Source organism: Leguminivora glycinivorella, chromosome 17 (genome assembly GCF_023078275.1).
Source record: "Leguminivora glycinivorella isolate SPB_JAAS2020 chromosome 17, LegGlyc_1.1, whole genome shotgun sequence".
Taxonomy (NCBI): domain Eukaryota; kingdom Metazoa; phylum Arthropoda; class Insecta; order Lepidoptera; family Tortricidae; genus Leguminivora; species Leguminivora glycinivorella.
The window spans coordinates 2,053,317-2,125,405 of NC_062987.1; the positions used below are offsets into that span (position 1 = coordinate 2,053,317).

A 72,089-nucleotide genomic window follows, 5' to 3' on the forward strand; every position below is an offset into this window, starting at 1 on the left:
CGTATAATGAATAAATAATAGTATAGTAATTTAGTAGTATAGTAATAGTAGTATAGTAATTTTTTGAATATTGTATAACTAGCTTTATTAATAGTGTGTGAACCTGCCTTAGAAATCTATATTATTTGTGGTCATGGTTCGTTAATATTTCTTGTAAGTGGGTAGCTTTTGCACATTTCAATTTTTCCTCAGTCACCCGTTGACCACGAACGCTGTAAAGAGTTCGAAACGTCGGGATGTATTTTAAATTCATTATACGCGATTTAATCCGTTTCCATAGTTTTATTTCAAAATATAACTAAATAAATGTCACTGTTCTGAACTTAAATGCATGCTTTTCTTACAAAAATACCAAAGTCACTATGAGTGTGCCGTTCAGATTTGAGGAGTTCGGTTCTGACCATCATCAGCAGTTCCACTGCACCAAATATCACTGTTCTGGACGTAAGTGCATGCTGTTCTTATAAAAATACCAAAGTCACTATAAGCGTGCCGTTCAGATTTGAGGAGTTCGGTTCTGACCATCATCAGCAGTTCCACTGTACCAAATGTCACTGTTCTAGACGTAAGTGCATGCTGTTCTTATAAAAATACCAAAGTCACTATAAGCGTGCCGTTCAGATTTGAGGAGTTTGGTTCTGGCCATCATCAGCAGTTCCACTGCACCAAATGTCACTGTTCTGGACGAAAGTGCATGCTGTTCTTATAAAAATACCAAAGTCACTATAAGCGTGCCGTTGAGATTTGAGGAGTTCGGTTCTGACCATCATCAGCAGTTCCACTGCACCAAATGTCACTGTTCTGAACGAAAGTGCATGCTGTTCTTATAAAAATACCAAAGTCACTATAAGCGTGCCGTTCAGATTTGAAGATTTCCGTTCTGGCCATCATCAGCAGTTCCACTGCACCAAATGTCACTGTACCGTACCTAAATGCATGCTGTTCCTTTAAAATCACAAAAACCACCATATGTATGCCTTTCAGATTCGAGGAGTTCCCTCGATTTCTCCAGGATCCCATCATCAGAACTGGGTTCTGAGAAAAATGGGACCAATCTGTATGCATATACATTCAATCAAAAAAAAATTCAAAATCGGTCCCGTAACGACGGAGATATCGAGGAACAAACATAAAAAAATAAATTAAAAAAAAACATACAGACGACTTGAGAAACGTACTTCTTGAGAGATTTGAGGCGACGGTTAAAAAATACAGACGAATAGAGAACCACCTTCTTTTGAGAGATTTGAGGCGGCGGTTAAAAAAGCCGCAGTTAGTGCTTTTTCACATTATCCGATCCGATATCGGATGTCGGAAGGATTTCAATGGAAAAAATCTAAGATGGCGCCTGTAATGTATGGGATATCGGTCCGACATCCGATATCGGATCGGATAATATGAAAACGCACTAACGCTCAACTACTTTTACATGCTTCGTTACGTTTGCCAAAAGTGAGCACCGAAGTTGATAAAGACTGAAATAAATAATGGAGACAATAGACATCTGAAAATAACGTTTTTGTTGGAAACCCCTAAACGAAACTAAACAATACACAGACATCGCGAATAAAAGCGAGGCATTCACTGAATCTCGGGGTATCTTATCGAGGTCGACCAATTATTCATTTGAAATAAGTATCTACCTTTGAAATTCCTTTTATCTCGATGAAATGAAAGGTCAGGAGAACTTGTACCATTAGCAAAATCTTTGACAAGACCTTTAACAAGACGCTCGAAAGGATCTTTCGAGGATTTTTGTACTATCGATATCGGCAGGATATTGAGTACCTAGATAGTGCGGTGTTGTATTAATGAATGGCGATGCTCTGGCAACATTCGGTAGATGTCATGGTGCCTAGCGGAGTGCTTGTACAAATACCGTCAGTCCTATAATATAGTACTTTATCCATCTGCACGGGTAGCATAGTCGCGCGATAGACGATAAAATATCAGGCCGTCCCTATCGCCTGCCGGTGCGTAGCCGAATGGCACAAACGCTCACGAAACGCTCACGAAACGAAACGCTAGTAGATATCTATCCCTATCGCTCTTGCGTATTGGCGCGACAGAGCCGGATTACGTTTCGTTTTCGTTTGGCGTCGGAGAAATGCCATTCGGCTACGGGGCCGGGTGTCTAACAGAGGTGACAAACGAAAATTGTAATAAACTTGCCGCGAGTATTTTTGATTCAGTTAAATAACGTTGCATTTTCTACGACCTTGCACTTCTTTTTTTTTTTTTTAGAATAACTCGAACAACTTTCATGGAATACACACTGCTTACTGGATTTCGACTCAAAGTTTAACAATTTGAAAAAAAAAATTAACATGTCTGTTCATACTATGTTTTTTTATAGGGTGATTTTCGCGAATTAAAATTTATTAAGTGGAAAGCAATGCAAAAGTAGTCTATACACGATTTATTTTTAGGTGCCAAAAACACACTGCATGTAGGTAGTGCATGTCCATAAATGCGTCTTTGGCGAATAAACTATACACCGTGTTTTTTTTGTTTTCCGTTAAATTCGACACGTCGTTAGGTTCATTATCATAAGCCATTCTGTATAATAATATCACTTTTAGTTAAATTCGCAAAAAAAAAATTATCGTTTTCATACATAATAAATGAATTTATTAGTGTGAGAGACCCTTAAGAATTACATTCAAGTTAGTGTCAAGTGATTGACGGCACATGTCAAAACAAATAACATTAGGAATTGGTAAAGGCTGTCACACACGTGTTCAGTAATTATCTTAATTTTTTTAATAACTCGATAACCGTAAAAGTTAAGACACTTGTTTCTTAGAGAAACTAATAGTATTTGATCTAAAGAACCTTCCCTTAAAGTTAACGGAATTCAATAAAAACAGGGTGTATAGACGTGTCTGGCCATCTATAAAGTGGGCTTATGAATATATGTGCACGACACTGTAAATGATAAATACAGATGTAGTGCGGAAAGGGTTTCCTTCGGAAACGTTCGTATTTGTCATGCTAGTTCAGTCAATGTCAGTACATCTTGTACTGAGACTGACTGAAATAGCATGACACGTTCGTACGTTTCCGTAACAATACGAAGGCAACTCTTTTCGCACAACATCTGTAAAAGCATGCGAGTAGGAAATGTAATATAATTTGGTATATGTTCACAGATTGATATTTATGTTATTTTCGGAATATTTCTTCGTACGTACCTACCTAATCGAAAATTTCCATCCACAATTTGTTAAATTGGTTAGGCTTCTTGGCCCATTTTAAAATTAAACAAATAAAGACGCAGCTCTTTTTGTACAAAATATTGGAAATGAACAACTCAGTGATTTCTAACCGCCAATTTTAGTGTATATTCCCGGTTGATCGATTTCTTCAATATTTAATAACGCTATTTGAATTCAACACATGCTTTTCGGTTCGCTTCATTGTCTATATTTTTCCGACCAAATGGGCTTACGTTTGAACCGTTATTGATAGTGGAGGGTCTATGTAATAATGAAAATAAGTTTTTCGAAGACAATGTCGACTAGTAATAAAAATACAATTTTTACTGCCGAAACGGTAATTTATAATTGATCTTAATACTGATAATTTATTGCGCCATACCGTAGAATAGATGTTAATCTGTTAGGAGATTTTATTGTGCTAATTCTTCTCCAAAACTGATTCTGTGGACACGTAAGAAATACACGTACCTACAGAAAGAACTCTTCCTATAAATTCAAATGCACATCACTATTCTTTTAGGCTTTTTAGGGATGTCAAACATCAAGGAATTTTCTGTGGTTGCACACGCAAAGGTATTTAATGCGAAAAATAATGCTATGCAAGTCAAACGGAGCCAATTTTTTTAGCCCAAGCTGAAACAGAGACCTTTGCTAACGCTTCGTCATTAAATTCAGCCATCTTTTTTCAACACTGCAGCACTGATATCCAGCAGTTATCGCGTAATCAGCATATAATTTGGGCTCTTTCCAGACGAGCACTTCGGAAAGCGTCCAACTCGGTTCAGCGGTGTTCTATATAGTAAATAAAGAAAAGTGTGATGACTGTCTTCTGATTCCGATTTTTCAATAACCGGCGAAATGAACTAGGGTTGTAAATAGGTACTACTTATACCTTTAGGTGTCTAGATGAACGTAAATACTCTTTTTTTTAATGGGTTTACTCTTGGCTACAGAGTAGCCAAAGGCAAAGACGTGGCCTACAATGGCTACAGCACATTATATTTCTTAAAGACTTGTAGTATTTTACATATATGTAAATAAGTATCTATTTATACAGTGTGTCACCATCTTGCGGGCATTTATTAAAACCGAATTGCATATCAGTAAATCATAGCTATATAAAATACTTACCCATTTTTTAAACCCAAGCCCCGTAGCCGAATGGCATTTCTCCGACGCGAAACGAAAACGAAACGCCGCGAAAGGTAGTCTGGCTCTGTCGCGCCAATACGCAAGAGCGATAGAGATAGATATCTACTAGCGTTTCCTTTCGTGAGCGTTTGTGCCATTCGGCTACGCACCCAGGTTTTACCGATGCTGACGCTGTTTCGGTAAATCCGATCTTACCGCTCTCTTTGGCTCAGCTCGCGGCAGCAGCGTAGGCGGTCCCGGCCAGTCGCCTTGCACACGCACACTAACCCCGTTATTCATAAACGTACTCTAAAGTTATCAAGCCGATAAAGTTCGTTTGTCCTTTTCTATCATACAAAAACGTCGGAAAGGGACAAACGAACTTTATCGGCTTGATAACTTTAGAGTGCGTTTATGAATAAGGGGGTAATTCAATAAGCTGATTGACTCCTCAAGCATGTTCCTGACCCAATGTTTATTTATTTCTATTTAACACAAGTCAAATTATATTCTCTCGAAAATATTTTAACTTGTGCTATCTCAAAATAGTCACACTACTATAATATATATATATATATATATATATATATATATATATATATAAATTAAAACCGAAATAAATTACACATATGAAAGAAAAAGCGACCAAGGTCTCCAGTGCCTGAGGCTGGAATCGAACCAGCGTACTCTGCAATCGCGGCATATGCCTGTTTCCGGCCACCTAGGTCACGGCTACTGAGGCTCTCATATTATCAGTAATCTATACAAGGACTCGTAGCGCCCTCTGACACTGACAGCCTCAGGCACTGGAGGCCTTGGTCACTTTTTCTTTCATAATGTGTAATTTATTTCGGTTTTAGTTTATTTATCTATTTAAAATTGTATGCGCAAGAGACGGAAACATACAGTACAAAAAAGCGGCGAAGGCACAAAATAAGCGAGTGACAATATCACATCGGGATCCCTTTCTTTCCCATAAACTTATTGTTCATAATTTCGTTAGTCAGAAGTTGTTATTCACATATTTTGTGGTCATAAACATCACTAGTCATAATTTTTGTTACGAATAACGTTTCATGGTTCTAACAATAACAAACCATAATATTGGATATCATAATCTCAAAAGTCATAAAGTTGATGAGTATAAAATTGAAAAGTATAACAATAATTATTCAGAAATATTATTAGGCATATATTTTGAAGCCCTACTGATTTTTCTGCATATAGATTTAATGTCTAAAATTCCTAAAGTATATTATATTTCAGACATACATATAATTACACAGAAAAAAATATAGTAACCCTATTCCTCGGGTAGGTTGTTAGTTTCCTTTGATTCCTTAGAGCGGAAATAGGAGCCCCGAGTAGCGGGGCTCCGTCTACTCATTGGTGGAACTAAATTGTTTTAAAAATAACCCTTTTCCTCGTGTAGGTTCGTTAGTTACCTTAGAGCGGAAATAGGAGGCCTTTGATTCCTTAGAGCGGAAATAGGAGCCCCGAGTAGCGGGGCTCCGTCTACTCATTGGTGGAACTAAATTGTTTTAAAAATAACCCTTTTCCTCGTGTAGGTTCGTTAGTTACCTTAGAGCGGAAATAGGAGGCCCGCGTAGCGGGCTCCGTTGGTTTATTGGCGGAACAAAATTGTTTCAAAAAGTAACCCTTTACCTCGTGTAGTTAGTTTCCTTTTGCTAGTTATCTTTTGTCCTTAAAAGCGGATATAGAAATTGTCAACGTCGGCTCCTTGGCGAGACCAAATGGTTTAATAAGTGCCATGAAAATTTAATAAACACTGAGGAAGTTAGTAAGCCAAATTACAAGTTTCGAAAATGCAGACGAAAAAAACATTGCAACATTTTTTATGGGAAACAATAGATAACCATTTAATGCTATTAGTGAAGAAACACATGGTTATTAAGGTTCACTATTATCTGGCAGAAACTTTTTACGCATATATTTGATTCGTATAATAGTTCCTGGCAGAAGTCATGTTTGGCAGAAACACCTTACGCAGAATATGCTTTGGCGTAAATCATTTCGCAGATTTTTGTAATACCGAATCATCTGTTGTCATAATGTTGATGACCATAATAGTCTTCTAGTCGAACATTTGCTTTTGCAGATAATATTTGTGCATAATATTTAGGTGGCACAAAGTTGCAATTTGCTATTTGATAGCGAGTTGGATGTGTTGGGGATGCAAGATACCTAACACTCCTCCTCGCTTCGCTCGTCGTCGTACCTAACGGTGACTCTGGGGCAGTTTTTCTCTTATGATAGCGTGTAATAATTCTGCTAATGTAATATTATGCTATAAGATTATTATGGTACATACAATTATGCTAAATCAAAGTCGACCAAAGTAATGTTCTGTAAAACAATATTCTGCCAAATGTGTCTTATGCATGGTAGTAATAATGCCAACTAAATTTTCTGCAAAATTACCATTCGACTGAAAGTGTTTCTGCGAAACATGTTATGCGAAGTGTGTTTCGGACTAAAATTATTCTACCAGATGAGGGTAACCCGGTTATTAATCGTTATGACTTGTGATAAATCCTTAGATCAATTATTCCGAATAAGTTTATTTCCTTCAACATTATGGATTTGTACATCTATGGACTTTTGATTATTATGCTAATAAATTTTATGACTAACAATACTTATGACTTTCAAAAATCAGAACTACAATTTCTGACGTTTAATTTTATGACTAGTGATAATATGACTAAGAAAAATTATGACGGAAAACGTTATGGATAGTAAAAATCGGACTTAAAAAATTATGGGAACCAATAGAGACCCTATCACATCTCATTATTATTTTTTAACCTGCGTGACTGTCCTGATAATAGGGCAAGGTCGCTATCATTGGACCACTTAACTTCGCTGCTCTATAATTCATATAAGTAGATTTTAAATCAAAAAATAAAACTAGTTTGAGAAGTTTTAATTATTGACATCTAATCATGAATTACGTTATTCACAATAAAAAAAAGTATAAATTTAGTGAAAAATCGTGAAAAAGTTTTCATAAGCTGTTGCCTTCTTTGGACCAGAGTCGCCTTCATTAGACCACAAAGTTGTCATCAATGGACTTAGGAAATTTAGACCAATGGTCCAATCAAGGAAACTTATGGAAAACGACAAAAAATATTTTTGTATTGAAATATTTTTTATACAAATTTTATAATTAAAATATATATAATATTTTCATATGTACTAGTTTTTTCTTACATATTGTCTATTTGCGCACGCGCGAATAATTCTAAAAAAAGTTGCCATCATTGGACCGGTCCGATGATAGAACCCACAGGACCTGTGGGAACCCACCACCTGGTGGTCCATTGATAGCAACTAGGTATCACATCACAAATAAAAATATTTAAAAATTGAGAAAACAATTGCCTGGAAATTGTTTTAACTTTGATCATTAATAAATGTTTAAGCATTATACGTCAACACACAATTTATACTTTCGTGATTTTATTCCTTCGTGTAACAACGCTCGAAAATCACTTGGACGCGTAAATCTTTTCGGGGAAGCGAGGCGCGACTGAGGTTACGGGGTAGCCCAAGGTGAGGCATAAGGTCACCTTGTACCCATAGATTTAGAATTATTAAACTAGATTGCATGTGGAATCACATTTTTTGCCATTCTAAATTGAACCTTATCACTGATACAGAAAGGTGATCGTATCAGACTAGCGAAAACGGTCCACATGAGAGGGCATTGTTTGGGCTGGTGTCCCTCTCGCACGTGTGGCCAGTGTTAATGAGGTTACTATAGTAGTAGTATTTTTATCTGTATATTACCTGACTTTATAACTTCTTATATTATTTTAGTGTTATATTCAAACTAGGATTTCGATATATTTCAAAGAATTGGAAAATAGTTATAATGTAACTATTTTGATGCCAATAAATCAAAGATTTGTATAATTAAAAAATATGTTCAAATGGGTATTAGTAGATTTTGGTAGTAACTTTGAAAATTGACTGGTATCCCCAATGTATGACAATGATGATGTCACTGAATAATTTTGACATTGTCAGTAAGTGCGAAAGGGACACCAGCCCAAACAATTACCTCTCATGTGGACACACTTTTTGACCTAAATACTCATTCTGGTTTAACTGTAATTCTGTGCTTTTACCTTACTGGATTCCATCTAGCACGATTAGATTTTGTAATATTTAAGTGGCCCAATCAAAGCGCTTGTCCAATGATCGCAACCTTCCCCTAAACGAATTTGATACTCCTGACTTTTTTATTTTATTTTACTTTTATTTTTTTAACGTCCTTGATCCCGTTTGCAGTTGCGTACTCTTAGAAAGCTTCTGTGAGAGTAAGTAGCGCTACAATATACTCAACTTATTTTTAGTACGTAAATGCAGGGAAAACTACTTTATTCAGTACAGCTGGTGCTTTTTTTACGCTCTAGTGCGAGAAGTGGTTCGTGTCTTGTCAGGTCGAACTACCTACTGAAAAATGTCGTACAGTCACCGGCATAAATAAGTGATGATTTCTGTACCTTGTCACGTTAACATTTTGTTTGAAATGTCATACGAAGTTGTCAAATGATTAAAAGCGACAAGGTACATAAATCATCACTTATTTATGCCGGTGACTGTTCAATACACGTGCGAAAAGAAAAACTTCCTCTTTTCCGCACTTGTATCGTAATATACTATAAACACACTAAATAAATCATTGGTTAAATTAAAACACAAGTATACATAAATGTAATGAGAAATAAACAAGACTTCAGTAACTGGTAGAAATCTTTATTACAACAGCATCACAGTACATTCATAATATTAGGTACCTCCTTAATGAAGAAGTTAATTAATGGAAGATTTTTTGTAAATTGAGATATGTCATGACATTATAGGCCGAAGTTATTTTTCAGCAACCTAACACGCTCCTCCTCGCTACGCTGGTCGTCGCACCTAACTGGACTGTCACATGTGATGTCTGTTCTGTTAACAATAACTGCCGTCCGATCACTAAAACCCCTCTAAGCTGCATATTACCAGTTTTCATTTGGATAAATATTCTTAAATAGGAAAGAATTCCCCATCGACTGGTCTTGGAATCATATTTTTATCATTTTTAGTTACCGAGATACAGAGTCGACATACCTCGCTAAGTGCACTATTTTATAACCCTTTTCAATAGTATAAAACCGCAAACCCACATTTGTCTTCTATAACTTATATTAAAGCGCTTAGCAGTTGTTTATCTTCATAGTTTTATCACACGATACATAACTATAACAACGTTACTTGACATAAGCTTCATAAATTCCCATTAAAGCCGTTTAATTGCGTTATTACATTTTATAACATTCACTTTTTTAAATAAAATACTACGCTTAAACACGGCTAAAGTCCTTTAACCGTGTATTTAAAGACTTTCATTGTAATTTCGGTTACAAATACATCACTAAAACCTAGTTACTGCGCTTTACGGTGAATTTATTACTAAAAAATATTCATAATGCCACACTGAAACAGGACAAACCAGCAAAGCTACGCTAAAACCCCGCTAGTTGTAAAAGTATACCTTCCAAAGTTATTGCGCCAGTCCGACAGTCGGCCGAGCGGCTCGCGCGCAGAAGGTTGTGCGAAGGCTGTAGTGACCGGTGAATGAACATTTTCTCCTTAAAATGTTAAGAAACCGAAGACCAGGTAAGTGTTAAATATCTTTTTTTTAAGGTTTTTTTCAAGCACAACTTGCGTTTTGCTAACGTATTATCACACGTTTGCCGCGACAAGTAAATACCTAACTCATAAGTTATTCGATCACGAGCCCAGTTAAAACTATTGTGTACAAATAAAGCGTAAACAAAAAAGTCAAGAAATTACATTGTACCATCCTATTGCTATGTAGGCATTGCCATAGCCACATACATTTTGTAAGCATTTATTTACCTTACAATGTTTTACTACCTATGTAGGTATGGATTACTTGCGCAACATTATATTACCGTCAAGCTGATTTAATAATGCAGTCAAAAATCAAATTAATTAATGTTATTTCTTTTAGGCTTGTTACGAACTTCAGGATACAAATGATGACAGAGATCTGCGAATAAAATGAATACCGAAAAACCGACCACAAGTCATCACACCAGCAGTAAGTTTAGTAAATGTAGAACAGAAGGGGATTGCTCAACTCGATCTTTACCAAGGAACATTCTATCGTTGTGTATTGTTTCAAGAATTTTTGAGATTGATACCTCAGAATTCTTTGCCTAACTTAGCCATGTCGAACGTTTCTGCTTTAATTTTCAATGCTGACGAAAATACATCAATTTTAAAACTCCCTTTTACTGGTCCAAGCTAAAACCGTTGCTGACGATCATCGAATTTGGGTTTATCCTTCGTTGTAACAAAATCGAACAACGTTTACTTCTTTAATCATTCGTAAAATGCTTCTCATCTTGATATAAGGAAAGAAGGTTTTTGACTATTCCGTCGCAGACGCATTGAAACTACAAGTGATGACTCGAAAGAAGAAGAACTCTATACCTAGCATGTAAAAATTGTAAAATGACAACATATGTATCATCCAAAATGAAGCTTTATCTTGATTTATCCGCTCCAATTCATACAAACAACAGAGAAACAGACTTAAATTTAACCTAGTTAATACAATTTTAAGCAATGATGCACCTGATTTTACCAGAAATTGTTAACAAAGATCTCTATATTGATTCTAGTTTAAAGAAAAAAAAATGTATGATATATAAGTATTCTGCTGTACCAATTCATTCAGACCCTTCAAATCCAGAAGTTTTACATACAGAAAAGGAGGACTGACCTACACATAAGTACATATAACCATTTATCGATGTAGAACCACCGTCGATATAGAGCACTACACTCGTAATATTAATAATACAACTGTCGAAAACCAAACGCACAAAAAAAGAAAAATAAATTTTAAGAAGAACGGAATCAAGCGGAAAGAGAGAAAATTATTATGTCAAACAATCCTAAATGTATTTTGAATTTTTGAAGTATTAAATAAATAAAGATTGCTATTTTCACTTGCTTGGCGAATAATAAATGAAATCCGTGTTTCTTTTTGTAAGAACTGCCAATGTCAACCGTTTTTAACCTTATATAACTCGGTAATAAAAACATTATTTTAATAGTGTATTATAGTAATAATACGAATAACTTTGGATATCCAAGAGCGACACCTTTCGCCGTGTCGGTATAGCAAATTGATTTGTTGCAATGTAAAAAGCGAATTTTATTGTTTCATATTAATGTTATGTTAGTTTTCACTAATGTTAGAATATTATATTAAGTTTAAATATGTTAATTTGTAACATAACTTATAACGAGGTTTTTTATGCATGCAAATAAATGGTTACAATATCATACAGTTGTCTTTTATTCATTTAACAAATTGAATTGCTCTTGAAACTTAGTGCAGGTACTGCAGGTAAACGGGACATTGCTAAAATGATAAACTCCTTTTAAAAAGAATGACAATGCTAAAACCTAGTAATCGTCGCTGGTTTGTCATATAGCGGGCTTTTAGATTAGGAATGCATACAAATTATTTCGATGTTAGTAGTCATTGCATAGCTTAAAAACGGTTACAGCATTTTTTTAGAGCATATACGATAGTATAAAATTGTTTAGTGTCTTTGCGGTTATTAAGCTATGTTTTTAGATTATTATGCATTGCTCAGTTACGATTACTATAAACACGTAAATTTACTTTGCCGTTATTAAGCCATGTTTTATGTATTATTCAATCCTAAAAAACGGCTAAAGTATACTTAACCGTGTTTTAACAGTAAAATCATACATATTTTAGGAATTATTTGCATAACTTAAACACAAAATGGCGAATTTCTAATAAATTAAACAATATTTAATTAAATTGATTTTAAATAATGTTAGCGTGAATTTAGTTTTAATTTAAGAATAAAAGAAATCTGGACTAAATCGACACATTTCCTAGAGATTTGGGTTTTTATGTTTTTTGCCCATATCTCAAAACTATCATTTGTGGGTTAGATGGGTTTTAGTGATAGGACGGCAGATAATATAACGATAAATTATATTACTCGCAATCGTTATGATCAATAAGTATATAATTATATAAACATAAACATTAGTATAAAACGTATTTATGATGAATGACATTATGAACATAAGTCATTCGAAGCCACGATAGTTATTAACATAAAATTGTTATAAATAATGATCGTTATAATGTAAAATTGTATGAGAATCATTTTCGGACTACCAATAATCTATATAACAATTTTATATGAACTTTGGCGCACCCAGACGGGTCACTGTAATTTTACTACATGATAACGCTCGACCTCATGTCGCATCTACCGTTCGCCAACAGCTGCAGAACTTGGGCTGGGAGACGATACCCCACCCACCTTATTCTCCAGACCTCGCACCATCAGACTTTCATTTGTTTAGAGCCCTGAAACGACATTTGCGGGGTAAACAATTCAATGATTTCCATGATGTACAGGTGGAGTTGAACAACTTTTTCGAGGCACAGCCATCAGAGTTCTGGGCGAAAGGCATCCAAACTTTGCCGGATCGTTGGCAAGAAGTCATAGATGCTAATGGTGATTACATCATCGACTAAGCTTTTTGTATTGTAATAATAATAAAAAATATAAACTCCAAGATCGAGTAAGGAATGTCGAGATCCGACGCCGCACCAAGGTGCGGGACGTGGGTGACGTCATTTCCAAACTAAAATGGAATTGGGCGGGGCATGTTGCCAGGCAGAGTGATGGCAGGTGGACTAAAATGTTGACCGAATGGTGGCCGCTATCGGATGTAAGAAGCGCCTGGCATCCGTTGGCTCGTTGGGTGGACGACATCCGAAAAACTGCGGGGCACTTCTGGATGAGATTAGCCCAGGACCGGGATAAGTGGCGTACACGAAGGGAGGCCTATGCTCAGCAGTGGGCGATTAATGGCTGAAATGATGATGATGATGATGATGATGATGATAAAAAATATAAAACGTAAACCAAGTGTCTCATTACTTTTGTGCCAACCCAATATGGATATGAATATGAATAATTCTCCCAAAATGCTTACGAAATCGTCGAAAATTTGTTTGATATTACTGTAAACTCAGAATGAATTACAGGGGAAAAAATCACTATCATGGGTGACACTTGAACTCACAGCCTCTGGATTGATAGATATGATAGGTAGGTGACGCTAGCCATGGTACTCACCATTCATTGATCCATATAGTAGAAAGATTCGCTAACTAGGGACGAGCTTTTGATGGCAGTTGGTAGAGCCCCGGAGCCCCGGATGCTTCAATCCAGAAGCCGTGAGTTCAAGTTCCACCCATGGTAGTGATTTTCCCCCTTAATTTTATTTTAGTCATGAGTTTACAATATTTTAGTCATATCAAACAAATTTAGACGATTTCGTAAGCATTTTGGGAGAAAACTGACGGATCACGCGATAATTACAAGTGCTAGCACTAAAATGTTAATAAGAGATTTGTACAATAGTAAATTTATTAAGGATTACTTCATTCCTAAACGCCTTTTCTGTATCTTCAACGATTTTGTCAGAAATTGAGAAAAACCGCATTTTCGGCTCTTTAAGGGAGGGTAAAGGGGTGACGCAGAGGGGGGAGGGGCAAGGAGGGTTGATGTAAAATATCCCAATTTAAAAAAATCTTCCATCAATTATGCCGTAATTTTAGCTAATTTCTCCGTATTAATCCGGAAACGATAAATTGATCCAGCATGAAAAAATATAAACGATCAAACCATTAATTAAATATAGATTCTATACAAAGACATTAATGGAATTAATTTTAAGAAATTATCAGTAAATTGAAATAGTTACAGTGACTTATAGATTCATTAGGCAATTTTTTCCATCAGGCTGTTGTCATGATAAAAAAAAGATTTATATTTCTTGGGCCTGATATTGATCATGATAGGAACACACAGAATCAAGGTTTGGAACAATATTTATGAATTAGTGACTTATAATGTTACCACTAGCCGAGGTGCAAGAGTATTGACACAATTTTGCAAGTTCAAATCAGAATCAGTGTTAAGTACTATGTTTATGATAAATGTAACATTTAGTAAATATTATTACACATGTATTACTTTTCACGGATAATGGACAATGACTTATTACAGTAACTATAATTATGACAATAATGGATATTTGAACGACTGACATACAACTGCTTAGATTATTAACATTTATTATAATAAAATGAAGCCGTTTCCAATAGCTTAACAGTGAAAACATTAACATCTCTAACATTAACCATTTTTAAGTACACATAATTTAACATGAATCAATATTTACAAAAGTTAACAAGAAATCTGTGATTTTCCTTCATAAAAGGGTCCTCATGATGGTGCTCGTATGTAGTGATATGTACAGTCAACAACACAGCTGTGAATACAGACAAAGTGTCAAAAATATGTATACAGAACTTTATTACCTGTAAATAAAGGTGTGTATACATATTTTTGGCACTTTGTCTGTATACACTGCTGTGTTGTTGACTGTACTACTTATAAGGAACATTTCATCCAAATCACGGAAGTTCGAGTTTATTGCACCATAAGGACCCATTAGACTGGATCGTCACATTCAGACCCATTTAACCCATGGTAAACTAACTCCATCGGTTTTTTGGCCTCTTTTGTCCATTGTTGAGCATACGAGCATACACTCAGATCGCGTCGTGACAGAAGTTCTGTCGGCTCAAGTCAAACAATGATTCAAGTACACAGTAGTCAACCAAGAACAACACTACTGACACTGGCAAATCCGATCTATATCGTATCCAAAATGAATTTTAGACGTTTTGTGCGTTGAAGCCTCAGAGTATAGAATACTATAGAGCTTACGCTTACGTATCGCAGATGTTAGCTCATTGAGCATATATTTGTCATTCCGTACTTTTGCATGTACAGTCAACCAATTTGATTCCTAGGCCACTATAGAACCTTTGTCGCAATAAGTACTAGATAGTTGATAGAATGAAAATAACGTGTCAAACGATTATCAGCTTTCCGATCGTAACATGAAATAAAAGAGAAGAGTTTGTAAATGTTTTTGCTCCATGACATGAACAGAAAAAGAAGTAATGACAGACAGTGACAATTGACCTTAATATTCTGTCATCAATTTTATTTATACATTATGATTTTATTTCACCAAATATTTTGCTGATCAATTTAATGTCTGTGTTGAAACCATTAGAAAACGTTTGCATTCTTTGGGGCTCCATCACAGGCACTATGCGAAGAATTGACCCAAAGACGTCAGATTAGCTTTCGCTCGGGAGTATCTGGACTTCGATTGGACGAATATTATATTTTCACATGAGAAAACCTTCCAATCTAGTGACACAGGTCGTTTGCACTTGTGGCGATACGACAACACTCGTTACACTGAAGATCACGTTGTTCCTAATCCTAACCACGGGTCAAGCTGTGTCAGTGTTAATCTATGGGGCTAGACGAGTCTGGCAGGTGAATTTGCTGATATGCCTCCTCGATCAAATGCAACAGATTATCTGGATATTTTGGAACAAATCATAATCCTGTCTGTTTTTGAGTAATTAAAGTATTTATTTCTCGAATATCTTTTTAAGCTTCTACAAAAACATCATAGATACTACAGAATACTGAAGTTAATTCACCCAGAAAATTATACTTGAATAAATATTTTTTTACCTACTTAAAATGGTCACCAGACCCCGTGGCCTGTTTCAGTGAAGCTTTTACATAAAAGTAAATTTCCATTTCGATATTTAATAAAATAATTTATTGATACACAAGCAAGCTTTGCTTTTTCTTTTCTTCTGCGCACTGCCAAGGAGTGGAATTCCTTGTCGGCGGCTATATTTCCGAGGTCATATAACCCGGCAACTGTCAAATATATAAATAGGGTGAACAGACATCTTCTGGGCGAGCTCACTCCATCGTAGGCCGTCTTTGCCTTTGGCTAGTCTGTGGCCAAGAGTAAGCTTATTTATAATTAAAAAAAAAAAGCAAACTCCTTTCCTTTACCTTTCCTATTCATTATCGTTGACACATGTTGACAAAAGATTTGTCATGTAAAATGTCACAAATTGATTCATTGCGACATGGTTCTAGAGTGGCCTAGGAATCAAATTGGTTGACTGTACACATGATGCATGAAAATGATTTGCGTGTATTGCGCAATAGGAGCGCCCATCGAGGTACAAATGCGTGAGTTCAAGATTTTTCGACAATACTCCTGTCGAATATAAATTGCCCGGCACAATTATCTGATTTCCTTTTTTCCTGTATCTGTGGTTGAAGCAGACAATCTAGAAAAAAAGAGTAGAACTTAAAAAGTGGCAACACAGCGTCGCGTCGTCGTCCCGTTTTCATGCATATTATGTCGCAGGGAAATGGCCAACACAGGGATTTGATCAAATCACTAATGGCCGATTTTGTAATTTCACTAAACAGAATCAGGGATTTAGTCAAATGACTGAAATTTTCTAAAGAAATAATAAAATGGATTCGCCATTTTGACATCCTGGGTGATTTGATCATATCCCTTAGAGATTTGATCACATCTCTGTTTTGGCCATTTCCCTGCGACATATACATTAATTTGAAAGGGTCGACACTGCGATGTGGCTACTTTTTTAATTTTTACTCTTTTTGCCAGAAAGTTTGTCTAGAAGGGTGGCTGGGCAGTAACAGATAACCATCATTCAAAATACATTAATAACTAATATTGTATGAGGACAAGGTCCTAGTCGGGTCCCGTTGTGTAATAAACTAGGTAATTAAGCTTTGTTATAATCTGTTAACAGAATGGTGGCCGCTCACAGCTGTAAGAAGCGCTTGGCATCCGTTAGCTCGTTAGGTGGACGACATCCGGAAAATTGCGGATCACAACTGGATGAGACTAGCTCAGGACCGGGACAAGTGGCGTACTAGAAGAGAGGCCTATGCTCAGCAGTGGGCGATAAAGGGCTGATATGATGATGATGATGATGATAATCTGTTGCTGGCGTCTAAGGTAGATTATGTTCACGACACCGTATCAGTAACTATGTATGAGGGAATAATCCACCGTATATTGTGGTTCGGTACCATAAATAATACACCCATTTTTCATTGATTTCCGTTTATTTTAGGGGTTGTTCTTGGTCAACTACTGGGAAAACTACTTTATTCAGTACAGGTGGAGCTTTTTTTACGCACTAGTGCGAGAAGTGGTTCGTGTCTTGTCAGGTCGAAACTTTGGAGAGTTCGGAGGTCCAGCTGTACTGAAAAATGTTGTACAATACACGAGAGAAAAGAAAATTCGTAACTCGTGTCGATTTAAAACACTCCCTTCGGTCGCGTTTTAATTTATCGACACTCGTTTCGAACTTCCTATTTTCCGCACTTGTATAGTAATGTACCTACTATAAACACACTAAATAAATCATTGACTGGTAGAATCTTTCAGTAACTGGTAGAAATCTTTATTACAACAGAATCACAGTACATTCATAGCCCGGTAAACGATAAATTGATCCAGCATGAAATATAAACGATCAAACCATTAACCAAATGTAGATTCTATACGAAGACATTAATGGAATTCATTTTAAGAAATTATCAGTAAATTTAATAGTTACAGTGCTATAGATTCATTAGGCAATCTTTTCCATCAGGCTGTTGTCATGATAAATAAATGATTTATATTTCTTGGGCCTGATATTGATCACGATAGGAACACACAGAATCAAGGTTTGGAACAATATTTATGAATTAGTGACTTATATGTTACCACTGGCCGAGGTGCAAGAGTATTGACACAATTTTGCAAGTTCAAATCAGAATCAGTATTAAGTAATATGTTTATGATAAATTTAACATTTAGTAAATATTATTACATATGTATTGAAATTACCTTTCACGGATAATGAATAATGACTATAGTAACTATAATTATGACAGTAATGGATATTTGAACGACTGACATAAAACTAAACAATAAAATTAAGCCGTTTCCATTAATTTATTTAACTGAGAAAACATTAACATCTCTAACATTAATAATTTTTAAGTACACATAATGTAACATCAATCAATATTTACAAAAGTTAGCAAGAAATTTGTGCTTTTCCGTCAGAAAAGGGTTCTCATTGTGTCCGTATGTAGTAATATGTACTACGTAAGGACTGATTTGGAACGAATTTACCAAATTCAAAACTGTCTTAACGGTACCGAAGCCGGCCGAATCAAAATTTGTGTTCCGTAGGAGACTCTTACGCCATCTCTGGTCCAAGCGATATAACTACATATGTCGCGTCATACCTATCGCAGCCAATACGGAGCGCGATATACGCCGACGTCATCCTACGTCACGATATATTGTCCCCTGTTGCTACCCATCTATCCTGTAGAAAGCATTTAGGTAGAACGACGACTTATCCATCGTATAGTGTGGTTCGGTACCATAAATAATACGCCCTGTTTTTATTGATTTCCGTTTATTTTAGGGGTTGTTCTTCGTCAAATACAATTAATTTTACTGATATTGAGCTATTGATGGTAAATTTAATCGCTTAACGACTTTTTCTCGCACTTATTAATTCATTTATTATGCATCAAATGGTATTTTTATGTGATCACAAAAAACGGCATACCAGGGTAGTTTCTGTCAGTGAACCAACAACGTGTCGAATTTCACGGAAATTAAAAGAGCACGGTGTATTGTAGCTTGAAATATTGTCATTTCATCATAATGTAACGCAACAGTAGTTGATGAACCAATTCTGTCAGGAACAATTTAAACAAAAAAGATGAACACATATTTTTCGGGTTTAAAATGGAGTGCTCCACAGGCAACGTATAAATTATCATCAATATTTTTATATCTCATAAATAGTCATAATAATGTTGGTCGGTAGCTATATTATTTTTGGTAGGTATTTGTTTCATAATAAAAATACGGAAGAACAATAGGGATAACTACTACGCTATGGAGTGTGAACGCTCAAGTAATTAACTTTAAAGCTTGTCCAACATTGTCAAAAATAAACCCCTGTTTCAATTTGTAAACTCTCCTTCAAATAAAGAATTTTATATAAAATTATTATAACACCAAAATGGGGTTAATGTTCGATTCCAACATATTAGATTTACACCTCTACATAATTGCAAACATTGATATTCATCAGTATGCTGCTCATTGATGCAGAGGAGCTTAAACGAGAAAACGATTTAAATATAATAAGTGTATTTCAAAAAAGCTTATTTTTTTAATGAAAACAGTCAAAATAAGCCCTTTTGAAGACACCCCTTAAATCGTTTCCTTTCATAATAGACGTTCAGCCGGATCTTTAAAGACGTGTCACGCGTGCCGCGATTCGCCGGTTGACTCGGTGTCAATACGCCTTAACGATCAAAATTGGCTAGAACAGTAATGTGGGAGTAACGACTAATATCACAACGTTTGATTCCTTTTTGAACATTGATACAAACAGTAAACAGCGTAACATTAATAGTACATTACTACGGGTGCGTATCGATCGATATAACCTTTTCTGATATATTTTTAGTCGTTATAACGATCATTTGATATAATTATTGAATCATATAACAACAAATAATATACTAACAAATTGTATAATTCTTATTTAATATAATGATAATTTCTTCGAATAACATTTACTATAACATACTTTGAGTATAATGCTTATTTCCGATAATAAATAAATTGTATAACTCAAATTCTTTCTAAAGCACAGTTAGATTAAACAAAATTGTACAATAAATTAGATCCATCATTTACCAGAAAAGTAGATTGGGTTAGAACTGTGATCCCTACACACAACGCGCTGCTACCAGAAAAATAGGTTAGGTTAGGTTAGAACTGTGACCCTTAAACATATGTACTGCTATCAGAAAAGTAGGTTAGGTTAGGTTAGAACAGTGATCCCCTCAAAAAAGAATAAAATTACTTCAGGAAATGTTTTATACTGTTTGCTAGTTATATTATACTAGTCGTATATCAATAAATAGTTGTACCATGTAACGGTTATTATAAATAACTGTTATAGGAAATAATGATTATACAAAATAAAAGTAGATATTTTGTTGTTATACCAAATGTTAATTATGTCAAATGAGTGATTATATTCATTAAATATATATTGTTATATCAAATGTTACTCTACCAATAATAGTTATACCAATCATTACACACCCCATTACTACAGAGGCCGGGACAAAAGGGGTTGCCGGCCGAAGACATATAGACGGCAGAAGACAGATAGGTCTGAGGCGTGCAACTCCATTTCCCGCCGAGGTATCTATAGTGCTTTTCTCAAACATGGTATGAAATAAATACAAACTTTGAATAGCTGTATCTCCTAAACGGTGCGTTGTAGCGCAAAAATAATTTTAAATTTTCTTTCCAAAGAACAATAAAAAACAGAAAATGAAAAGAAACACGAAACCGAAACGAAACGCGTCGCACGAAGTGCTTTGCTTCTTCTTTTCTTATGCGCACTGCCAAGGAGTTGGAATTCCTTGTCGGCGGCTATATTTCTGAGCTCATATAACTCGGCAACCTTCAAATCAAGGGTGAACAGGCATCTTATGGGCGAGTTCACTCTATCGTAGGCCACGTCTTTGCCTTTGGCTAGTCTGTGGTCAAGAGTAAGCCCATTTATAATAAAAAAAGGGAAAAAAATTGTAACATAACACACCAAAAATCAAATATTGCCAAGGCCTTGTACCAGTTCCAGTCGGCACGTCTGTAAAGCCCCTTATAGTTTTTTTTAAATGGGGTATGTCACAAATATCAGTGACTGGAAATTAAAAACGAGGACTTTGCCGGCCTAGGCCTGGGTGCGTAGCCGAATGGCACATCATCATCACAGGCCTTTGCGTCTATTGCAGACGATTTACACATTGCTGCTTCGACAACGGGTTTGGTGACTGTGGAGGCCGATTGGCGAGCGGCACGACCTGCCACATTTTTGGCAGAGGAAACTCATACCACCTGAGGTTCCAGTCTCGGTTTGCTTTCTGCGACACCTTTTACTATGCTTTTTTTAGCCGAATGGCACGAACGCTCACGAAACGAAACGTTCGTAGATATTTATCTCTATCGCTCTTGCGTATTGGCGCGACAGATTCAGACTACCTTTCGCGGCGTTTCGTTTTCGTTTCGCGTCGGAGAAATACCATTCGGCTACGGGGCCTGTAGTGTTTGTATGAAATTCCATTATCGACCTCTTGTCCTAGCGGCACCTGAAACGTCATATTTCGTGCCCTTCGTGGCCATTTATAAGGCACATAACATCAATATTTCATACCAGGTTTTAGAAAATGTACTTATGTATTCTTAAGTAGCGACCGAAAATGAATTTAACTTAGTCAATATAATAATAAATATAATAATATAATAATATTGCCGTTGCTTTGGAGGCTTGGACCACTCTTAATCCGGGTATGCCGGTGCCTGAAAGGCCGGAATCCCAACGATTATGGGACGATGTTGGGGTGAAGCGGATTTTTGAGGGCCTGTTGGGTCGGTCTGTGGGTGTGGATAGGGCAAGGCTTCTTGCGGGGTCGAGACCGGAGTCTGGGGCGTGGTTGCAGGCGCTTCCTTCCCCTCATTTTGGCACGCTTCTCGACAATGATTCGTTGCGGGTGGCTGTTGCTCTTCGCTTGGGCTGCGATGTTTGTGTGCCCCATTTATGCATTTGCGGCACCATGGTGGAGAGCAATGGTCACCACGCTTTGAGTTGTTGTCGATGTGCTGGAAGGTTTCCTCGCCATCATGCCCTGAACGACATAATTCGAAGGGCGCTCGTCTCTGCAAATGTGCCTTGTGTGCTCGAGCCTCCGGGGCTTAGTCGGTCGGATGGCAAGAGGCCGGATGGATTGACTTTAGTGCCGTGGGAGAAAGGAAAGTGCCTGCTATGGGACGCCACATGCGTCAGCACTTTTGCTGCTTCCCATGTCACTCGCACGGTGAATTTAGCGGGGGCAGCTGCTGAGACGGCTGCTATTAAAAAACGCGATAAATATTCGTGCTTGGGGGGTTACTTGTTTGTTCCACTCGCGGTGGAGACCACTGGGTGTTGGTGCTCGGAGGCTCGGGCCTTCTTTTTGGAGCTTGGGAGTCGGCTGAGGGAGAGGGGGCTCGATCCCCGCTCCGGGTCATTCCTGGTGCAGAGGTTATCGATCGCGGTCCAGCGCGGAAATGCAGCTAGCGTCTTGGGAACCTTTGCACCTGGAATGACTCGTGGTGGGTTGTTTGACTGATGATGCGGTTAAATGTGTTTGTTAAATATAATTTATTCTACCATTTTTAGTTTTAGGGTTATGTATTTAGGTTTTTAGATTTAATTAAGTTTTATTTTTAGGCTATTTCTATTTGTACCTACCTATTTTCTGTAATAATTGTAAAACATTAATTTGACAATAAATGAATATCCATTCTTAGTCAATATAAAATATATATCTAGATGAAGTCTTAATTATGTTTGTATCAATGTTCAAAACAAATGCATTAATTTAGTAATTGTTTTGGGTAAAATGTGTAAAAAAATATTTAGATATATTTGAATTTAAATAAGATTACTTATTAAAAGCAAGATCAAGCTTGGTGCGACGCAGCGATTTGATAATGCTTTCACTTTAATTTCATTCTGAGTCAGATCCTCGTCCACTTCTAGATCCCGCATTTCTTTTGTGCACGAAAGATTTTTGAATGGAATATCTATAAGCCTTATTACCTTATTTACGTTATCTTCCTTCATATCGTAATAGTCTTCGTCGTAATTTTCGACAGCGTTGTCTTTTTGCCTATTGATATGTTCTTGCTTCTTCTCCGCATGCATGAGACACGATATATTTTCGAGGGCGCGCTTCAGGGTATTGTCCTGGGTCTTGTTTCTTATACGGTAGATCCAGGCGAGACGACAGTCGCACCGAAAAGGGTTGCCTGGAAATAAATAGTAAATTAGAATCCGTGTAATCAAAAGCCACATTAGGGAATGTTTGCATGACGTTGGAATTGGAAAGAAGATTCGGTTTTTTTAATGAATTACCGAGCCTGTAGCTGTTTGTGATGCAAATATGAAACTACTTTTAATTCAATTGTTTATTTAACTCCATTTGATTGTTCAAGATAATTCAGCGTTCGTTTGAATTATACAAAATAAACAAGAATTACATTATTATCTTATTGAATCTTACGTTCCAAAATTATGCCTAAGTTTCAGAGTGAAATAATATTATACAGAACGAAATCAGTATATTTACTAAGTCCGTTGACTAATAGATAATTCAAATATTATCTAAATCGCTTATCCTTTAAGAGGGCCTTTCAGTTTGCCCAAAAGCTATTAAGAAATGGATGTTTCCAAAGAGCTTTACTTCCAAATACTTTATTCGATAGATTAGAGACGCTCAAAGAAGCGGGTACCTTAGGGAACAAGAAAGTTGGACATAAAATGTTGCACTTTCAGCGGAGGTGACTTGGAAATGCGATTCCCAGTAGAGCTATTAAGTAAATCATTAAGATCACTAACCGAGTTAAACAAATTTGAAAAAAAAAGTTACTTCTGTGGACAATATTATAAAAGTATATAATAATACGTATAACGGTTCATGTTCCCGCTTCAGTCTCTTCTTCAAAATACCCTTTAAAAACAATCTTTGTCGTCTGTATGTAGTGTTGTGGCGTAGGCGAGAGGCTGGCAACCTGTCACTGCAATGTGGATTTCTGTCAAACCCTTTTTGCCAAGAGTGGCACTGAAACTTAGTAGTTCATGTGCTCTGCCTACCTCTTTATGGGATACAGGCGTGATTATATGTATGTATGTATGTATGTAGAGGAGAGGCAGACGCATGCAACACAAATAGATGCAAGTGACACTATCCGAGAGCCGAATAGTATTTCATGCATCATAAATGAAATTCTTCCGTGCTATATGCATATGTTACGAGTAATATGAGTGCCTTATAAGCATCACTTAAAACCAGCTAAGTACTTGCAATAAAATCCCTTTGAAATGTTCGTGTGGTTAACGACACGTGCGACATTTGGTCCTATCGCGGTAATGGATATGGTCTTTTACTGTATTTGACTGCTTTGTGTTGTGTTGGTCGTACGGAGGAATTTAGGAATTTTAGATGTAATTTCGGGAGGTTTATATAGTCTGTGTTAGTTGGGTAACTTTGCAAGTATAATATAAAAAAAATAGTCATAGGTTAGACGTACATATATTATTGAAACTCACATCACCTATATGGCAACCGACATGTGTGCTGCTAAGTGCCTCGATCAACTCGTTTACATAGAGGTTAAAAAGGAGAGGCAATGTTAGCCCCCCCTGTCTTACCCCACATTGTAGTCTGTACGCGTCAGACTCCTCTCCCGCCCATCTCACTAGGTTGACCTGGCTGTTGTACCAATATTTAAGTAATGAGACACATTCAATGGTTTTAGTAAGTTTGTCCCATAACTTTTCGTACACAACCAGGTCAAATGCCTTTGACAAGTCCAGAAAGTACGCATAGATTGGCGTGTTCCTGTCCTTGTAGTACCTGACAGCTTGCTCAAGACACAGAATCGCACTTTCGGTCGACAGCCCCGGCCTAAAGCCAAATTGTGCATCATGCAGTGTGATGTGTTTAAAGAGTTGAGCATTAAGCAAGCTGTCAAGAACTTTAGCCAGTACGCTTGCTAGTGAGATGGGCCTAATTTATAATTTAATATAATTACCTGATTTATTAATATAATTACCTGAGTCTGACAGATCACCAGTCTTATTCTTTACAATTGGAACAATCCTTAATTTGATTTTGTCCGCTGGGACGGACAACTGATAAAAAAAAATATTTCGCATTTTAGGTAGAATTTTATTCAATTTAACATATGCAAATCGATGCTTTGATGATACATGCTTGACAGAAAAATACTATTTGAGCACTGTCAACACTCGTTTGACAGTTGCTCGTCAAGATGACACCGCATCAGAAGTCAATTGTTTTTAGCAAAGTATTTATGCGTTTTTCTTTTGTTTTTTGTAGGGACGGGGTATTTCTGTTGTATAAATAATAAAATACATTACATAATAGTGGCATGTGGTTATGTTTTCAATGTATTTCTCTATTTATAATACTCATAATCATCATCTAAACAAGTTGTCCGCCGCACCGGACAGTGCCAAATATATACTAAATACGATTTGTCCGCCGTGGCGGACTTTGCCAATGTTGTGGTGACACGTGTTTTGACCAATTATTATTTTATTTTGTTCATTAATTTTAGTTTTTGGTGCCTTGTATGCTTAGATTTTTTATTTAATCCAACAGCGTGTTTTGCTGGACCAAGCAGTTAAAATTTAGTCACTTATAGGTATAAGTAGTGCGCGGATATTGTGAATGTTACGTATCGTGCGGTGGGCAATAAACATTAAACAAAAATGGGTAGATAAAAATTTATAATTTTTTTGGTCTACCCCGAACATTAATATAAAGTAATATTGGGTAGTTTTGTGTTGTTTACATCTTCGGCGACATTTTGCTGAGACATCACTGTCACATCAGTTTTCGTGACCACGGCCAGTGCAAACTGGCGGAAAAGTCGGAAAAAAGGCAAAATAATGATATTTGACTTATTAGTGACTTTAAACAGGTATCAATTTGATTTTCATTCAAAATTATTATATCCGTGAATTTTTAAAATAAATATATGTTATGAAATACTTGTTTATTTTAAATGACCGTATGTTTGGCAATGTCCGCTGAGGCGGACATATCAATGTATCCCAATTAGGCGGACATATCAATGTATCCCAATTAGTAATGTAGAAATTGCAGAACATTCCCAAAAAGCGGAAACATTCTTGAGAATGTTCGCAGAACATTCCCGCAACATGCAATTTATTATTTAAACAAGAGAATATACTTGAAATAATGTTTAAATGTGCATAATATAAAACTATATGTTATTATAGGTATAATATTGTCTATTACAGTTCGCTATTTTGTTGATATGTGATAAGTTACCTAAATTCTCACTATAAGTTTCTTAAATTCTCACTATACTTCAGGGAACATTTCGACTTTCAGACTTCACAGTTTTAGTCCTGACTTTTTTAAATTAGGTACCGAACTATTATTTCTTGATGCCTGTTTTTGGTCATGCCAAATACCTATATGTATATACAAAAAAAAAAAAAAGGATCGCTGTCAGGATCGAACCTGAGAACATCGACATACGAAGCCAGCGCACTACCACGGGACTACATCTTGACTTGCTGAGTTCGACGAAATTATGGTATAAACTACGAAGTTACTAAGTATTCTGATAAATTCTCGTTCTCGAGAACATTCTCAGAAGTTACCGAAAATTCTCATGAGGAATGTTCTGCGACTTTGGAAACTTCTCGACCGTGCATTGCTAATCCCAATATTTGGCAGAGTCCGCTGTGGCGGACATACTTTTTTTCCAAAACGAATAAATCTAGATTTTTTTAAATATTTTTCGGAAGCTTTAAAAACACCTGTTATTCAATATATGTAGTAAAATTTGAAAATTAATGTCATCAGAGTCTCTGCCAAATTAAGGGTTAAGCAAGCTGTCAAGAACTTTAGCCAGTACGCTTGCTAGTGAGATGGGCCTATAATTACCTGAGTCTGACAGATCACCAGTCTTATTCTTTACAATTGGAACCACTATTGTCCTCGTCAATTGCATTGGTAAATACGAGTGACTGAGACACAGCGAGTAATACCTTGCTAGAATACGTGACAAGTGTGGCCGCATGTTTAAGGTGCTCAATGCTGAGACCGTCGTGCCCTGGCGATTTACTTCTTTGCCTGCCTTCACATTCCATCTGCTCGTGTTCTTCCAGAAGGCCTTAAAATCTTTGTGATTTCTATTTGTGGCCAGGATGTCGCATTTTATTTGCTCTTGTCTATCCTGGCACCATTTTAACTTGGATTTAAAAAGCCTTCTGCTGTCACACATATCTTGATAGATAGGTCCCTGCTTAGGATTATTATATGCTACCCACAGTAAAAATTTACTCCTCACATCCCTGTGAGCGTCGACCATTTATTTATTCCAACCAACAACCTGAGCTCTCGCTTTCCCTCTCCTCCGCTCCTCCTTACTCGACTTTCTCGCTGCCTCCGAATATTGATTGAACTGACTACTTACGTGACACTTACATCGTTTTACACGACTGTCCCAAAAAAAATATGTAAATTTAATAAAACATTATACATGTACTGGGTCGAATAGACCCTGTTCAGTAATTAATGTATTAAGAAGTAGGTACCTTAACTTGCATGCTGTCGGTTTAAAAGTTTAAAAGTAAAACCTAAAGTTAAAGTCATTCCTAATTATAACTCCAAAAGAAGTAAAATTTCCACTTATTATTCATAGCTTCAAAGCATCGTTTGCAGATGATCTTCGTTAAAACCGGCATCCGATTTTGTAGTTGTATTCCTTATAAGGAACAGCTTAGTAAATTACCCCTTGTATTTAACGCCTACTAGTTAGTGTAAAAACCCAAATTAACTGCAAACGACCGGTAGTCACGTAGAAAATAACTAATAGTTATGCGAGTAATACTATTTTAATGGGCGTTCATTTGAATTCCGGCGCGTTCGAAACCGTTACAGTACGGTTGCCAAAAACGTATCGCCCATACTTAAACAATTCGTGCTTGCAATACGAAGTTCTCGATCTTGTTTACTCGTATTATGTTACACATAATTGGAAGCTCTTGTCAAGCAAGAGACTATTGTTAGGTTCTGCAAATCTCAGCGGCTGAGATGGGGGCTGGTCACCTTGAAAGAATGCCAGATATAAGGGCTCCTAAAATTATGACCAGGTGAACACCGCAATAAAAAAGGCCCAGGGCTAAATCTCGGAAAAGATGGCTTGACTGTGTGGAAGAGGACCTGAGGAGAATGAGAAAATATACCAACTAGAGGAGGGTCGCCAGAGATCGCGACAACTGGAGGAAGATAGTGGAGGAGGCCAAGCCCCACAAAGGGTTGTAGCGCCATGGGAAGTAAGAAGTAAGTAAGTATGTTACACACACCTTTATTCTTTAAAAAGTAAGACATCTTACTTGTAAGGACATATTCACCCCTAAAAATTTAATTTTTAAAATCATGTGCGAAATGAATTCACTCCTTTTGGAATGCCGGTTCAAGAACTGGCAACTTGACCATACTACATAATTAACCATACTTGCATGCAAAATGTATAAACGTGTTACTTGGATGATAACAATTAAGGGCGTTCCCTGCGGCAACGACCTTCGATTTGAATCCATTGACATTATGATAGTTTCTAAAGCCTATCATATTAACAGCATCGTCTTTAAACAAAATAGTAATTCTCATAATTTCTTCACATCTCATTATTTCTGTGATATTTGGCCTCAAAGTTGAATAATTTTAGGGTCAAAAACTGGTTTTTTGGTCATAACTTTTGTTTTATTTACTTTAAACTTAAAATCTCTCTTGAATTTTTAGAAAAGTCAAAAGTACTTAAATTAAATCCAAAACATGTCGATTTTATGTATGTGACAACCTTCACTAAAATCAAATTTCAATAAGTTTAAACCTTGTTTAAAAAAATCCCAAAAAGAAGTATTAACTTTTTTCAAAATATGGCTTTTACGAATAGAGATAAAAGATTGAAGAACCGATGGCCATTAGAATAATTATTCTATATGTAGTGAAAATTAAGGAATTTCAACTCAAAACTTGTCAAAAAGCGATGAATACCGTGTGGAGCCCCTTAACTGATCGATGCTTCCAGTTTATGCTTTCGCGGAACTAAAGTTATCTTTTCTAACTTTTTGGTAAACTATGTTAAGCCAAACGAGGGTTGCTTAATTATTTCAGTTGACTTCCAATTTGAAATTGGAGTAAACTTCTGACCAACAATGGTTTTCCATACAACCTTTTGGTTGTATTAAAGTGGAAACTTTTGCTTGGTTTCCGCGTCAGGAACGTCGGAGGCTTATCGACTTTGTTTTTATAGTAATAGTAGTTAATTTAGCTACGCTACTATATATTGACAACTTACTAAACTACCAAGTAATATATTAATAATCATAATTAACGAAAAGTCTTGACCAACTTTTGAGAGATTCGCGGCGGTGATCTTTGACACGGCGCGGATAGTCCGGCGGTTCCTCTCTCTACGAACGGCAAAGAGGATAAAACGCCAGAGTGGGTTTAGTGAGTAGAGCCAAGTTTCCCCCCCTCTCGCTAGGGGAGGGGAAAGAAACGGCGAGTTCCACACATCGTGCGTGTTATAAGTTGTGCATTCCCACTCCGTAAAAAAAAGTTATGCCCTGCCCCTCACAGTTAGTTAGGGCGTTTCACGACTTATGTGCCCAAAAGCGAATCATTAAGATCTGTATTTTGGGCAAATGTGTTGAGATAAATATTTTAATTTTTTTTTCTTATCTCTTCAACTTTAATTTCCAGGTTTATCAATAGTGACAACCCTAAAAACTATTATTCAGTAGCGCAAGATGGTTTAAATGAATAAAATAACTCAAGGATTGTAGAAACTACTGTATTTTCTATTTTTAAACAGTATCACAACGGTGAAGACAGATATAGTTTTCAAACGAAACGAAGAAAATTAGGTTAATACCCAAAGTTGCTCCAAGATCGTAGTCTATCATAATATTTTTCTTTCTAAAGCTCCTGGATAGTGAGGTAGGTAAAAAACTAGCAAAATGCAGACTACGATAACGTTTATCACTGAATTCTATTATTCTACTAGTAGTAGTCCGTTTTAAAAAGTTACTTCTAGAGTCGCGTTGAGTCAGAAGAACGCATTTTTTAAGGGCTTTTTTCACTTAGTTTTATGTAATTGTTTTTAAAATCATTGAATTAATATTTTGACAAAAGTCCCTCCATTAGTTTTCCACAGCTTACGATTCTCCGTTTCCTGCAGGTATTTATAAAATAAAATAAAAAATATATTACAAATACAAAGTCTGTCAAGCCATTTTCGCCAATAGAAAAATGGCGTAAATGTTTATCGTTCCATAAACATGTTGAATTTCGAATCTGTAGTGGCGCGACATAGCCAGGCTGCGTTTCAATCGCAAAGTAGCGTCAAAGATAGTCATTTTGGCTGGGCTGGCTTTTTGGTTTTTAAAGCGTTTATGAATAACGCCATTCAATTTTTAACCCAACAGGGTTAATAAAATGGAATATTCTAGTTATAACCTAACCGCAAAATTAAAAATTAAAAAAAAACCCCGACCGCGACATAGTAAGTAGACCGATTTTCATAAAACATGGCTAAGAACACTCCCGAATAACTCAGCTTTCAGACAAAAAAAAACTAAATCTAAATCGGTTCATCCGTTCGGGAGCTACGATGCCACAGACAGACACACACACAGACAGACAGACAGACAGACTAACAGACAAAAAGACAGACAGACAGACAGACACGTCAAACTTATAACACCCCGTCGCACTGTGGAACGAAATCCGGCTCTCGAAGACATAGGAATCGAAGTTGTTATTTTAATATTTTTTTGATGGAAATGGGTTTAGCTTATCATTTCTATGACAACCTATAAATATTAGGCAATTTGACTTGAAAATTATAGTTTTATGATTTTTTTGCGATAAAAATGTATGGAGCGGAAACAAAATACCAAGAAAATCAACTTTTTTACACACTCAACCGTTATACCCTCGCAGATGGATATACTACGAATTATTTGTGATTTTTTGGCATACTACGTTTTTCCGCCGCGACAGGATTTTTTTTTTAAATCGTTGAAAGTTTCTATGGAAAAATCAAAAAAACCACAGTTGACATTTTAAGGTTTTTTTTCTTTAAATGGGTTTGGTTGACCATTTCTATGACAATTTATAAATTTGAGGTGATTTGGCGTGAAAAATATCGTTATATGATTTTTTTTCGATAAAAATGTATGGAGCCAGAACAAAAACTCGAAATATTTTAAAAACCTCATAACCTAGAGTTATATCGTCGCAAGTAGGTATACTACGAATTATTTGTTATTTTTTCGCATACCACAAGTTACCGCCACACTTGCAGTTTTTTTTTTAAATCGTTTACTATGGGAAAAACACAGAAACCAATGTTGACATTAAAAGGTTTTTTTTTATTGAAATGGGTTTGGTTGACCATTTTTATGAAAATGTATAAATTTCAAGTGATTTGGCGTGAAAACTATCGTTTTATGATTTTTTTTCGGTAAAAATGTATGGAGCCAGAACGAAAAATCTCAATATCTTAAAAATCTCAAAACCTAAAGTTATATCCTCGCAATCAGGTATAAGGTGAAATACCCCATAATGGACGGTGATGCCATTATGGACAAAAAAACACAAATCCTTAAAAATAAGTATCTAAAATTAGTTTCTAAAAACTGACCGCTATGTACCATAAACTAGAGTTGTAGAGCTGTTTCATTTTGAAGTTTCAATTAATTCGGATATTTCTGAAGGATTTGGCGACAAGATAAAATTCATCAGTTTACTGAAAAAAATATCAAGACGAATTCTTAGTAATGTTGCTAAGAGAGTTGAGTTCATGTATAAAAAAATAAAAAAATAATACTCGGTGTAAACTTGAATGCGTTTTTCTTACTGCATTAAGCATGAGATAAGGTATAAAACATACTAGTTTGTTGCTCCAAAGATATAAAGAAATGGCGTTATTTTGCGAGTGTCCATTACTGGAACCGAAAAACTGCCTACCTCCTATGATGGACAAGGAACAATTTACAAGAAACAATCCTATGTTAAAATAACTCAAACTAATTGTATTTATAGCATATAATATTGACTAATTGAGTATCAGTTGGCTTTTAAAATAAAATTTTAAACTTATTTCACTGTCCATAATGGGGGATCCATTACTGGAGAACTGCTGTCCATAATTGGAGAAAAAACACCTAGTTTTAATTTGTTAACTATGAAGAAACCAATAGGAGTATCCATTCTGCAATACGCTTGAAATGTAAAAGAAGGATAGGACATTCAAGATTTAACACGCTTAGCGGTAGAATTTTTAGATTTATCAGTGAAATATCGAAAAGAGGCGAAAATTTTTCTTAAACTGTCCATGATTGGGTCCGTTACCTTACTACGAATTAATTGTGATTTTTTGGCATACCAAGTGTTACCGCCACACATGCGGCTTTTTATTTTCGTTCTGGCTCCATACATTTTTATCGAAAAAAAATCATAAAACGATAGTTTTCACGCCAAATCACCTGAAATTTATAAATTTTCATAAAAATGGTAAACCAAACTCATTTCAATAAAAAAAACCTTTTAATGTCAACATTGGTTTCTGTGTTTTTTCCATAGAAACAGTAAACGATTTAAAAAAAAACCGGCCAAGAGCGTGTCGGGCCACGCTCAGTGTAGGGTTCCGTAGTTTTCCGTATTTTTCTCAAAAACTACTGAACCTATCAAGTTCAAAACAATTTTCCTAGAAAGTCTTTATAAAGTTCTACTTTCGTGATTTTTTTCATATTTTTTGAACATATGGTTCAAAAGTTAGAGGGGGGGGGGACGCACTTTTTTTCCTTTAGGAGCGATTATTTCCGAAAATATTAGTATTATCAAAAAACGATCTTGGTAAACACTTATTCATTTTTAAATACCTATCCAACAATATATCACACGTTGGGGTTCGAATGAAAAAAAAAATCAGCCCCCACTTTACATGTATGGGGGGTACCTTAATAAAACATTTTTTCCCATTTTTTATTTTTGCACTTTGTCGGCGTGATTAATATACATATTGGTACCAAATTTCAGCTTTCTAGTGCTAACGGTTACTGAGATTATCCGCGGACGGACGGACGGACGGACGGACGGACGGACGGACGGACGGACAGACAGACATGGCGAAACTATAAGGGTTCCTAGTTGACTACGGAACCCTAAAAAACCGCAAGTATGGCGGTAACTTGTTGTACGCGAAAAAATCACAAATAATTCGTTATATACCTACTTGCGACGATATAACTCTAGGTTTTGAGATTTTTTAAATATTTCGAGGTTTTGTTCTGGCTCCATACATTTTTATCGAAAAAAAATCATAAAACGATAGTTTTTACGCCAAATCACCTGAAATTTATAAACTGTCATAGAAATGGTCAACCAAACCCATTTAAAGAAAAAAAAACCTTAAAATGTCAACTTTGGTTTCTGTGATTTTTCCATAGAAACTTTCAACGATTTAAAAAAAAAAAATCCTCAGTCGCGGCGGAAAAACGTAGTATGCCAAAAAATCACAAATAAATCGTAGTATACCTATCTGCGAGGTTATAACGATCTAGTGTGTGAAAGAGTTGATTTACTTGAGATTTTGTTTCCGCTCCATACATTTTTATCGAAAAAAAATTATAAAACTATAATTTTCAAGTCAAATTGCCTAAAATTTATAGGTTTTCATAGAAATGATAAGCTAAACCCATTTCCATCAAAATAATATTAAAATAACAACTTCGATTCCTATGTCTTCGAGAACCGGATTTCGTTCCACAGTGCGTCGTTTTGGCGTCGAGGGTTAAAATCAGAGCGTTACCCCTAGCATGGTTTGTCGCACTGCTGCAAGATAGTGTTAACTAAGAGAAATAGCTTTCATCCTAACTCGCGGCAACGCATGCGAGCGGAACGACAGGGATTATGATTTATTATCGCATAAAAATCATATTTGCAGCTTGGGAAGTTTCGTGGTCAGAGATAAAAACGTTGTCACTTAATAATGTCTACTGGGGACACGCGTCTACATCGGATGTAAGATCCGTTGGCTCGTTGGGTCGACGACATTCGAAAAACTGCGGGGCACTTCTGGATGAGATTAGCCTAGGACCGGGATAAGTGGCGTACACGAAGGGAGGCCTATGCTCAGCAGTGGGTGATTAACGGCTGAAATGATGGGTGGGTGATCAACGGGTGATGATGATGACTGAAGAGAGGAAGAGATTAGAACTTACTACGACCTAAAACTGGAATAGCCGTGTATAAATGCAAATATTACGATCAAATGCAAAAATGACCTGAAGCGTAACGATATCAAAAGGCTTACTATAAATAATAAAAATAAAAATAAAAACATTTTTACACGATTTTCATTCAGTCTTTTAATCGTGTGACACATGCAAACGCAATCGTTTCAACATTTGGCTATATGATTTTTTAAACTACCAGTACTTGATCTTCATTATTCACATTAACGATAGGGTTGCCAATTGGGTAGGTAAACTTTTTGAAGATAGGCAAATGAAAAAAAAAATTTTTTTCATCACACTCGCACACTAAATGTGCTATTGCACGTAGGCGGAGCGTGAGTTATAGAAAAATCGTTCTCCCTAGGGAGTTAAGAAATTTTTAGTACTGTATTGAACTCTTTTTTACCTTTCTGCATATTTTTTATAATGTAAGTGTGATGAAAAACATTGTGTGTAACTCGGGAAGTATGAATATTACTAACTCGAGTCTTTAAATCGCTCCGGCAAGCCGTCGCGATTTAACTTACTCTCGTTAGTCATATTCAACTTCCTCCCCTTGTTGCACAATGTACTATTCAGTACAGATGGTGTTTTTTTTACGCACTAGTGCGAGAAGTGGTTCATTATATTGTCAGGTCGAAACTTCAGTGGACCAAGGAAATTCGTGACTCGTGTCGATTTAAAACACTCCCTTCGGTCGTGTTTTAATTTATCGCCACTCCTTTCGAACCTCCTTTTTTACGCACTTGTATCGTAATGTACTATTTTCTGATAGAATACGTTAAGTGTCGGACATGCCGTTTATGAAAAATTGCGATGTCAAGTGTCAGTGTCACTTAGCTGTCATTGATGTTTTGTTTCTAATTTCTTATATTCAGCACGCGCAAAGGCATTGTCACCTCATGTGCCATTAAATTTCAATTTCACTTAAATAAAGTTACTGTCGAAGTAAAATGTGTAAACACAGTGCATAGACTGCTATCTCTTGACGCAGGCTTAAAACTTTTGAACCTCAGTTTTGACAATTTGGCCCATATTCTTAGCTTGATATGTGTTAAAATGTCAAATATTAATATTAGCGCCATCTAGCTGAGCGTACCCCAAAGGTGTAATGCCATCTAGGCCACCGTACCTTTTTCTGTATGGTACTGAGGTACGTTTTGGTAAATATTTAACATTGTAGTTTTATAACAGAGTTCCTATGCCTACCTCCTATCTATATATGTACCTATTTGAGAAAGTTATTCAGAATGTCAGATACTTTTGATGCGTGATTTCTTCCGCTACTGATGCTGACTGTGCATATGTACTTACATAAGCTAAAGTCTGTAAAAGACAGCCGTCTACACAAGGCCTCTAAGCATTTACTCGTCTTCTCTTCTACTAAGAATGATAAATATTCGAGTCTCATGCGTAAAGGTAAATCTACTTTAGTGCCCTTGGAAATAAAATTGATTTAATACCGTGTTAGGAACCTGATTTTCAAGTCATACCGATAAATTTAATCTTGCTTTACCGGGAACTTGAAAATGTTCCACACTTTTAATAAAATGATTTTGCTGTAGCCAAGTCTACTCCTATGTGACTTTCTGCTTTGTGAATTGTGTGATATTAGTTACACAGAGGTGGCTTTGGCAAACTGACGGCCTCTTTATACTTCTTTAAACCTTTTTATACCTTTGTACTTTTTCTATTTTATTATATTTTTACATGCCATAGTTTCTGTCTGTTGAAGAGCGACTGGCAAAATATATCACATGAGATTTCGCACATAACTTCTAACTTCTAACAATGTCAATGTACGAGCCGAGGCTCGACACCGTGACCTCGGAATTGACAGTCGTACACTCTTGCGGCTAGGCCGCCAGAGCTTCATTGGCTGGTTGGTACTTGGTTCGGGGTTACTAATGTATTACTGAAAGTTATTTGCCAGATTTTCACATCCCAAACAATCTATCCCAAAAATTTAAAAGGCAACTCATCATTTTCCAACTTATCATGTGCCATATACATATTTGCCAGAATAATGATATCTAAATAAATATTTAGACATTTCCTTTCTTTGGCAATGTTCATTTTACCAAACTTTAATTACTCAAAATAATTAATTGCCAACGAATATTATCCCAAAAGAAAAAAAGCCAAATCTAACATTTAGTAAAACATTTCTTGGGCATTTTTTATTTTAACAAATCTCGTTTACTCAAAATGAGCAGTTGACAAAAATAGAAAAAACAGTCAGGCTCTAGTGACAAGTCGGATTCCGCGTCTGCTCCGGCGCTGCGGGTAAAGCTACTTTCTTAGCACCATTTTGTGTGGGGGTTGCAGTTCTAACCTAACCTAAACCGAGGTCGCAGTTTTAACCTAACCTAAACCTACTTTCTTAGCAACATTTTTGTTTGGGGGTCACAGTTCCAACCTAACCTAAACCTACTTTCTTAGCAAAGTTTTGTGTGGGTGTCGCAGTTCTAACCTAACCTAAACCTACTTTCTTAGCAACAGTTTTGTGTGGGTGTCGCAGTTCTAACCTAACCTAAACCTACTTTCTTAGCAACAGTTTTGTGTGGGGGTCGCAGTTCTAACCTAACCTAAACCTACTTTCTTAGCAACAGTTTTGTGTGGGGGTTGCAGTTCTAACCTAACCTAAACCTACTTTCTTAGCAACAGTTTTGTGTGGGGGTCGCAGTTCTAACCTAACCTAAACCTACTTTCTTAGCAACAGTTTTGTGTGGGGGTCGCAGTTCTAACCTAACCTAAACCTACTATCTTAGCAACAGTTTTGTGTGGGGGTCGCAGTTCCAACCTAACCTAAACCTACATTCTTGGCAACAGTTTTGTGTGGGGGTCGCAGTTCTAACCTAACCTAAACCTACTTTCTTAGCAACAATTTTGTGTGGGGGTCGCAGTTCTAACCTAACCTAAACCTACTTTCTTAGCAACAGTTTTGTGTGGGGGTCGCAGTTCTAACCTAACCTAAACCTACTATCTTAGCAACAGTTTTGTGTGGGGGTCGCAGTTCCAACCTAACCTAAACCTACATTCTTGGCAACAGTTTTGTGTGGGGGTCGCAGTTCTAACCTAACCTAAACCAGTAGGTTTAGGTAGAAGAAAGTATTCTTAGCAACAATTTTGTGTGGGGGTCGCAGTTCTAACCTAACCTAAACCTATACTTTCTTAGCAACAGTTTTTTGTGGGGGTCACAATTCCAATCCAACCTAACCTAAACCTACTTTTAGGTTTTTAGGCTATTTTTCGGTTTTTAAAGATTATTTGACTCGTCATAATTATAGTATTTTCGTCAAAAGCGTTTACAGTGGGAAGCAAACGTGTAAGTAGTTGTTAAAATCTGTTTGGGAAATGAAATTCGGTAAATGAAAACAATCATGTTAAAACACTTGTCGAAAAGTGGTTTTGCATGGTGTGTTTTTAAAGAAACATTTTTTTACTAAACAAATTATTTGACAAAATAATTTTGTCCAGTAATTAATTTGACGAAAGTAAAGTTGAGCAAACTTTTCTAGTCAAAGTGAAACATTTGCGAAATGAACAGTTGGGGTTATAAAAGTTGCATTACAACAGTTTGGGAAATTATCATTTGACGGATTTTAACGTTGTCAAATGTTATTATGGGAAAGATTGAGTTGACAAACGTGTACTTGGCAAAATTCGTTTGGGAAATGAAATTCGACAAAAAAATCTTCGGTAAATTAAAAGGATCCCACTTGGTTCGTTCACTGGACAATATTCGGGATATTGCGGTTCACTATTTTTCATAATAGATGGGGTTGGCTGAAGACATGAGGCCTAGAATAGAGGCCTATTCACTATCCGCTTGCCCAATAAAGGCTCGGGTGTTATTTTGATGAAATTCAGAGACTGATGCGATCGATTTCATATTCAAGTTATTATGGACATAGCGCTTTAGTGTCAGCTGTCAATAAGACGCAATTTTTTTCATACCAGCTTCAACATGAAAGGGTGATTCTTGAAAGTGTAAATTTTCCCCGTCCTTGGGAAAAAAGTACCCGTAACATTGAAATAAATCATCAAACTATTTTTTTATCATTATAGTACCACATAATCTAACTGGGGCACGAATGCATTTTTATTTAAGGTTAATAGAATTAACTTAAAAAAAATATCAAACACCTGAAACATCATTACCCTGGTGCGTCCATTCGTCTTTTTTTGAGTAAACTACTACAAAAAGAATAATTCAGGGATTGAAATCAACTATAGTTTTAAGTTAAATCGTTACAGTATTAGTTTATGATTTCAATAAAAAAAATGGTTCCTGTGTTTACTGTACTTTCTTGAGCATCTGTAATTAAAGGTTTGTCCGGAGCTTAGCTATCATTCCCTTGGTGCCTCACTAAACAACGTGCATACCCCACTTAAACACTTTTCAAGGCTTTGAGCCCACCGTGCCTAATAAGCGTCCGTAACGCTCCCGACACCATGACAAGTCGTAAGAGTTCTGAGCTATTATATCATTTCTGAGGTAAATATATCATTTCCCTGGCTGTGGTTCACTGTGATTGTCATTATCCTTTATTTTTATATAAAATTTAGTAGTAGTAGTAGTAGTAGTAGTAAACACTTTATTGTACAGAACAAATTACATGTACAGAGAATAATTATAAAGGTTATGTACAAAGGCGAGCTTATCCCTTTGAGGGATCTCTTCCAGCTAACCTGTGAATAACTGAGAGAGGAAAATAGATGGTAGAAAAACACAACTAAAGTGCATCGGTATATATATATACACATAATATACATCCCTACTCTAAAAGTGAACACAATACGTATACCTAAATACATAAATAATAATATATATTTATATAAACAATAAACAAATATCAAAATAATAATAACCACACACGACCCAGTTTAATTTATTGCTTGCAATAAGCTTACCGTCTTTAGTGATAATGATAGTATATGGATGACTGCATAGTGCATATATTGATTATTTAGCCATCTTCATATTAATTACAGTTTCTGCAAAATCGACAATAAATATACTTTTTTTTTCATTCCCCTGGTTCTCATTCCCTTGGATTTTAAACAGAGTAATGATAATTTTCCTAAGCTTTTTGAACTAAATTAATGGAAAATGATGCCTATTCGATAAATACGCTTATTATTAAATATAATTTCATATTTTATTACAACTATAAAGAAATTTGTTTAAAAAAATACGCCAAGGGAATGACATCAAGAATCGAATTCTCAAGAATGACCCGAAACCGATCTTATCAACCGACAATGTGCTATATTTAGTTTGAAAACGTCAACGAAATATTTTGTATCTATTCCGCTCAAAATTAGCTTCATTTGTGAATTTGGCGATTTGTCGCCAAAATTCATTCAAACGACAACCGGACCTAATTAGACTAGACAATACTTACGACGCGTGTCCACTTTTGATTGAAAATCAAATGGCCCATTTGGGGCCATACCTAGATGCCTATGAAACTATGTCCTTACAAAACACGAGGAAGATGTGAAAAGTCTTATATCTGCAACATACGATCAAACTAGACCATGGATCCTTAATTTAAAACATCTAAACAACCCTCGCTCATTCCTGAATACCCAATAAAAACGCTTTAAAACAGCTAATAAAGAAACGCTGTTTTCGAATAAAACGCTACTCGCGCCCGAAAATTTATAGGGACTCTTTGTGAAATATACGGACGACCAGGGTACCTAGCCATCGGCACAATCCCTTACGCTTCTCGCTACGTAAGCGTTATCTCTCCATATCGCTCTTGTTTAGTGGCGCGATAGAGCCAGGCTGTTTTCAATCGCCACGTAGCGGCAACGATTGTCACTTCGGCTAGGCCGGCAGGCCCAGGGTTGGACGGTAGTGGGATCATTGGTAAATTGCCGGTATCTTTGAAACGGCAGGGTGCCAATCGCAAACAGATTGATTTATACACCGGATTTTTTTATTTCTGTTAAATTCGACACGTCGTTATTAAAAGGAGCTGCCTTTTTACGTGCCAAAGTAAGTCAATAAGTACCCATAAATTTACACCTTCATCATCATTGGCCTTAACGTCTGTTGCAGACGATTTATGGTGTAATATTCGAAGAGCACCTTTTCTGATGACTTATGAGACCGATGCGAGACCGACATAGTCTACCGCAGGACTGACAAGAGAAATTTGTGGAAATCGGCGCTGAAACACCTTGGCGTCGCTTCTGTCTCTTATCAGCGAGTGCAGCAAACCATGACTCGTCGCAAATTTTGCGACCCTCCACAATGCATTTGCGCCACTCCGTTCGTTGTTCCGCAACTTTCTCCCAGAGTCGATAGTCAATATGAAAGGCAATCATGTCCCTCTTTGCGCAGTCTTTAAAACGAAGCAACGGCCTTCCAAGTTAGGAAGTTATCACAGTTAGGTACATAAAGTCTAAGGTTTAGGACATTACAGCCATTTGAATCGGATCGAGGTATAATGCAATTTGAAAATGATGTTTGAATATCTCAAAGTAATGTGATGTATTGGACAAAATGCTTAACAAGTTTGGAAATAGGTAACGAAAGAGCTGACCATATTTTTAAATTCATATATCGAATTTTGGTAATATTTTACCAATTAAAATAATTAAAATAATGACAAGCAAGAACATTTTATCCCCGCCAAACGATTATGACAATAAATCTACTTATCCATTGAAAAATACATTGTTTACGGAATCGTTTTTTTTTACATCTCATTAGACTGTTATGCTACATTACAATTTTTCATTAACAACAACACATTATTTTCTCACTAATATGAACAATTTTCCGGGAACAATTCCAGGACTGGAATGGAACATCACTTCTCCGCCCGCAGCGTGATTTATTGTGAGATAATCAGCAAACGAAATAACTGGATTATACCATTCTTTGCCATGTTACGCTTCTATCTTATTAGCACACAACAAATACCTACTAACAAATCACATTGTGATAAAATTCAATTTATATTATATTGTATTATAAAACGGAGCGAGATTAGTTCATACAGGCATATTATATTTATAAAGTGAACTTTGCCTTATTTCGTTTTGAATGCAACTACTTGGTCGTCATTAATTTGAAAATGGAAGGTCTTCCAAGACCGTTTCGTGTAACAGCACAGAATCTGGTAGCTGTCTTCACTGATCCATTATCAAAATACAACTGTTTACTGACTTTCCTGTTACATTAAGCATATAAATTAGTTAAATATTATACCAGTTGGTCGACGGCGCGCAGGTGCTCTTAGGTCACGAAAACGTCGTAAATTACTTTGTCGCACCAAATAATATTCTACAAATATACGAGTACGATATCTTAGCTGTGTATTGAATAACGAGTATTGGGCAAAAACACATAACTTACATACAAAATGCCGCCACTATCTATTCGTCTGAAGTACCTACGATATTCTGGTAAAACATTATGTCGGATGACACAAACATACAAAATACCTTAGTGTTTTACCCTATAGGCAACATGTCACTGCAAATTCACGTGAGATGGGATATTTTTGCTGAGCAGATTTAACAAAGATTTATATCAATGCCTTAAACCTTTTTGCGAATTGTTTCTCTGATAAATTAGGATATTTAAGGCGCTCTTAGACTTTTGGAGAAAAACTTTTCTCTGTAACTTTAATTTACAAACCTGCAGTAAATATTTTTTCATATCTGAATATCTACCCTCTTCCCTATCCCAATAAATGCTGAAGTATTAAATTAGAACTCACCATCTAAGTAAACCGCTTTTGGACTGGATTTCCCGTTATCGATGACAGGCCTGATGGCTTCGTAAGACATTGTTTCCAGGAGGTTGTCCTTCAAATCTAATACTATTAGGGTGCTTCTTTCTTTAAGAATGTTACTGAAGAATACCGTCAGTTTGTTTCCGGAGAGCGTCAGTTTTCGCAGCTGCGACAAACCTCCGAACGCACGATCTGCCACATATTTAATAGCATTGTTGTCCAACATTAGATCTTTTAATCCCCACATCTCCGAAAATGCCAAATTTCCAATCATCGTCAAAAGATTGTTCCTTAAATTTAAACTTGACAACTTCTCCAGTCCTTCAAACATTTCCTTTGTAACTACTGATATGTAATTCACATCCAGATTCAACTCTATTAAATTGTTTAGATGCTTGAAGCACCCCTCGTGAATCAAACTTAGATTATTGTTTGATAAGTGTAAGATATGTAAATTAGGTAGTCCGAAAAATACATCTCGTCTTATTTCGGTTATATAGTTATCGTCTAAATTTAGATCTGACAACATCATCATTTGTGCGAAGGAATGTCTCTCCAGATTAAATATTTTGTTGGATTTTAAACTGATTTGTCTAATAGATGAAGAGTTGGCGAACGCATAAGGTGGTATGTTGTGTATCACTGAAAATTGTATAGATAGTTGTTTTAGTCTTACAAGTCTAACGATGGCTTTGGCAGGAATGAATGTTAGAGCTTTATGATCTGTGCGATCGTTGAACACGAGATGCAGTAATCCTGGCTGGAAGGAAAAATTTGGCCAGATGGGGTCTTCTGGGGTCACTTCAGTGAAGATGAAGCAATCTGCTTTAGTGGCCATTTTTGGTCTGGTTGTATCACAGTGGCACATGACTGAGGCCTGTCTGTCGCGGTTGTCATTTTCACAGATGTTGGTAACCACTGGCGCGTGGAAATACTTGACGCTGTAATCGTACTTCCCGGTGATAGCCGGCTGGGCGACGGTAAGCGCCGCCATAATTACGAGGTGTTTTGTTATTCGCCTCATTCCGATATCGGTTTAATTGTTACCTGTAACAATGAAGTATTGTTAATTACATAATAACTGTCAAGACCAAAAGATGAACTTTTCAGTGAAGCAATTATTGTGTTGTAACATTAAAAGGATATTTGTAATTGTTCGAACGTGTATGCAGTAACTGAGACATTAAAGGCATCATTTTAAATGGCAGAATTTGGGCAGAATATTGGTTATACAATATGTAAAGGTAAAAAAAATATTAAGTACATATAGGAATCATTGTAAGTGATCTATAATTCCAAAACTTTGTTAATATGTAAGAGAGAAATTTGCATTGTGAATTTAACAAATTCGACTTGTGGGTTTATCCGTTTGAAACCGTTTACACTTTTGTATTTAAGTAAACGGAATAAATCACAATATTCATAATATGAGTCGAATTTGTTCGAACAATAAGGTCAAACTTGTTAAAAGATATTTGATTGAATCGGCCAAACATATGTTTAAAACAATATATATCGTGTTGCTTTTATAAAATCGACTTGTTGATTCAAATAGATTGTTGATTCAAATGACGAGAAACTTGTAGAATGTACTAGTTACACTTAACAAAATCTAACTTGTTGTTTGAACCAAAGATCACGTAGGCGCTATTTTAACCAAAAAACTTGTTGAACGAACATGAAAACGTTGTTTTTTCTCTCAGTGTACCCTCGATGCAACCTGACGAGAGTAGTATGTGACTCAGGTATTAATATTATATTAGGCTGTTGCATAATTATTTTCCCACTTCAAAAATTTCTTGCTATTTCCAGTATTGTCTGGAATATTCTAGAATAAATCTGGTATACAGCAGAATGTTCTCGAATCTTTCACGTCGGGTATTATATATAAGCGGGGGCTTGTCACAGGGATTTCGTTAAAATATAAAAAATGGACCAACAACATCTTCGAGCGATTTATTTATACGAACACAAATTGGGAACCAATTCAAGGGAAACAGCAAATAAAATTAATAGTGATTTTGGCCCAAACACTACTACCGATCGCACAGTACGAAATTGGTTCCAGCGCTTTGATGAAGGAGACACAAGTCTAAAAGACATTCCTCATACTGGTCGCCCCGTCACTTTTGACGAAGTGGCATTGCGGCGCGAGCTTGATTTGCATGCGGATTGCACCACCAGAGATTTAAAGAAGACTCTAAAATATCACTACAGTAGGTACCATAGATCGCCATCTATAATCCATGGGTTACCGTAGAGTTTGTCAAGATGGACGTCTCATGATTTGACCGATGCTCAACGTGAAGTACGTGTTAGCATTTGTGAAAGTCTGCTGCTGCGTCCCCAAAAAAAGAACTTCTTGAAGTCGATCATCACTGGAGACGAATCCTGGGTCTTGTACGAGAACGTTACACGAAAAGCCTTTTGGATACCTGCCGATAAACGGCCACCAACACAGCCGAAAAGCAGAACGCATGGTCGGAAATTTCTCCTGTCAGTCTTCTGGGATTCACAAGGAATATTGTTTTGGGAGTTACTGGAAGATAACCAGACTATTGACGCCGAAGTCTACGTGAATCAACTAAAGAAGTTGGCGAACGTTGTTAAAGAAAAACGGCTAAAACGTCTTGAAGTGTCATTACTTCATGATAATGCAAGACCACATGTTGCGAAGAGGACCCGTAAATTTCTAGAGGAGCTCGGTTGGACAGCGATACCTCACCCCCCTTATAGCCCTGATTTGGCACCTTCCGACTATCCCATTTTCCGGGCTTTAAAACAGCATCTTCGTAAAAAGAAATTTGAAAATTCTGGTGACCTAAAAAATCACCTTGTTAATTTTTTTGCCTCTCAGCCACTTTCTTTCTGGGCTAAGGGTATTGAAACTTTGCCTAGCAGATGGCTACATGTTCTAGATAATAATGGTGATTATATTGTCGATTAATTGTTTCAATACATAGTGAAGTGAAACAACAAATTATTCACTACTAGAATACGTATAATTTGACACGCTTTTACCTAAAAAATTAAATTAATGCCACAGCTTACATCTTAAATCTGCCCTCCACTTGGGCTTTGAAGAGTAGATAAATAAACACAGCTCGAATTAATTATTGTGGATGAATATGTACGTGGATGATCAATAACTAAACTTATGAGCCGAAAATTTATAAAGCCTGACTGGTGAGGCTAATTAGAATTTAGAGGATGGCGGATAACAGATTAGCAATGCACGGACGAGAAGTTACCAAAGTTGCAGAACTTTCCTCATTAGAATTTTCGGTAATTTCTGAGAATGTTCTCGAGAACGAGAATTTATCAGAATACTTAGTAACTTCGTTAACCATGATTTCGTCGGACTCAGCAAGTCAAGATGTAGTCCCGTGGTGGTAGTGCGCTGGCTTCGTATGCCAATGTTCTCAGGTTCGATCCTGACAGCGATCTTTTTTTTTATACTTTGACATGACCAAAGACAGGCATCAAGAAATAATCATTCGGTACCTAATTTAAAAAAGTCAGGACTAAAACTGTGAAGTCTGAAAGTCGAAATTATCCCTGAAGTATAGTGAGAATTTAAGCAACTTATTGGTAACTTATCACTTATCAACAAAATAGATAACTGTAATAGACAATATTATATGTATTAAACATATAGTTTTTTATAATGCCCATTTAACTTTATTTCAAGTATATTCTCTCGTTTAAACAGTAAATTTCATGTTGCAGGAATGTTCTGCGAACATTCTCAAGAATGTTTCCGCTTTTTGGGAATGTTCTGCAATTTCTACATTACTATAACAGATATATGACAAAACACACAAAAATTTGACCGGTTATTTAGAAAAAAATACACTATTTAGAATAAAAAGTAAAGGCGGCTAAACTTGAAAACGAAGTTATTGTCTTTGTCGCGAAAATAAAAAAAAGGTTCGGATATAAAAATAAATGACGAAGGCTGCAGATCACGCAACGGGAACGTTACCGCCGGAACCACGGAGTACGGGCTGGAACGTGGGGCTGCAGGTCACGCTTCGAGAAAACCACCGCACAGGATCCACGTGGAGCACGGACCGCGGACTCCTTCCGGCAATCACAGTCCGGATTCCGGCACACCCTCCGGAGCCACCTCGACGGAGGGCTCCCAAAAAACTTGGCGTGGCACAGGCGCCAAACAGGCTAGCAATCACCTCCCGTCGATCACACCCGCCGCGCACCTTCAATGCTTCGCCACGGGTCACACGGCACTGATTAAACGAGCACAGAAACATGAACTTGGAAAGAAAAATAAGTGGAACTTAGAAAGGAAAACCAAAAGTGAATTTATTAAAAATTGCTCAAGCAGCGCAAAAGACTCCTCCACTCATCAAGAGTCCCAATCGATCTGCCCCAAAAACAAAATTGGAATCTTGAGCGTTGCGAGGGTTTCATGGTTAAACAAATTTGACTACCGTTTTCAATACAATTCACCGCACCAACACGAGGAAAGTACTAATGAGGAGGCACACTGACATTTTATCCCTCAGGTGGCGCCTGTGAAGTGTCACTGTCATTCATATGTGAGAGAGAGAAATAACATATCATCTTCTCGCTCTCACGTGTGAAATTATTTATCTGTGCAATGCAAGTGCAATGGACTAATAGGGTGGCGCCATCTGTCATAACACTCATAACCTTTGTGTGCATCCTCATTGCAAAGCGTCAATCTAAATCAAACCACGTCAATTATACACGTTTTATTGATGATTTGTAATTATAAATAAATACATATTTAATAAATTGGTGAAGCCAGATTGGGGCATCAGGTTAAAATTTGTATGAAATTACTTTGCACCTCATGATAAAATGCAACTTTGTCATTCATTTTTGAAGTAGGTATGAATTTAGCATTTACCAGTAACAATTAGCAGTTTGTGTGGTGAATAATGCCTGTGCCAGACGGCAGGCAGCCACCGTTTCTGCAAGATGGCCTTGGCAGAAAAACAGTGGTTTTAAGCCATGTAGCAAGCGGTTGGACCAAATTCTGCATGACCTGTCAACGTCCTTGGTAGCGAGGCGTGCTCTGCCAACCATTTGGCAGAAGCAGTGGTTGTAAATCGTTTAGCCGCTTGTCAACCAATCGAAGGACAGTCGCGCAGCCGCACGCTCCGAGTGCAGTCGTGTCGCGCGCCTACGCAGGAAGGATGGCCAACGAACGCGATATTATTGGAAATTATGAATGTCATCGAAATCGAGCAGACTCATTTAAATTTAAAAGAGTCGTTCCGTCAGCCACCGCTTTATGGTCATTTCTCAAAATTTTGCCACCCCCACCTGTCAGTACGTTTAGACATAGACATAGACATTCTTTATTGGTAATGAAAATTACAGGTCATAACTTTTACCATATTAGATTATTGCACATATTTATGTAATTACATCTATACACATTATCTACATTTTATACATTTGTTCAATAACTATACATTTTTATATAGTCTGCGATTCTTTACATATAACATTATTATTTATTATCATTAATATTTGATTATTATTAAATTGGATTATTCATATACATTGTTAGTATTATCTTTATATTCAATGAATTCTTTATGACTGTAGAAACAGTTTTCTATGAGCCATTTTTTTAACTTGTGCTTAAAACTTGGGAAACTAATAGCCTCTATTATAAACTTTGGCAATTTGTTGTACACAATAGGTGCCGTAATGTGTAACGACTTTCCGGCCTTTTTGAGAGTGTGGGGGATCGTCTTTATTTTGTATGCGTTTCGAGTGACCCGGGCATTTCCTTCTCCTCGTTTTCCATACACTTCTAGATTCTCCCTCGCATAGACTGCGGCCTGAAAAATTAGTAGTGATGGTAATGTTAATATACCTAGTTTTATGAAGTAGGGCTTGGCGCTGTCGTCTTGCTTGGCGCGGGCCAAAGTGCGCACAGCGCGCTTCTGCAAGCGGAACACGCGTTCCCACTCAGCAGCTCGGCCCCAGAATTTTGTTTTAGAACAAAACAGTTTATGTTAGAACTTTTTTTTAGGATACAATATCTTCATAAATAAATTATCAATACATATTAAAAGACAGTTTTTACATAGAGGCCTGATGCTTTGAAATCGATTTATTTTATATTAATAAAATAAATAATAATTGTAACTAAGTTTCGTCGTTCACCTTCCGTGTCCCAACGCGGAGTACTCATGTTTCGAGTACAAATTATTAACTTTACTTACCTTTATTGCTGTATTTTATTTGCATATATCCTTAACTTTTAAAACTAGACTATCTGATAATAATATTACACTTATGTTCCAAGTTACTTAACTTAACTTTAAAGCCAAATGGCTTTAAAGTTTGTCCACGGCCGTTTTTATCGTTGACCTGTCGAGACAAACTCGCAAGCACTGTGCGATCCCTACTCCACCTCTGCCACCCCACCCTGCATGAATCGAAGCCGCCAGTATCGGCCATCACCTGCAAGCAACGGCACGTGCTCACTACGCCTTGATTAGAAAATAGAAAATTTTAATTACCTCAAACGGGAGTTGTAACGGGTAAGTAGTCGTTATTCTGTCAATCATAATTTGGTTATTGTTTGAGATACTGCATTAAAACATATGTTTCGTATTTTGTTGCTTAATTTTTAGGCACCTAAATATTTAGTTTGTTCGGCAAATACTTTTTGAGTTTTGGCGAAATAACTGGCATTTTGTCGGTCACCTGTGCATCGTTCACCTGGCTAAAATAGGCAAGTGAACGACATTTTGGGACAGGGTGACGACAATAATGATAAACTTACCAATCGTAATAATACTTTTTTACACCTTCAATATTTGTTTTGTGCGTTAAATGAGAAAAGTATTACTGTTATATCGGTTTATGCTGCATTTCTCAAAGGATTGTTGCTTTTTTGCGGTGTGTGTCCTTCACCTGTGCGATAAAGCCAGGTGAACGACTCAGTGACAGGAAACCGACACGTCGATCACTTGTCATAAGCCAGATGAACCATTACGAGGGGCGATCAATCGGATCAATAAGTAATGATAATTAGTATTAAAACATAATCTAGAATATGAGTATCCTTATATTTTTATAATTAAAAGTAACTCTTTTGTGATTTATTTACATATTTTAATTTTTTCATTTGTTTTTTGCCCCTTTTAAAAAATGAAATCTTAATTATAGTCTAAATACCATCTCAGTAAGCAAGTGCTTGCTTGAAGTGAAGTCACTTCATTATACTTCAGAGTATAAAATATTAATGGCCCTTATATTGCCTTCAATATGAGGTATGTCACTTGTAGCTTTAAATACACCAATTAAGCAGCACCCTCGGCAAATTTTATTGAGGGTTCGGCCAATTTTTATTTGATTGTTTAAATTTTTTTTATTTTAACTAATCAATTTTTTTATATAAAAAAAAATAATTTGTTTTGTTTCTTGTGTATTACTTGTAAACTATGTGAGGTGTGCAATAAAGAGTATTGTATTGTATTGTATATTCTTCTTTAATACTAAATATATACATTCAATAAAAAAAAATATTCAAAATCGGTCCAGTAACGACGGAGATATCGAGTAACAAACATACAATAATAATAATAATAAAATACTGACGAATTGAGAACCCCCTTCCTTGAGATTTGGGCGGCGGTAAAAAAATATTATAATGCTGATGGGCAGGTGAATGACGTCCATATCAGGTGAATGACCACCAAACTACAGGTGATCGACTACGGACGCAGGTTAGCGACGCTTGTCGTTAACTTGTCAAATGTGTCATACAAATTTGTACTAATTTGTCGTTAACCTGCTGCTGTTGTCGATAACCTGTGTATATTTATCCTTCACCTGATCATGATGTCGTTCAAATGAATTTTAATCGATCATAACTTCTAAAATAATTAATTGATATCGGTGCCTTTGACATTTTTGAAATGTTTGAGACGCATTCAAACGATCCCTACCAAAAAAAAATTTTAAAATGCTACATTTAAAAAAAACCAAATCTCTCACCTGTCGGTGCCAAAATTTTGAGAAATGGCCTTATCCAAATGCTTTTCTTTTTTGTTTACTTTTTCTCTGTTACATCACAAGAGAGCAAAAGAAACTCCAATATATTTGATAAACAAGGAGCAATGGCGTTTCTATAGGAGTTTCACGCACGTTCGCCCAGCACAAGCGCTATAAATACACTGAAGTTTTGGACTTGTTGTAAACCATGTAGACAGCCGCGCTTCTACGTCGCTTCTGCCAAGGCCATCTTGCAGAAAAGGTGGTTGTCTGGCGTCTGGCACAGGCATTGAGGTATATGTACTACGTACTAGAGGCGACGTTGCCAAGCGAAAACTCTGCACATGCTGACAAATGCGCGGGGTGCGGGGAGCGGTTATTTACGCGTAGAGTAGGTCCACCACCAGATGTGACACATTATTATATTCTGCCTAACGGGAATTTTACATTATAGTTAAATAAAATACGGATATTCTAGTCAAACTTATTTATTTATTTACAAATTAATACAAAATAATTTTGCTGTATTTATCTTCTTCTTTAAAATATTAATACAAAATAATTGTGCTGTATTTATCTTCTTCTTCTAATATACATAATGAACACATATAGTGGTCAGTTGGTAACCAAGTTTCCTCAGCACGATTTTTTTGGACAAAGCGTATCAATTGTTCCCTTTTTTCATGACCAGGCCGAAGAAAACTGCAAAAAGTGAGCGTGCTAAAAATACAATTTTACTCAAAAACTATTAACTATATATACTCGTATTAAACAAATAAACTTTTTTTATATTTTAGTAACATAATTAATGAAATAGTAAGTAGTTACTTAATAATTTTCCAAATAGAAATATTTATATTTCGCAACTATATTAGAGGTGAAACACACTAGTAGGAACAGTGTAAATGGCACATCTGCGCGGTTAACTTTTTATAGTCTATGATTGCGTCACCAAAATGGCGGCAGTGTCGCTCCCGCTCGCGAGTTTGTAGAATATTCAATCTTAAAATATTATAGACGAGTTTTTTGTTTAATTTACCGATGAAATGTCACACCTTAGCTTTTATTTGATTTCCTCGAGTGATTAGTACAATTTTTAAGCACACAAGAAGGCATTATTCACGTGGAAAGTATGTGCATCACAGCACGTCACTGCACCGCAAGGACCTGGTAAGGACTGACAACGTTGCGGTCCATTGGACCGCAGTGGGGTGTGTAAAAATTCTCTTAGCAACGTCGCCTCTAGTACGTAGTACATATACCTCAATGGGCACAGGCTTAAGTTTGTATTCCCTTCTGTATGAAAATTCGATGACTGTCAATTTGAGCTGTGAAAAACTGTCAATACCCGTATTGAGGGAGGCACGATAATACTGCCGACATTTCGGGCCAAAGTGAAATCATTTTCCGACATTTCAACTGCCTGTCAATCAAATTACTTTCGCCTTCGGGACTCGCATCGTATGGTCTTAACTGATTGTGTCAAATTAAATGAATGAAGGTTGTAAGACGAATATGTAATACTTTATTACACTCAGCTTTGGCTCAATTAAAGTCTGCATTTTCAGGTATTTAATAGTATTTTATACAATCGTGATATAATACAAAGCTTTTCAGTCGAGTACCATGTTTAGGCCACGAAGCTTGCTGAGTGGCCTAATAGTACGGTACGAGAGTGAAAAGCTTAATTATATCACTATTGTATACAATACTTTTTCTACGAGTCATCATCTTCATCATCAATGGACGGAAATAATATCATCATTCATGCAAGTTAAAATTAATGTTAATGGAGTCGTTCACCGTTGTATCAACATCGAATTACCTAGCAACCAATTGTTTGTAATAACCGTCTCTGATTGGCCGATAACGCGACAAATAAAAAAAAATGTGTTTCAGATGCAGGAAAATTTGCCAGGTATTATAATGCAAATTAGTATAGAAATTGTATGAAGTTCTATTTTTGAAATTATTACAGTTAACTAAAGTCAACTATAATGAGCTTATTATAATAGAGTCGGAACTGCCATAGAGTATCCAACACTGAAAAGTTAGCACTTATAGTTTAGTCTGTGGTGTCCTAATTGACAGATTACAGTCGACGAGTAGAAAAAAAAAACAGTGCGTGGAGTCCCTGCGCGCGGAAGAAGTGAAACTTCATAACATAACCTCAAAAACATTTTGTCAAATGACCATCACATTACGTCCATCTTTTTACTGTTTATTTTACATTGCTATTTGTCAAATTATTGAAAAAACAAACATAAACTCGATCGATTTTGAACTCGATCTAAATATAAAACACACACATTCCAGCCAAACACTCCACCATTTAAAACCATTCTGGGCATTCTGTTCTGTCACTGACTGAGTGAATAAGTGAATGAATTGAATGAGTGAGTCGCGTTCAGCGCAACGATGCTGACAGAGAGTGATATGAGTGAGCGGCATTTCACGCAAAGTAACACTGACTGAGTGTTACGCGCTGTTAGTTGGAAGTCGCATTCGAAGAGTTTCTTGCCGGTCCCATAGTGTATACCCCCCTCCAACTGAGGTGGGACTGAAATCTTCTCGAGGCTGAGGCGTAGGGTTAGAGCCGGCATAGCTTTATTTGACGTTCATAAGCGCATTGTAAAATACTTGGAAAATAAATATTTCATTTCATTTCAAGTTTCACTTCAATAAATGTAAACAACAATTTACCTTCAAAAGGCTAATTGAGCCACTTGAAGGTAAGTGAAAACAAACAAATAAGAAGGTCAAAGACAGGTAGCTCAGTGACAGATCCCCTTGATTTTGTATTTGGTAGGGTAACCCACAAAAGTTGTAACTACCCGAAAATTTACAAATTGTTTATTTACGTTTTTCTAATTAGCTAAAAGTACAAAGTACATAATGTATAGGCGTTCTAATTTCATTGGAATTTCTCACAGATATCAACTAAATCATATCAATCTCTCCCAAATAGAACTATTAAAACAAAATTGTATTTTATAACGAAATACCATATATGTATATGTTTACGAGTGTAACATGTTTACGAGCATTTTCAGAATTTGGGTCCCCTCAATTAGCGTAAGTCGTTAACAAAAATTAACTCGCTGTCAGTTTTGTGCCGACAATTTAGAAGTAGATTTTTCATAACTTTCTGGGTGCTAAGGGAAATGCTTAACGTTGGCCATGACCTGGTGGATATAGTTAGGTATGTTAATGCGTTAAGAAGTTTATTTCAACATAATTATTTGAATAGAATGAAGGATTCCTAATTGTTTTTATATATGAATCTATGTATGTATTTTTGGAAATATATATGTAGGTTTATGTGTATTTATTATGTAGGTAACTTCTTATGTAGGTACCTATGTAAAGTTTTAGTAGTATCACCGCCCACAATATCTCTGCTTCGCCTAAAGGTTGACTGGTAGAGTATAGTGTCTGGCATTAAGTCCGCCTTTTGTACTATAAGTTTTTCTTACTTTGTGTACAATAAAGATTAAATAAATAAATAAAATATTTACTCGTAGTGAACTTCTATTATTGGTGTCTGATTTATATCCATTTGCAAGCTTTAGGTACTTCTCATTTTTTGACATCTATCAATGTAAATAGTGAATAGTGAGTGTGAGAGTGTATACTCCATAATGACGTAAACGCCGTTAAAAAGGCCTTTTGTAACAATAAGATTTTTTTTTAATACCTACAAGTTTTATGTTTTCGATTATAATATATTATTATTTCGGTTAATTAGTAGTTTTCTATTTAAGACTTAGAGTTAGAATGCATACATAACGACCGACAGGAACTTTGGAGGTTTGTGTGTGAGTTTTTAGTTCATTTAATTGTTACAATTATGTCAATCAATCAATCAATCAATATATTATTTATTTAAATAGGCTTACAATAAGCACTTTTAAATGGTCAACAATGTACAATTTTCACCTTATTCTAAATATCAGAGCAATAATTTATGGGTGCAATAAACAATAATTATTGTTTTAAAACTACATTGAATGAATAAAAACATGTCAATCTAAATTGTATAAAAAATACTAGTCTATAAACTTCTAGAATAAATTTTAAATGTCAAAAATTATTATAATAAATAAACTTAAAAAAAACCGCCTTCAAAAAATAAGCGCATTAGAAAACACGGAGAAACTAAAAAGCAAAAAATAATATGATGATTAGATTTCCTATCTAAACATCCAAATGATAAAATAATCAATTATTTTTGTAGTCGGTAACCAGCCCTGTTCCTCGCCTTGCCATTGCCTGTCCTGTTTGCCCCACCCAACCTTACGCAAGCTGGCCCCGACTCCAAAAATAATTGATTATTTTATAATTTAGATATTTAGATATTTAGGTTTAGGTAGGAAATCTAATCATAATATTATTTTTTGCTTTTTAGTTTCTCCGTGTTTTCTAACGCGCTTATGTTTTGAAGGCGGGTTTTTTTTTGAAGTGTATTTATTTCTTGCTTTTTAGTAGTTCCTATTGATATAATAAGTAGCAGTCGGAATATGCGTACAGTAGTGAAAAAATGATCCTTTAACTCCTAACCATTGAGGAGTTGACCTTCCATCATCTGCTCAGCCACATGAAATCATTACCATCAGGCGCAAATACTGGTGTAGCTTTGAAAAATACACTAAAACATTACACGTGCCTAATAACATTTGAAGAGTTCCCTCGATTTCTCCAAGATCTCATTATCAGACCCTGACTTGGTGCCAACGAGAACATCTCGGGGTTATTTTTAATCGTACGGGTCGATTAAAAAAAAAATTGAAAATCGGTTCACAATTCTTGGAGATACCGAGTAACATACATACATACAAAAATAAATCAGTCGAATTGAGAACTTCCTCCTTTTTTGAAGTCATCATTAATAACATAATAAATAAAATAATAAAATAAAATGTAATTAGCTGTATTAGTATATTTTAGCTATATTTACGGCTGTTGTTATCCTGAGTACCAATAATAGTATTTTATGCAACAGGCGTTTAAAGGAGGTCAAAAAAGAAGAGTGGCGTGGGTAACAATTTGAGGCAAAGCCGAAAATTGTTATTAAGACGCCACGAGTATTTTATGACTCAGTTAAACACCGTTCCATACAATACTTTTTCTACGACCATGCACTTAGTTTTTAATAGTTTTCTTGAACAACTTTCGTGAAATTCACACTGTTTCCTGTATTTTGACGCGTCGGCCTCCCCTCTGTTCCTGCACTCACCCTGTCGCTCACACTCCCCCGCGCCGCCGCCAGCCCCCGGCGCCCCGCGCACCCACGCTATATCCATTAAAGGCTACCTAACAATACTTTAAGAGCTATATCGTATGCGTGGGTGCGCGGGGCGCCGGACGGGGGCGGGCATCTTTTATGTAGGGTTTTAACGATCTATGCACGACACTGTAAATGACAAAGAACAACACGGGAGTAGAAAAAATAAATAAATAAATCGATTATTCGTAGCTAACTAATAATTAATAGAATAACTGTGACATTTTTTCTAATTTTTACACGGTAATTTCACATGCATTTGATTCAAGCGAGGTAACACGTGTAATGTAACCTTATTTATTACGTGACACACACGCCACACGACATGTCCTTCCGGGAGTTATTCTGTATTATGTACTTATATAATATCTTTAAAATTACACTGGAAATGAGATAGGAATTATTTTGTGAAACGAGTGGCAATTTAATAAAAAACAACCGAATGGTTTTAAATCGACCCAAGTTGCGAATTACCTCTTCGCACGTGTAGGTACAAATGTCGCAAAGTTTTACGAAACATATACAAGTGACATGTGACAGTCATGTTTAGAATTGTCTAACTTAGTGCGTGGGTTGGTGAGTATTATAAGACCAAAGAGGATTGAGTATTATAGAGAGTTACTGTCAAAGTAAAATGTGTAATCACAGTGCATAAACTGCCATCTCTCGACACAAGCTTAAAACTTTTGAACCTCAGTTTTGACAATTTGGCCCATATTGTTAGCTTGATATGTGTTAAAATGTCAAATTTTAATATTAGGGTTATCTAGCTGAGCGTTCCCCAAAGGTGTAACGCCATCTAGGCCACCGTACCTTTTCTCTAGGGCTTTGAGGTACGTTTTTTTCTTAGTCTTTATCCGTCTATACGGAGTTACATAAATGTCTTTGGTAGAACCAAGTAGAACCATGCTTTCAATAGGCATTTAAAATATGTCTCACGAAATTTTAACTTCTGCAATATCAACTGTTTATCGCACTTGGATTTAAATGTACTATGAAACGACGTCTACCGCCGCCCCAACAAAACCCATTATTTACCGGCTTTTTGCACGCCAATATTGTCATTGTCCAAAACTAGAACGCTTTTCTTTCCTGTATTTATGCAACCTTGAAGCTTTCACGGGAATGATTAGGCGTTTTTTCGCGAAAACGAGCCAACATTGGACCTCGTTTTTAACATCTGGCAGGCAAGTATGGTCGCGCGATAAATGATAAAACATCTGGCAATCCCTATCCCTATCGCACTTACTAATAGGGGACGGCCTGATATTTTATCGTCTATCGCGCGACCATGCTACCCGTGCTGGCTCGTTTAAACATTTATAAATCTAATCGAAAACTCGATGCAACCGAACGTGAATGCGGAACCTTAAGAATAACAAACAAGTTATTGTCATATTCCCGACGGCATATCGCAAAATAATTAATAAGTTATTATGAAGATAAGACATTACTTTCATAAATACATTATTAATACTAGATAAGAGTACGCCTAACATATCGGCCCGTTGCCATAAGTAAATAAAAGAGAATGGCTCTAAAATGGGACCTCCGAACTAAATTCCCTGAGCCTTTGATGTTGCTAACCAGATTTGCCTCGGGCGGGGCGGCATAACTTATCGAGTTCAACTTCATCGATAGGTTGTAATCGATGTACGAGAATGTATCGAAAACTTACTGCATAATGTAACGTGTAACTTTATTGTTTTGATGATGATGATGTTTGAAATAGTACTGGTCCTTGATACTGACGTGTAGAGCTCCAGTGACTTTAAAATGTTACAGTTGTCCACGGTAGAGGTCGCTAGACTCCCTAAGGCGTGTAAACAAAAGAAATTAATGGAAAACCCGCCGGTTTCTGAAAAGTTTCAGTAGCTAACTTAGTTCGGTGTGTTAATTTACAGATAAAGTATAGACAGATAAAGTCGTACTTACCTCAAAACCATACAGAACAAGGTACGGTGACCTAGATGGCGACACACCTTTGGGGTACGCTCGGCTAGATTGCGCTAATATTAATATTTGACATTTTAACAGACATCAAGCTAAGAATATGGGCCAAATTGTCAAAACTGAGGTTCAAAAGTATTAAGCCTGTGTCGAGAGATGGCAGTCTATGCACTGTGATTACACATTTTACTTTGACAGTAACTACCTATAGGTATAATACTCGATCCTCTTTGATATACGGCAAACTTTTATTTTTAACATACACCGTGTTTTTTTGTTTTCCGTTAAATTCTACACGTAGTTCCATTGTCAGGAACCACCCTGTATATCACTTTTAGTTAAATTCGCAAAAAAAAAAATCATAATTTTCATCATAATAAATGAATTTATTGGTGTGAGAGACCCTTAAGAATAACATTCAAGTTAGTGTCAAGCGATTGACGGCACATGTCAAAACAAATAACATTAGGAATTGGTAAAGGCTGTCACACACCTGTTCAGTAATTATCTTTATTTTTTTAATAACTCGATAACCGTAAGAATTAAGACGCTAGTTTCTTGGAGAAATGTATTGTATTCGATCTAAAAAGCCTTCCCTTAAAGTGAACGGAAATCAATAAAAACAGGGTGTATAGGATATATACATTCGCTACTAGGACCACTTCAAGAGCAAAATCGTTAACGCTCCGTGGTCTATCTGTCTAACTATACGCAACGTGAGAGTTTTGAATGATTCACGGTTATTTTTATTAGACTTATATTGACCGGGATATTAGTAGAGCGGCGAGAGGGTCTCGGAAAAAGTTGATGTGACTGGAGAGTATACTGCTGACAAGTGGTATCGTTGTGATCGGTAGACTTTACTGAGTACGAAATAATGACTTGTCGCATTCTCAGACTGTGGGGGGGTTAACTATGACGTCACAAAGATCGCGGTCCCTGGTTTCAATTTTTTGCCAATTTGTCTAGAACCCCTTATCCAATTTTGAAAAATGAGGTGTCGATTAAAAGCATATAACATGCTGATTAAGATTTATTACATGTGAAAAGTATAGTTTTGTTAGTTATTTTTTAATTGACAATAATGCAAAAAATACTTTTTTTTTACTCTCTTTTTTGATTTTTGTGACTCAAAAAGGCAATGAAAACGGCCACTTAGCTAAAAAATATATTATATAAATCATTTAACTACATTATTATAGTCAGGGACCAAACGACCTCTTTTACAAAAAGTCGTCGACATCTCTTCTAAATACCTAAAACAGGTATGGATGTGTTCCTCGTTATCTCCACATTACGAATTGACCTGTTTTAGTTTAAGGAGGGGGGGACGGGTTGAGAAAAAGGGGGGAGAAAGATGGCGGCCGACCATCATAGATATTTATTCACATCTCGAGTCCTATGGCACCAATCTGTTCGTGCAAGGTGTCGTTTGAAAGCTTATTAAACCTACTTTAATTGTTTTTGAATAACTATACTCATAAAAGTAACCGTTTACGAAATATTTGAAAATATGTGTTTTTTTATCGCGCATTAATTGCACAAGTACTAGAAAAAATGCGTCTAACTCAATAAACAATAACTTTACCGCAATTGATGTTATTATAAAATTTTCGCGTCTATTCATGCTCTTTCTAAAAATATAAGTTTCATTGGTATATGATAATATATAACCATGTAATTACGAATTTGGTTTAGCAGGAGTCACTCTGCCCGGTCGCAGAAATGGGCGCTGACCGTAGTAAAGTATTCAATATTTTTGAGGTCCTATTTTACGGATCCATATGCGAGAGGTATCGTTTCAAAGCTAATTAAACCTACTATATTTTTTTATAAATAACTATAATCATAAAGGTAGCTGTTTAGAAAATATTTGAAAATATGTGTTTTATAGACCATGAGTCGCACAAGTACCTACTGGTAAAAAAGGCTTCTTAATCAATAAACAACAACTTTCCGGAATTGATGTTAGTATAAGATTTACGCGGAATTTCGTGTGCTTTCTAATAACATAAGTTTTATTGGTGTATGATATTATATAACCAAGTAATTACAAATATGGTTAAGTAGGGGCCACAGCGCCCGGCCACGTATGGATGCTGACCGTCGCCAAATTTTCTATATTTTTCAGATACTATTTTATTTAACAGGAATCTTTTGAAAGCATATTATGCGTACTATCATTGGTTCTCAATAATTTTAGTTGTAACTGTAGTATAGCTAACAAAATATTTGAAAATATGCATTGGAACCGATGTGAGTAAAACATGCTTCTAGCTCAATGAATTATATTTTTTCCGCAATTGATATAATAACAAAATAAACGGCGAAATGTATGACCTTTTCAAATAATAAGTTTTGTCAGTATTGCATATAGAATTAATGTTAATTTATCCATCATACTCACTGCGCACCGTCATATACATGGATGACCATTTTCGTTGCCGTTTTCATAATTTTTAAGATTGTATCTTGGTGCATGACCAATAAACAATAACTTTACCGCAAATAATGTTATGATAAGATTTACAGGACATTTCATATGCTTTCTAAAAATATAAGTTTTATTGATGTATGATATTATACAACCAAGTAATTACGAATTTGGTTTAGCAGGTGTCACTGCACCCCCGTGACGTAAATAGGTGCTAACCGTCGCCTAATTTTATGTATTTCTCAGATCCTATTTTAGCGATCAATTTGTGAGAGGTATCATTTGAAAGCATATTATGCGTACTATCGTTACTTTTTAATAATTTTAGTCGTAATTGTAGAAGTTTACAAAATATTTGACAATATGTGTATTTTTACTGTATATGAATAGCATTCGCACTGATACGAGTGAAACATGCTTCTAGCTCAATAAATTATATTTTTCCGCAATTGATATAATAACGAAATGAACCGCAAAATGTATGGCCTTTACAAAAAATGAGTTTTGTTAGATTTGCTTAAACAATTAATGTTAATTTGTCCACCATACCCACTGCGCACGGTCAATCGTCATATAAACGGATGTCCCCCGCCGTTGCCTTAATTTCTTCATCATTTTACAGATTTTATTTTACTGATCAATTAAGTATATAAGTAAATTCGATACGTGATAGATTATATTTATTATGAATATACGATTAGTGAAATAAAATCTGAAAAATCATGAAAAAAGGCAACGACGGTGGACATCCATTTATATGATGGTGCGCAGTAGGTGAGCTGAACAAATTCAAATAAATTGTTTATGCAATACAAACCAAACTTATTTTTTGTGTAAGTCATACATTTTCCGTTTATTTTGTTATTATTTCAATTGCGGAAAACTATAATTTATTGAGCTAGAAGCGTGTCTTATCAATGCCAATGCTATTCATGCACAGTAAAATACACATATTACTAATCAAATATTTTGTAAACTTCTACAGTTTCGACTTGAAATATTAGAAATAAAGATAGTACGCATAATATGCTTTCAAATGATACCTCTCACAAATTTATCAGTAAAATAGGATCTGAGTAACGTAGAAAATTTGGCGACGTCAGTCAGCACCCAATATCGTGACAGGGCGCAGTGACACCTGCTAAACCAAATTCGTAATTACTTGGTCATATATTATCATACACCAATAAAACTTATATTTTTAGAAAGCGCATGAAATTTCGCGTAAATTTTATAATAACATTAATTGCGGTAAAGTTATGGTTTATTAAGTTAGAAGCATTTTTATCTGTATATGTGCAACTCGTGCTCGAAAAAAAAACTCATGTTTTCAAATATTTTGTAAACAGCTACCTTTATAACTATAGTTATTCAAAAATAATTATAGTAGGTTTAATTTTCTTTCAAATGATACCTCTTACATATGGATCCGTAAAATAAGAACTTAAAAATATTGAATACTTTACTACGGTCAGCGCTCATTTTTATGCGACCAGCGGAGTGACCACTACGAAACAAAATTCGTAATTTAATGGTTATATTATCACTTACCAATAAAACTTATATTTTTAGAAAGCTCATGAATAGTCGCGTAAATTTTATAATAACATCAATTGCGGTAACGTTATTGTTTATTGACTTAGAAGCATTTTTTACCAGTACTTGTGCGATTCATGCTCGATAAAAAACACATATTTTCAAATATTATGTAAACAGCTACTTTTAATACTATAGTTATGTGTAAACAATTATAGTAGGTTTAATTATCTTTCAAACGATACCTCTCACATATGGATCCGTAAAATAAGACCTCAAAAATATTGAATACTTTACTACGGTCAGCGCCCGTTTATGCGACCTGGAGGATAACCCCTGCCAAACAAAATTCTTAATTATATGGTTATATATTATCATATACCAATGAAACTTATATTTTTAGAAAGAGCATGAATAGACGCGAAAATTTTATAATAACATTAATTGCGGTAAAGTTATTGTTTATTGAGTTAGACGCATTTTTTACTAGTACTTGTGCAATTCATGCGCGATAAAAAAACATATATTTTCAAATATTTCCTAAACGGTTACTTTTATGAGCATAGTTATTGGAAAACAATTAAAGTAGGTTTAATAAGCTTTCAAATGACACATCGCACGAACAGATTGGTGCCATAGGACTCGAGATGTGAATAAATATCTATGATGGTCGGTCGTCATCTTTCCCCCCCTTTTTCTCGACCCGTCCCCCCTCCTTAAACTAAAACAGGTCGATTCGTAATCTGGAGAGAACGAGGAACATATCCATACCTGTTTTAGGTATTTAGAAGAGATGTCGACGAAAATCGTGAAGGAGACGACTTGTGGCCAAATTGGCTCTAGACTATTAAGCTATCTGTTGCTTTTTAAATTTCTACGATCGGATAATAAATAAGAAAACTACAACCACATACCTGTAGGCGGGGAGTACCGCTTGACACGCGTTCCCATACATTCGGCGTCTACCAAATTACACCTCGCGCAAAATTCGTTTCAAGCAGATATACCTCTAATCTTATTCATCGTAACCTATCAATATTGGTATCATTTGAAAGTACAATTAAAGTACTTTAAGAAACAATGCCAATAATTTTCTTAAAATCAATAATCGCCAGTCTGTGGTGGTTACAAAGGAAAAAAGTGGGTATGCAATTTGACTGGTTTCCTAGGTTTAATACCCTAGACGAGTTTAAAAGGGGAGGCAAAGGTGACATATGGGTTGTTCTCTGGCCTAAAAGCTACACAGAGGGTCAGGGGAGAAAAAACTAGGGTTTAAGTTTAGTTTTAAGTTATGTTTTCTTTTATTTCTTGATTTTATTGTGTTTAATTTTTTTGTAATTTTATCAAGGATACACGTTGGTTTCTTTTGCTGAAAATTCCCTTTTTTATGAGAAATATTATGAATTTCATAGCATTTTCCGATAGAGACTAAAATTAACTTTCAAATAAGGCCACATAGTCATACTTTTACTTATATAATATTAAGGGTAATAGCCCCGGCGAAGTACCTAGTGCAAGCGGGACAGCAGTGTAGCAATCCATAGACCTGACTTCACTGGTTCCTCAGTGCCACACATAGTCTTACGAGGCGGCCTGCGTGCCCTGCTCTCTAATATGTGGGTCAATACTGCTTCAACGCAAACGATTGAGATGTGTGACTTTTTTGACACTGAGTGTATTTGCAGGAGCTGCATGTACTTAACAAGTGTACCTCAACAACTATTTCATATTTCTAACGCATTATTAATAATAAATATGCTCTTAATGTTATCTTGACTTCTGTTGAATAATTATGTTTTGAGAAAAGTGGCTAAAAGTGAGGATTATAATTACTAAAACATCATAGGTAACTTCATTTTAGTGATTTAATGTGTATAACGACCGAAGCCCAATCGTTTTGATTTTACGATTACTTTTTAATACCTACTGGGTCAAAAAACCGCACCTCTAAGTCGTTTGAGTTCAAACGGTATTACCCTTAATATTATATAAGTATCAGTATGACGATGTGGCCTTATTTGAAAGTTAATTTTAGTCTCTATCGGAAAATGCCATGAAATTCATAATATTTCTCATAAAAAAGGGAATTTTCAGCAAAAGAAACCAACGTGTATCCTTGATAAAATTACAAAAAAATTAAACACAATAAAATCAACAAATAAAAGAAAAAATAACTTAAAACTAAACTTAAACTCTAGTTTTTTTCTCCCCTGACCCTCTGTATAGCTTTTAGGCCAGAGAACAATCTATATGTCACCTTTACCTCCCCTTTTAAACTCGTCTAGGGTATCAAACCTAGGAAACCAGTCAAATTGCATACCCACTTTTTTCCTTAATAACCACCGCAGACTGGCGATTATTGATTTTAAGAAAATGATTGGCATTGTTTCTTAAAGTACTTTAATTGTACTTTCAAATGATACCAATATTGATAGGTTACGATGAATAAGATTAGAGGTATATCTGCTTGAAACGAATTTTGCGCGAGGTGTAATTTGGTAGACGCCAAATGTATGGGAACGCGTGTCAAGCGGTACTCCCCGCTACAGGTATGTGGTTGTAGTTTGCTTATTTATTATCCGATCGTAGAAATTTAAAAAGCAACAGATAGCTTAATAATGTAGTTAAATGATTTATATAACATATTTTTTAGCTAAGTGGCCGTTTTCATTGCCTTTTTGAGTCACAAAAATCAAAAAAGAGAGTAAAAAAAAAGTATTTTTTGCATTATTGTTAATTAAAAAATAACTAACAAAACTATACTTTTCACATATAAGAAATCTTAATCAGCATGTTATATGCTTTCAATCGACACCTCATTTTTCAAAATTGAATAAGGTGTTTTAGACAAATTGGCAAAAAATTGAAACCAGGGACCGCGATCTTTGTGACGTCATAGTTAACCCCCCCACAGTCTGAGAATGCGACAAGTCATTATTTCGTACTCAGTAAAGTCTACCGATCACAACGATACCACTTGTCAGCAGTATACTCTCCAGTCACATCAACTTCAAAACTAGACGACTTTTTTCAATTCCGCCGCCTTACTATATAGACCGTGATTACCTTTTTGATTTTTGTCGAGCTCCCGATATTTCGATGCAGTTGCATGCATCATGATCACGAAAAACTGACGAAGGCGGGTGGATGTTAAAGTTGCATAGACAGCGCGCGATCTACCCTCCTTCGCGCGCGTCGGCTGCGTTCACTTTCAGCGTTACCACTGGTCGCATTCACACTCGATGGTCTGTCCAAACACACTACACTCACAGTGTCACTACGTTTGTTCAATTCTGACTTCACCGGTTTTTTACACAAACAAATCACTGGATTCCATACATTAGATAGTTTGAAGCCATCCTCACGATTGAAATTTTTATATTTGTGAATCTCAATGGCTTCTCTTACCAATCTCGGTATGTAGTGGCGTTCCGTCGAAATTACCTAAGGACAATTTTCCTCTGGAAAAACCTGGTGTGTACAAAGTTGAGTGCAGTTGCAGTTCTTACATAGGGCAGACCAAGCGCACTATTGCCTGCAGAATTAAAGAACACATTGCTGCAGTCAAAAAGAACGATACTCGCAAGTCTGCTATTGCTCAACATCTCATTGAGTCGGGTGCAAATCATTGGATCGAGTTGCATAGTCCTAAGGTAATTTCGACGGAACGCCACTACATACCGAGATTGGTAAGAGAAGCCATTGAGATTCACAAATATAAAAATTTCAATCGTGAGGATGGCTTCAAACTATCTAATGTATGGAATCCAGTGATTTGTTTGTGTAAAAAACCGGTGAAGTCAGAATTGAACAAACGTAGTGACACTGTGAGTGTAGTGTGTTTGGACAGACCATCGAGTGTGAATGCGACCAGTGGTAACGCTGAAAGTGAACGCAGCCGACGCGTGCGAAGGAGGGTAGATCGCGCGCTGTCTATGCAACTTTATTTAACATCCACCCGCCTTCGTCAGTTTTCCGTGATCATGATGATGCGTCGAAATATCGGGAGCTCGACTGCGTCTATATCCCGGTCAATAAATACGCAATCGTTGGAGCAAGTCGACACTGTCAAAATTATGTAAAAAGGAAAAAAATGTCATCTTCTCGCTGTCGTATTAAATCCCGGTCAGGATATAAGCCATCGACAGAGATAACAGTTACGATACGGCGCTGAGCGCGAACTGTGAACTCGCGGTTTCCGCAAGCGTAGTTTTTGAGCGTAATGTCTGACTAGGTATACAACTGGAATATGTACATCCAACACCGCAGCACTTCGGTTTCGACTCTGAATGGCCGGTTTACACAACTCACACAATAAAACTTACGCGTAGAAACATTAGTAGAAACATTAAGGTGCTAACGGGTGTAAGTTTCAACAAAATGCGAACGCTCGGGAAAATTAGAGTGACGGTTTTGTAGTGCTGACACTGCTGACTACTCTCATTAATTAAGTAATTAACTCTGGGTACCTTACTGTGAGTGAGTGAATACCGCAGCGATAAATATTCGAGCTTGCGATATTCTTACACCCCAGATATGTTTATTTAGCACAAATCTTACCGGAGAGACGCGTCACAACTGCCTCATTGGAATATAACTGTTAAAATATTGTGAGCCGAAGAATTTCATACTTGTTATTTTAACCCAATAGATAATATGGTTGACTGGTAGAGAATGCCATCTGGCATTAAGTCCGCCATTTGTACTTTTTGTATTGTGCAATAAAGTTTAAATAAATAAATATAAAATACTTAAATTACACAGTCGGATACATAATCTTATTAAAATAAACTTACTAGTAAGTAGTAACAGGGGCGGCTCACTCGGCGATTCTATCGCCGCGCTACAAGTACATGCGGGCGGCCGCGAGTTCGCGGCCTAATCAGGGGTGGCGCGCGTTCTCACGGAACGCACGTTCGCACTTTCTAATGTTACTTTACGGCGCGAGTTTTTTTTAAGGTTCATATGCGATGTCCGCGTGTGGAATGGCTAGTAATGCTTAGGTAAATAGATATCATGAAGAAAATAAATACCATAGGACACTTTACACAGATCTACTATTGATTAAGTTCCTCGAAAAGATTCAATAAGACTTGTGATGTTAGAACTTAAACAAAAATATATAAATACTATAAATATACCTAGAAATTATCCAAGACTTGAATATAATAGTGTAACGTTTTATCTGAGTATTAATTCGTTTTAAGGCATAGGCAACCCTATCGCCGGGCGCCGCGCACGTGCGGCACGTTTCTTTGTTAGAATTTTGTAGGTATTTAAAAAGGCGGCATGTCGTGAACATCAAAGCAGTGGGCCTTCTGTACTTGTACTATTATATATTCTGTGGTAGTAACTATCCTTACTAATATTATATAAAATTTATAAATGGGAAAGTGTGTGTGTCTCTTTGTTTATCCGTCTTTCAAGGCAAAACGAAGCGACGAATAGACGTGATTTTTTAAGAGGAGGTAGTTGAAGGGGAGGATGGGTGACATGGGCTACTTTTTGTCTCTTTTTTAACTCCTCGCTTCCCTAAAATGGGGGGTAGAAGTTTATATGGCGCATTACACAACTTTCGAATATAACGCGAGCGAAGCGGCGGGAAAAAGCTAGTATATTTTATAAACCAATAGCGGCACTAAACAACTACGCTGATATAAATATGTTAGCCATGGGGCCCATTTCTCGAAGCTACAAGTTACAATTTACAAGTGGTTGTCAATGTCTAATATGACAAGTTGGAAAGAGACTTCCGCTTGTTACTTGTAACTTCCAGCAGGGGCGGCTCACTCCGCGATTCTATCGCCGTGCTACAAGTACATTCCGGCGGCCGCGAGTTCGCGGCCTAATCAGGAGTGGTGCGCGTTAGCGGAGTGGTGAACGCACGTTCGCACTTTCTATTGTTATTTTACGTCGCGAGTTTTTTTTTAAGGTTCAAATGCGATGTCCGCGTGTGGAATGTGTAAATAGACATCATGAATAAAATATGTACCATAGGACATTCTTACACAGATCTAGATTAAGTCCCACGGAAAAGTTCAAAGTTGGAACTTAAACCAAAATACTGTATATATACCTAGAAAGTACCCAAGACTTAAATATAATAGTATAAAATTTTATCTGAGTAATTAATTCGTTTTAATCCATAGGCAACCCTATCACCCGACGCTGCGCACGTGCGGCTGGTTTCTTTGTAAAAAATTTGTAGGCATTTAAAAAGGCGGCATTTCGTGAACATCAAAGCAGTGGGCCTTCTGTACTTGTACTATTATATATTCTGTGCTTCCAGTTTTGAGAAATGGGCCCCCGGTATACATACAATAAGCCCTTCGTACCCGCCTCTCGTCTCTCCTCGTCTTCGTAGCCGTTATAAGTGTTACAATTTCTACACGCTCGTTTTAATATCACGCCTTTATGCCGGCTGTTTTCTAAAAAGCGTAGTTTATGGAAACTTTTAGTAACCTAGAACGTAGTTAAACGAAAAAGGAATTCAAAACTGTATTTACAAGACTTAGGAAGTTTCAAAAATCGCGGATAAAAAAGTTTTATTATGTTTTAAAATTGTTTCAGCGTGCACTAGTTATAATCCTGAGGCGAGTTTGAACTTCTATTTATAAATCCTTTAAACCGACAAACGCTGCATACAGGGCTTTTAATTAAAAAAAGTATCAGGAATAGTAGAGTTTAGCAGAAAAAATGCCCAAAAGATTTCAGTTTGTCAAAGAGCTATGGAGAGAAGCCTACTCAATGTCAAAATGAAATGGAGATGGGCAGGGCACATTGCCCGTTACGATAGCTCAAGATGGGCGAAAAGGGTGACAGAATGGAGAGGACCAGGGTGCGTAGCCGAATGGCACTAACGCTCACGAAACGCTCACGAAACGAAACGCTAGTAGATATCTATCTCTATCGCTCGTGCGTATTGGCGCGACAGAGCCGGACTAACTGGCGTGGCGTTTCGTTTTCGTTTGGCGTCGGAGAAATGCCATTTGGCTACGCACCCTGGAAGTGGTGACAGACACTCAGGACGCCCACTCAAGCGTTAGGCGGATGACATAAAGAGAACTGCCGGCATGGGATGTCATTATTTAGCCCAAGATCGAGAGGCATAGCAAAAACTGGAGGAGGCCTTTACCCAGAAGGGGATCCCAAAATATAATAAAAAGTGAAACAAACTATATTTAATTAAGTATATACTTTTACACAGTTAAATGTTTATACAGTTAGATGTAAGTGTTTAGCACGCAACACGCGAAGGGATAGTGAAATAAAGGCTATTTTATTTTATTTTATTTATTTATCAGGAATAGAAATAAAAATCTTAACTCTTTTACCTCTGTAGGTATTTAAGTTAAGTAATTATTAAGTATGACTAGGACCACTACTATGTAACGGTAGTTCCTAAAATTAATAAATAGAAAAGGGACATCGCACAAGAACAAAAAAAGGGTTGATATTTGTAAAAACAAAACATTTTTGGCAAAAGCTTTTATCACCAACTGTACTTTTCATTCATTTACTGCTCTCCGAGACTTTTATTACATTATAACCCTTACTCGATAATACAACAGGGTACGTAGCCGAATAGTACAAACGCGCACGAAACGCTCACGAAACGAAACGCTCGTAGATATTCTATCTCTATCGCTCTTGCGTATTGGAGCGACAGAGCCGCCAGACTACCTTTCGCGGCGTTTCGTTTTCGTTTCGCGTCGCAGAAATGCCATTCGGCTACGGCACCAGTTCATTAAAGAAGTCCTATGGCAACCTTTCTCCTCCATCATCAGAACAGCTTCATGATACCATAATATTGCATTGTCGCGTGATTCGCATATAATATTTCGGTAATCGGTTAAAGATATATTTCAAAATTGAGTCGACAGATTTCACCCGAGCGTACACATAAGTACTTATATTTTAAGTTAAATAAGTAAAAGCTTTTTTTTATTATATAATATGTTAATAACCTACTTGACATGACATAGATACTATATTTGACGAAGCCTGTGCTGTGGATTTTTTTTTGTACTTATTATTTGCTTTATTTGCTTATTTATTCAATAAAACATGATAAATTGAATTAAGTACCTAAAAAAAAAGTAAAAGCTTGTAAAAAGAATGTCTTTGTCATGTTAGTATTTTCAGTGCAACGCTGCTCGCTAGCAGCGCATTTAATAAAATACTTGTGTAGACACACCACAAAGTAATCCTAGTATTTATTTTACGTTTCTCTTTCTACGTATTTACTGTATTTATTTTAAATACTGAGGAGCTTATCTTCAGTGAGCTCGGTGATAAGTTGTGTTGAGATCTGATAATGTTGTGTGCCGTCTGAATTTGTATAAGTAGGGGAGACCGGGGCTAGTTGACTATTAGGGGTAGGTTCACTAACTATTAAATATTGAGCCAAAAATCAAACTTGAGCCAAAAAAATCCTACTTCGATAATGAAAGGGGGTTGTGATTCACAACAACTTGTGAATGTCGGGTAATGTTGAAATGTGTTGTTCTTTGAAATAAAAAAAAACATGTACAAAAAACCGGCCAAGAGCGTGTCGGGCCACGCTCAGTGTAGGGTTCCGTAGTTTTCCGTATTTTTCTCAAAAACTACTGAACCTATCAAGTTCAAAACAATTTTCCTAGAAAGTCTTTGTAAAGTTTTACTTTTGTGATTTTATTCATATTTTTTAAACATATGGTTCACATATGGTTCAAAAGTTAGAGGGGGGGGGGGACGCACTTTTTTTTCCTTTAGGAGCGATTATTTCCGAAAATATTAATAATATCAAAAAACGATCTTAGTAAACCCTTATTCATTTTTAAATGCCTATCCAAAAATATGTCACACGTTGGGGTTGGAATGAAAAAAAATATCAGCCCCCACTTTACATGTAGGGGGAGTACCCTAATAAAATATTTTTTTCATTTTTTTATTTTTGCACTTTCTCGGCGTGATTGATATACATATTGGTACCAAATTTCAGCTTTCTAGTGCTAACGGTTACTGAGATTATCCGCGGACGGACGGACGGACGGACGGACGGACGGACAGACAGACATGGCGAAACTATAAGGGTTCCTAGTTGACTACGGAACCCTAAAAAGGAGAAAATGTTCAGTTCTATCATTTCATGCACCACCCAGCTGCACTCATTTCAGATTTTATTTTAGACTGGCAAAGAATGAAAAGTTTCATGTGTAATAAACAAATAAGTACATATTTAGTCCGATTTTAATTATTTACAAACTGAAATATATTTTTTTTATTTGTAAAATTAATCAAAAGTACCCGGTACCCGCTCTAGGTCCTAATAAATAGTCATAATAAAAATAAAATAATAAACCAAAGAACGAAAAAAGAACGTAATAAAACTGGTACACTGGTAGGCAGTTATACATAATATAATTACATGTGTACAATACGATCAGCAGAACATTTTCATAAATAATATAGTCAGCAGTCTCAGTCTGTGCTAGTTTAAGTACAAGTAAACACAAGTCATGTAACTGCTAACTGGTCATAAATCTCATCGTTTAGGTCACACAATGTCTGCTGGGTGGTGGTAGTGATGTCCAGTTACATTTTATATCATATCATTTCCTGAACAAACAAACAAAACAATCAATAATTTATTTGCAAAAATAGGTATTAGGGTTTACAGATCTTAAAGAAGTAAACAGTCATTTGGTTCACCTTTTTTAACCGTGTACAAACAAATCTATGAAGGTGTCTTAAAATAATAAGTACAATTTATAGTATTTTATACAATCGTGATATAATAAAAAGCTTTTCAGTCGAGTACCATGTTTAGGCCACGAAGCTTGCTGAGTGGCCTAATAGTACGGTACGAGAGTGAAAAGCTTAATTATATCACTATTGTAGGTATACAATACTTTTTCTATGATATTATTAAATTAAAACGGGACTTAATCGCGTAAAACTTACGTTTACATTTAACCCGACGTTTCGGAGATGACATCGTCTTCGTCATCAATGGACGAAAAATATCATCATTCAAGTTAAAATTAATGTTTGGTTCACCGTTGTATCAACATCGAATTAGGTATCTGGTAACCAATTGTTTGTAATAAAATAACCGTCTCTGATTGGTCGATAACGCGATAGATAATAAAAAACATGTGTTTCAGATGCAGAAAAATTTACCAGGTATCGCAAATTAGTAAAGAACTTGTATAAAGTTTTATTTTTGATTTTTTTCCAGTTAACTAAAGTGAAGTGTAATGAAATATTATAGTTGACTAAGTGCAAAGACTATCCAACACTGAAAAGTCAGCACGTATAGTTTAGTCTGTGGTGTCCTAATTGACAGATTAAAGTCGACGAGTAGAAAAACATATTTTAATGAGGCATTATATATTTACAGTCATTATCAACAGTAAATACAACATTATACAAACTTCTACTCTATATTATTTAAAAATTCCTTATTACTATAGAAGCACCGCACCGTTCAAGAAGCCAATTTCTTAAGGTTTTTATAAATTAGGAGAATAGTGTGTAAACAAAATAATAAATAAATTTTACATTCTTACATAGACTAACTAGTTCAAGTCACACACTAAAGAATGCTTGGGTTGCGGATTAAAAAAGAATAGGTACTCGTAGGCTTTGTATAAAATTCGAGAGTTTTCAATTTACCCACTCTTTTGCATTATTTAAAAAGTTTCCT

The 72,089-nt window shown here is 36.2% G+C and overlaps 1 protein-coding gene across 1 annotated transcript; it reads right to left on the reverse strand.

Annotated features, from left to right (window-relative positions):
* Nucleotides 1–13,285: 13,285 nt before the first annotated feature.
* Nucleotides 13,286–48,168, reverse strand: LOC125235540 (connectin-like). Its single transcript, XM_048142134.1, has 4 exons — nt 48,064–48,168; nt 42,174–43,235; nt 23,149–23,357; nt 13,286–13,333 (listed from the first exon to the last, which is right to left on the reverse strand). The coding sequence occupies exons 2-4, from the start codon at nt 43,210–43,212 to the stop codon at nt 13,313–13,315; spliced, it is 1,269 nt and encodes a 422-aa protein (XP_047998091.1). The 5' UTR covers nt 43,213–43,235; nt 48,064–48,168; the 3' UTR covers nt 13,286–13,312.
* Between the last annotated feature and the right edge of the window lie 23,921 nt (nt 48,169–72,089).

What these genes read in the sequence shown, in the direction of transcription:
- LOC125235540 (XM_048142134.1), bottom strand. Translation starts at nt 43,212, where the DNA reads ATGAGGCGAATAACAAAACACCTCGTAATTATGGCGGCGCTTACCGTC. An exon ending in AAAAGCGGTTTACTTAGATG is followed by an intron (nt 23,358 to 42,173) that starts GTGAGTTCTAAT and finishes ATTTATTTCCAG; the next exon opens with GCAACCCTTTTCGGTGCGAC. An exon ending in AGGAAGATAACGTAAATAAG is followed by an intron (nt 13,334 to 23,148) that starts GTAATAAGGCTT and finishes TCATCATTTCAG; the next exon opens with CCATTAATCGCCCACTGCTG.